The sequence below is a fragment of the Myodes glareolus genome, chromosome X (assembly GCF_982192425.1).
Source record: "Myodes glareolus chromosome X, mMyoGla1.1, whole genome shotgun sequence".
Classification (NCBI taxonomy): Eukaryota; Metazoa; Chordata; class Mammalia; order Rodentia; family Cricetidae; genus Myodes; species Myodes glareolus.
The window spans coordinates 136,292,281-136,364,369 of record NC_142053.1 but is presented as its reverse complement, the minus strand read 5'-3'; the positions used below and the strand labels follow the sequence as shown (position 1 = coordinate 136,364,369).

At 42.1% G+C, this 72,089-nt stretch overlaps 1 protein-coding gene and 1 long non-coding RNA gene across 2 annotated transcripts in view; one reads left to right on the top strand and one right to left on the bottom strand.

Moving 5' to 3' along the window:
- Window positions 1-17,523: 17,523 nt before the first annotated feature.
- Window positions 17,524-49,266, bottom strand: Atp6ap2 (ATPase H+ transporting accessory protein 2). Its single transcript, XM_048461382.3, has 9 exons — window positions 49,110-49,266; window positions 41,950-42,080; window positions 40,192-40,323; window positions 29,705-29,800; window positions 29,015-29,152; window positions 27,786-27,839; window positions 26,651-26,800; window positions 24,561-24,680; window positions 17,524-19,294 (listed from the first exon to the last, which is right to left on the bottom strand). Exons 1-9 carry the CDS (start codon window positions 49,153-49,155, stop codon window positions 19,103-19,105), a joined length of 1,059 nt encoding a protein of 352 aa, XP_048317339.1. The 5' UTR covers window positions 49,156-49,266; the 3' UTR covers window positions 17,524-19,102.
- A 15,554-nt stretch (window positions 49,267-64,820) lies between these two features.
- The window catches only part of LOC146889082 (uncharacterized), an 8,840-nt gene continuing 1,571 nt past the window's right edge, over window positions 64,821-72,089 (top strand). Inside the window, exon 1 of the long non-coding RNA XR_015000266.1 lies at window positions 64,821-64,889. This is a non-coding gene — a long non-coding RNA (uncharacterized LOC146889082). The remainder of the gene's footprint in view (window positions 64,890-72,089) is intronic.

Genomic DNA, 72,089 nt, shown 5'->3' with positions numbered 1-72,089 from the left:
GTTTCTACTAGGATGGCCCATTAAGCCCCACTTAAAATGTTCAACCGCTTTTCTGGTCCATAGTTCCAAAGTCTACCACATTCCTCCAACAAACAACATGATCAGGCCTGTCACAGCAATACTCTGGTCCCTGGTGTCAACTTCTGTCTCAGTTACTGTTCTATTTCTATGAAGAGACATCATAACCAAGGCAACTCTTGTAAAAGGAAGCATTTAATTGGGAGTCTTGCTTATAGTTTCAGAGGTTTAGTCCATTATTCTCATGGTGGGGAGTAGACAGGCATAGTGCTGGAGCAGTAGCAAAGAGCATTAAGCCCCAATCCAGAGGCAGCAGGCAGAGAGAGAGAGAGAGAGAGAGAGAGAGAGAGAGAGAGAGAGAGAGAGAGACTGGACCTGCCATGACTTTTGAAACCTCAGAACCCATTCCTAGTGACACAGTGCCTCCAACAAGGATACACCTACCCCACACTTCCTAACCCTGTCAAACAGTTTATCAACTAGAAATTAAGCCTATGGGGGCCACTGTCATTTAACCATCACAGAGACAGAGTCGTATCTAGCTCAAACTGGCTCAAACTCTGTATTAGTTTCTTTTCTGGTGCTATGATAAAACATAGTGACCAAAAGTGACTTATAGAAGGAAAAGTTTGCCGGGTGGTAGTGGCACACGCCATTAATCCCAGCACTCGGGAGGCAGAGGCAGGCAGATCTCTGTGAGTTCGAGGCCAGCCTGGTCTACAGAGTGAGTTCTAGGACAACCAGGACTGTTACACAGAAAAACTCTGTCTCAAAAAACCAAAACCAAAAATAAGTAAGTAAGTAAGTAAGTAAATCAATCAATCAATAAATAAATAAAGGATAAGTTTATTTTGGCTTGCAGTTCCAAATGAATAAGAGTCTATCATGTGGGAGACATGGTAGCAGTCAGGCTTGGCAGCCAGAGCAAGAAACCAAGAAATCACATCCTCAACTGAAAGCATGAAGCACAGAGAGAGAGTGAACCAGGAGTGGGCCAAGGCCATGTGATCTCAAAGTTCACCCAAAGCATTGAAAACTTCCCAAACAGTGCCACCAGCTAAGGATCAAGTATTCAAATACCTGAGCTTATGAAGTATCTTCCTTATCCAAACCACAACAGTCCACTAAGTCCTTGGCCCACATAGGCTTACTACATAATGATGCAAAATGCAACTTCAAAAGTCCCCATCCTCTTTCACAGTCTCAATACTTTATGAAGGTCCAAAGTCTCTTATGGATCTCAAGGCAATCTCTTAACTGTAGCAAATTACATATTTCCAACATATACATTACCATTCCAAAAGAGAGGAATGTAGGGGAGGGCATCATGAGGAAGTAGTAGACCAAAGTAAGATTGGAACCCCTGCAGGGCAAACACCAGATCCCGTAAACAGAAAATGCTGTAGCCCCATGTCAAGTAGCAAAGGTCTTAGATGGCATCATCCCTCCAGCTTTGCTGCCTACAGCATCTATCTCTCTAGTGGACTGGTTCCATTTCTGATGTGGGAAGTCCTTCTGTATATGTGTTGCGTTTATTGGTTAATGAATAAAGAAACTGCTTTTGGCCAATGGCTTAAGAGAATATAGCCAGGCTGGAAAAGACATATAGAGAGAGTAGGTGGAGTCAGGAGAAGCCATGGAGCTACCACTGCAGACAGACATGCTGGAACCTTGCTGGTAAGCCACGGCCACATGGCGATACACAGATTAATAAAAATAGGTTAACCAAAGATATGAGAGCTAGCTAGCAATATGCTTAAGTGATTGGCCAAGCAGTGATTTAGATAATACAGTTTCTGTGTGGTTATTTTGTGTCAGGGAGGCTGGGAATGAACGAGCAGATCCCCTGACACATTTCCTCTCTGCAGCTCTCCTTGGCAGCTGACTCACAGCTCCAACATCGCTAGCATCTTGGGGTCTCCACTACAGCCCAGATTTCACTTTCAAAGCTTCATACAGTGGTCTCTCGGGGCCTGGCCTACCCATGGCCTCAGTGACCCTCTGAAACCAGGGAGGGAGAATACATGGCCCCTTCACTCTTGCATTCTTTGTGACTCTGAAGTCAGCACCAAGTTTGACTGCCAACTTAGGATGGACACTGTCCTCCTTGAATCACATTAGCATCACCCTTTTTTATTCTGTTGCTTTTCACAAGTTGGAAGCTTGGCTGGATGGGGCACCCTATCCCCTTTTCCAGTGCAGAGCTGGAGGCCTCCCTTTAACTGTGCTCATCTCCTTGCTATTTAGAGCTTCTCTCCAGCACTTGCTCTGGTTCTAACATGAAGCTTTCTAGTGTTCTTTTTCTCTCCAAGTTAAACATTTCTGTTCTGGTGGAAGCTCCACCCCAGCACCTGGCATCCATAATACCCAAAGAGTCTGGGATGTTCTGGCGAAAGTGCCACCTCAATCCCCTTCCCCCATTTCTCTGCCCTCCAAACCCTGCCTCATCTCAGAAAGCCTACCAAATATGGTTCCTCCTCCAGAGATGATCAAGACCACTCCCACAGGGTATTTAAACTGCCCTCCAGAAAACAGACACGTGGTTTTTCAGTCTCTCTTCCCTATCTCCTCTCTGGGGGCCCAGAAAATCATCCAGGTTTTACTCTTAAACCTGGGCTTTTTCTAATTTGGTTTGATTTGGCCTGATTTGGATTGCTGTGTCGGCAGAGAGGCTTCTTGGGGTGCAGAAAAAATTTCAATTTTGTATTTCTTTCTGCCCCATTTGTTCTTTCTCATTGTAGATCAACATAAGTGTTATCTGTGGAGAGCCATATGGAGTATACAGGAGCCGCACCTAGAAAATGGAGCTGGCATCCAGCTTCCGCGATCCCAAAAAGAGGATGAAGAAAAACAACTCCTTTTTTGGCTTCGACCCTGCTCATGCTACGATCATACGATGATCATAAGCTGCTTGTATTAGCGTGGGCCTATGGGCAGTGCCCACATGGCGAACCTGGATTGGCAGCCCTTGGCTATATCAGGGCTGGGAGAGGCTTGCCCGGGGGAAGAGAAGGAAGAGAGAGAACTATAAAAAAAGGTCCTGAATAAAACTGCTTGTGAGAGGAGTTCCAGCATTGTGTTCTTCCTTGCTGGCGAGGTGGGCGCAACAATTGGTGCCGAAACCCGATACGTTACGGGAAAAGGAACAAGTGACGTATGGGGAGCTTCTCTTCCTCTTGGAACTCAGAACTCACGGCAGTCAGGGGGTGCACCGGAAAAGTCCTCAGGTAAGATTGGGGATCCGTGTCAACAGCGGGTTATTTGCACTCACCTGTAGCAAAAGGGAGAGCGGGACAGTAGAGCCACGACCACAGCGGACGGGTTCAAAGGGACAGTAGAGCCGCGACCACAGCGGACGGGTTCAAAGGGAAACTAGAAGGATAATCATGGGCGCTTCATCTTCGCACCCATTTTTCTTAGCTCTCAATGAGCTGTTACACTCCAAGAATTTAAAACTGAAAAAGAGTACCCTTGAACAATTTTTAGGGGAGGTAGATGTGGCTGTTCCTTGGTTTGCAACCTCAGGACATCTCAACTTACCATCATGGGATAAGTTAGGTAGAGATCTCAATTTTGCGTTCAAGTAGGGAACGTTGAAAGGCAGAGTTAGACCGGTTTGGAAGTTGGTATGAAGCTGCCTGAGTGATCAGAGATGCAGTGCAGCAGTGGAAAATGGCCGGATGGCATTGGAAATGCTACAAGAGGAAAGATCTGAAAAGGCAACATCTGAAAAAACACATTCAGGCAGGGATCCTGGAAAAGGGAGAGCAAAATTATATCCCAGCCTTTCCGAATTAGATGAATCTGATAGCCCTAGTGTCAGTCGGTCCGAGAGAAGTAGTGAGAGTGAGGATGATCGAGAGGCCATAGAGGCAGCCCGAAAAGCCTTTGAAAGAGTAAAACTGTGCCGTAAAAGGATAATAAGGAAAGGCTATAAACGTAATACTGAAAGAAATCCCACTCCCACGGCTCCTCCTCCCTATGTGAAGGCAAGAGGGGCTGCGGCAGGAGGCCCTTTTACCCCTGATGGTGGGAGTTCTTTTAACCCCGCAGTATGGAGAGAGGTCAGAACTGAAATGATAATGCAAGGAGGGGCAAGAATGATGGTGGCTTTTCCCGTCTTCCAGGATCAGCAGGGAAATAGATACCATGAATTATTGAATTTTAAAACAGTCAAAAATCTAGCTGAGTCTGTCCAGACCTATGGCATTACAGCCTCTTTTATAGTGGCCCAGGTGGAATCCTTAACAAGATTCGCTATGACACCAACTGATTGGGCAAACGTTGCCAAGGCTTGTTTGTCCCCTGGACAGTATTTGGAATGGGAGGCTTTCCTGTTTGAATTTGCGCATGCACAGGCCACTATAAATCAGGCCACAGGGGGACTCCAGGCTGTCTGGGATGCAGACATGTTGCTAGGACAAGGCAGATTTGCTAATAATCAAAATGGATATTCAAATCAGGTGTATGAGCAAATTAATGCTATCGCCATTCGAGCCTGGAAGGCAGTACCTAACAAAGGAGAGGTGAGAGGAAATTTAACAAAAATTATTCAAGGCCCTACTGAGCCTTTTTCTGATTTTGTGACACGAATAATGGAGGCAGCAGGTAAGATTGTCACTTCCCCAAGCATCCCTTAATGACTTTTTTTAAGGAACATCTGGTGATTTTTCCCAGGGTCACCGCCTCCCATCCCATTCCCTATGCTAGTGTCATATTTACTGATGGGTCAAAAACTGGGTGTGAAGCATATAAGATAGACTCCAGTGATCCTGTTAAACATCAATTTTCTCCTGGAGCTCCTCAACAAGTAGAGTTATTGATTGTAGTAGAGGTTTTTAAGTCTTGCCCTTTTCCGTTCAATTTGGTTTCTGATTCCTGTTATGTGGTAAATGCTCTGAAACATCTTGAGTGTGCTGGACCTATCAAAACCTCCAGCCCTGTACATTCTTTATTTGTTCAGCTGCAGGTGTTAATTTGTCAGTGCAAGCAACCCTTTTTTGCACAGCACATTCGTGCACATACAGGTTTGCCAGGCCCTCTGGCTGCTGGCAATGACAAAGTTGATCAGTGTACCAGACAAGAATGGATGTTTCTTGTCTCCGCTTGGCAAAAGGCATATGAATTTCATAAGGAATATCATGTCAATGCCAAAACCTTGCAACACAAATTTGCCCTCTCTCGTGCTGATGCACGAAAGATAGTTGTTGATTGTCCAAGCTGTGTTGTACATCACCATCCTCCCACGCTTGGAGTAAATCCCCGAGGTCTTTTACCTAAAAGGTTTGGCAGATGGACGTTACTCATATTTCTGAATTTGAAACTTTGAAATATGTACATGTTTCGGTTGATACCTGTTCTGGCATTATCCATGCCACACCTATGACAGGGGAAAAGGCCAACCATGTTATTGCCCACTGCCTAGAGGCTTGGGTGGCATGGGGCAAACCTTCTCAACTTAAAACAGATAATGGATCTGCCTATACGGGCAAAAGTTTACATAGTTCTAAAAGTTTACATAGTTCTATCAACGTACGGGTGTACAACTCGTACATGGCCTACCCTACAATCCACAAGGACAAGGCATTGTAGAATGTGCCCACCAGTCCATTAAAGAGATGCTTTTAAGACAAAAAGGGGAATAGCACATGCACAATCCCCTAAGAATAGACTTTCCCTAACCCTATTTACCTTAAATTTCTTAAATTTGGATTGCTCTGCCCAATCAGCTGCGGACAGGCATTCCAATTGGTCTGATCCCTCCAAAGGCTTGGTGCTTTGGAAGGATAGTCTGACAGGGGTCTGGCATGGACCCGATCCCGTGCTGGCCTGGGCACGAGGTTCTGTTTGTGTTTTGCCACAGGATCGTCTGGACCCTATCTGGGTACCGGAGTGCTTGGTGAGAAAAGTACAAGTGCAGAGGAGCGACAAGCAAGATGAAGCCTCCGACTGTGATCCTACTGATGGTGATGGTCCTGATGTCCCCATTGCTGATCCAGGCCAATGACCAACCAGATTATTTCCCTGAATACCACACGACTGGAACTGGAACTACCTACCGCTGATGCTTTTCTTATTATGCTGAAATGGACTTTTAGTTATTTTAAGGAGTGGGCGGGAATAGGAGCCCTGACAGGCCTAATGGTGCTTGCCTCCCTGGTAAGTCTGTGGTGCATTTGTCACATGAGAGCCTCACAACGTCGTAACGCAGCCATGATCATACAAGCCTTCATGGCCATTGAAGCAAGACAATCCCCGCAAGTATGGTTAGCCGCCCTAAAACAATGAGCACAGGATGCAAGGCTGGCGCACTGCACTCGAGATTAAGGGTGGTAATCTTGAGAGGAGCATGTCTGATTGCATGTGGGTTGGTGCTATGTTCCCACCTCTGCACAAAGGGCACAGGGCAGGTCTATTGTCCTCTGGGTGGATGACACCCGGATAGACTTTAGCACAGGTCCCATTTTCTCTGGCAGAGATCAGACCTTTACTCTTGCCTGTTGCTCTTAAAACAAAAAAGGGGGAACTGTGGAGAGCCATATGGAGTATACAGGAGCCGCACCTAGAAAATGGCACTGGCATCTGGCTTCTGCAATCCCAAAAGTGGATGCTCTCGGAGACAAACAACTCCTTTTTTGGCTTCGACCCTGCTCATGCTACAATCATACGATGATTGTAAGCTGCTTGTATTAGCATGGGCCTATGGGCAGTGCCCACGTGGCAAACCTGGATTGGCAGCCCTTGGCTATATCAGGGCTGGGAGAAGCTTGCCCAGGGGAAGAGAAAGAAGAGAGAGAACTGTAAAAAAGGTCCTGAATAAAACTGCTTGTGAGAAGAGTTCCGGCGTTGCATTCTTCCTTGCTGGCGAGGCGGGCGTGACAGTTATCAATAACAACCACACCACAGGTTCAATGTTATGGTGTCTTGAAATTTCCTCCACCAAAGAAATTAGTCCATTAGCTTCAGGCAACTTCTTAATTTAAGGGCAGAAGGCAGCCAGGTTATTTGCCAAAATATCACAGGAACGGCCTCTAGCCCAGTTGTTGTTAAAGTATTCATTCATACTGCCTTCCAGCCTCTCACTAGAATGTGTGGCGATGTAACCTCTTGCCTTCAGAGACTGAACTTTTTCCGGACCTTGCAACTAAGTTAATAATATGCCTCAAGGGACTGGAGAGATGGCTCAGCAGTTAAGAGCATAGCCTGCTCTTCCAAAGGTCCTGAGTTCAATTCCCAGCAATCACATGGTGGCTCACAACCATCTGTAATGAGATCTGGTGCTCTCTTCTGGACTACAGGCATACATGTAGACAGAATATTGTATACAGAATAAATATTTAAAAATATATATGCCTCGAGATCATTTAGGACTATGCCCTTAACTTGCTGTCCTGTGTATTCAGTCTGTTTATGTGTAACCTAAGAACAATGTGACTGAGCAACCTGACTATGTCTTGGACTTCCCATGCAATTAGCTTTTATAGCTTAAGCTGAGTACATAACTTTCATCTTAAATTATGTATTCTTCCATGCCCCTGACCCAGAATACTAGCTCTGCATGTACTTGTATATTGTACTCGTTGTCTGCTGAAAACAACCTTCAACAAAACAAATATCCACGGTAAATTTTGGAAGTAACATATGGATATAGGTTGTTACATCTATGTGGTTTCGCCTGTTATTCTGGATCAGGTGGGGTCAGTAAAGTGATGTCTTCCATTGTGAAAGTTAAAGGATTTCTGTACAGAAGCCCTTATCCTGTTCCCAGACCATGATTTCTGTGTTATTCATTAAATACAGAGCAAAACCCTTTGTTAAAGAAACACGCAAGCTCAACAACATAAAGGCACAAGACACAGACAAATCAAACAGGGAACTGGGCCAGACAGACCAGGCATACAGACCAGACTATAGACGTGCCAGTAACCATCAACTACAGACAGACACAGGGAGAGGTAGAAAATCCAAATTTGGGCTCACTCTTGGCTTACGCACATCAAGAAGAAGTTGCTTTGAAAAATTACTTAATGTGACATTAACACATTTTGGTGCCCCCTCTGGGGTTTCTTTAACACATTAACTAATGCAAGAATGGCCCTTTAACTTCTGTTTACAGCATTCAACTATTTTTATAGTCCAAAGTTTTAGAGTCTTCCACATAAAACATCCTGGAGAAAATGGACATATATTCATGCATCTGTGGGTTTCATGTACCTCAAAAAGGTATGTTGAGGTTACTCCAGTGTAACCTTTATTTGGGCATAGGGTCACTGTGATTTAATTCACCAAGATAAAGTCATTCTGAAGTAGGATAAAACCTTAATTCAAAGGCAGTTGTTCTTTTCAAGAATTCTTCTTTAAACCTATGATACAGAAAAGCTGCTTGAGTTTCTGGCATGCTTCTTTGTCTTAATAATTCATGCAAGCAATTCTTCAAAGAAATAGTGTGGGGATGTAGAATCCTAATTTTTAGAGATTTTTTTCCTATGCAGAAGGATTACAATTTATTTATTTATTTGCAGTCTTGTGACTCAAACCCGGGGGCTTGAATATACTGAGGAAGTACTCTACCTCTGAGCCCTATTCCCAGTCCCATCTGGTGTCTTTTCATTTTAAGACTGTTTTGGATGGAGCTGGAGAGGTGGCTCAGTGGTTTAGATCACTTGCTGCTCTTGCAGAGGGACCCATTTAATTCCTAGCATCCACATGGCAGCTCCAAATTACCTGTAACTTCAGTTTCAAGGGGGAATCCATGCCCTCTTCTGGCCTCTGTGGGCACTGCATATGGTACATAGACATATATTTAGGCAAAACACTCATATATAGAAAATAAAAATAAATACATCTCAAAAAGAAATTTCAGTTGTAATTGTTCTATTATGTACACGACAGCCAGACTAGTTCGAGAATTCTTGACTTGCCTTTTTCCACTCTTCCAATCTATAACGTGACCTTTTGTCTGGATTTGTGAAATTGGCCTCACCCTCTTGCCCCTTGCCAGAAGTTTGTCCTTAAAGGCTAAATTTTGGGATGTAAATGAACTTGCCATGCAAACCTGACAACTTGAGTTAGATCCCAGGACCTCATGGGGTGGAAGCAGAGAAGCTACTCCCTAAAGTTGCTCCCCATAATAATAAATAAAGCAAATAAGCATAATAAAATGAAGAAGTGTAAATTTTTACCAAAATATGTCTTGCAATTAATTGATATAGGTCAGTTTCCCGAGTCCCTGAAAAGCCCGTTTAAGTTGTAATTCTCTTATTTCTAGGAAGTTTTCTTGAATTAGTCTTTGGAAATGAGCTCTCCCCTGCTATTTCTCTTCAGGGACTTCATTATACACAGGTTGGTGATTTTGCGCAGTTCCCCCTTCCACCCCATTTTCCTCTTACCCTTTTTACTTTTCTGCTTCTAGTTTCTTCTCTATTTCCCACTCTATTCAACATTCTTTCTTCAATTTCATTAGAATCTCTTCTGTGAATGGCTGGTAATTTACTCATTTCTAGTTTCTTTCCTGAGTTCAAATCTCATGCGTTTCTTCCCACCTGATCCTTCCTTTTTTTGTTGTTCATTTCTATTCTTAGCTTGGTAATTCCAAATTTAAAAAAAAATAAAGGGCAGAGCATGCCAGCAGAGGGTATTGGGGCTGGTTTTATAGACCATTATGAGATGCTATGGATGTGTCCAGAATTGAACCTGGGTCATCTGGAAGAGCAGCCAGAACCACCCAATATGAGTGCGAGAACTGAATTCAAGTTTTTTTTCCCCAAAGGACAGCAAACATTTTTAACTACTGGGCCATCTCTCTAGACCCACAATTTATTTTTATGTGCATGTATAGTACATGATGTATGTGTGTGTGCACACGTGTGTCCTTAGAGACCTGAGATGAAGTTGCAATTGTAAGCTACATGATGTTGGTACTGAGAACCAAACCCTCTGAAAGAGTAGCTAGTAGCAAGCAACACTAGCTACTGAGCCAGCTCTCTAGCCTTTTGAGATTTTTTTTGATATCAAAAATTAAGAGTATTTAATTTAGATTGGATTTTTGTTAGTTTTCTGCTTCATGGTTGACTTTTATGAAGACAATTCTCAGCTAATTCTTCATTGCTTTTGTTTATTTGGGGTTTGTCTGCTTTGTGGCAGGATCATTGTGTAGCTCTGGGTAGCCTGGAACACACTACGTAGACAAGCCTGGCTTTGAACTTACAGTCATCATTCTGCTTCTGCCTCCCAAGAGCTGGGAATAAAATCCTGCACCACCAGCGCCTAGCCCAATTATTTACTCGTACTTAAAGAGATAGCATTGCATTTTAAATAAATGTAATTGAAAGAAACATTAAAAACTTGTAGCTTTGAAAGGGAATAAAGGTTATCAAAAGATAATTGGGGTGACTGGGGAGATAGCTGGGGACTTTGAGTCTCAGAATTCACATAAAGTCAGATGTGGGAAGAGAGACAGGTAGATCTCTGGGGCTTGCTCATCAGCTGGTTTAGCTTACACACAAGCTCTTTGCCAATGAGAAACCCTATCTCAAAAAACCAAGATGGATGATACCAGAGGAAAGATACCTAGGGTTGACCTCTGGACTTCACACACATGTACACACACACACACACACACACACACACACACACACACACACACACATTATTCATAACTTTTCCATCCCATAATACAACTGTATGCTCACTTTGAACAAAACTAGTGTACACCAATCAACTTTCTACAGGGCCAATGAAGGTTGTTGATTCTCAACCTAAAGGGTTGGATTTGTTAACAATTTTACATGCAGGAGGTGATATGTAGCCTAAATATTCTGTTTTGTCTCAATAACTTATTTACCTTTCAGTCAGTCTTGCTATGTATCCCTGGTTGACCTAGTATCCACACTATATCCCAGGCTGACCTCAAACTCACAGCAATACTCCTGCCTCAGTCTCCTAAATGCTGGGATTACAGGTATGTACCACCATGCTTGGCTGTAACTACTCTTAAGAGATATGCTAATAGCAATGAAAAATGGATATTTTAATGTAATTCATTATGATCAATATATTCATTTGAAACACTCATCCAAGGTACAATTTCTTCTCCATGTCTTCAAATATATAATTTATAATGTTGAAGTTGGAGTTAAAAAACAAATTGGAATGTAGTTCTTCCCCAGTAAAACACATATTCTTAAGTGCATGAACACATGCACGCATGTTCTTTCTCTTACACACACACACACACACACACACACACACACAAAGTAGGAGTTAAGCATGGTATGGTAGCACCTACCTGTAATCCTAGCATTCAGGAGGTGATAGCAGAAAGGTATGATACTAGCTTGGCATATAAGGTAAGTTTCAAGACAGCCTGGACTACATACAGAGACCCTGTCTCAAAGGGCATGGTGGTGTATGCCTTTAATCCCAGAGGCAGAGGCAGAAGGAAGGATCTCTGCTGAGTTCGAGGCCAACCTGATCTACAAAGTGAGCTTCATGACAGCCAGGACTATATACAGAGACCCTGTCTCAAAGCAAAACAAAAGCTAAGAGTTAAATATAAATATAAATTCTGGATTTTACTTAATTGTAGTAATAGTTGACCAACTACCTTTAACACATTTATCTTTATGACATTGCTTCACTGGGCATGAACTAGTTATAGATCATTCTGTGTGTGACTCACTAAGCAAGCTTTACAACAACCAAACTTGTTCAACAAGCCTGTTGTTTTGCTTGGCAATCATAGAATATCAAATTGTTATAAAACTTTCTTACCCCAAGAGGTGTGGCACATGCCTGCAATCCTGGCAGTTAGGAGGTTGACACAGGAGACCAAACAGTTTGAAGACAGCCTGAGCTATATAACAAGTTTCAGACCAGCATGGGTTTTATGAGACCCTGTCTCAAACAAACTTCTCTCATCTGAGTACTAACTGGACCTAAGCCTGTTTAGCTTCCCAGGTCAGAGAAGGTCAGGGGTATTTGGGGAAGTATGTCTATAGACAACTTCTCAACACTAACTCCACTTTTTTGTACTTACCTGGTTGTGCCAGTCCATTCTGAGAAGGTCCCTAGTCTAGAAGACACCTTCTCTCCTCAGGAGTACTTCCTACTTCCTCATTTTGTCAGGTAAGGTTCATTCCCAACTGATAGCACGTTTGCTTGCTTAAAATCCCAGACTTTCTCCCCAAGATGTGCCTGTGGTTAACTTGAAAATTCAGTTTATTCAGAGAAGTCAAAAATACAAACTGGGAAATAGCATCTTTGACAGTTGGTGCTGGTTAGACTGGATGCCAGCAAGTAGAAGAATCCAAATAGATCCATATCTATCACCTTGCACAAAACTCAAGTCCAAGTGTGTTGGAGGAAGGAGACACTTGTTTGTCCCAGCTGCCCAGAGCTGAAATAATCACACAGAAACTGTAATTAAAACACTACTTGACCCATTAGCTCTAACTTCTAATTGGCTAATTCTTACAACTTAATTTAACCCATTTCTATTAATCTGTGTATCACCACGTGGCAGTGGCTTACCGGGTAAGTCTGTCTCTGGCAGCTCCATGGCGTCTCTCCTAACTCTGCCTCCTTTCTCCCAGCATGCCATTTAGTTTTCCCTGCCTACCTAAGTTCTGCCCTATCAACAGGCCAAGGCAGTTTCTTTATTCATTGATCAATGAAAGCAACACATAGACAGAAGAACCTCCCACACCACAAGTGGATAAATAACTGAAAGCCAGGTATATGGAACCTGATAAAAGTCAAAGTAGGGGATAGCCTTGAACTCATTGGCACAAGAGACAAGTTCCTGAATAGAATACCAATAACACAGGCACTAAGACCAACGATCAATAGATGGGACATTGTGAAACTGAAAAGCTTCTGTATGGCAAAGGTTACCATCATTCACACAAAGCGATAGGCAGCCTACAGAATGGGAAAAGATCTTTACTAATTATACATTCCATAGAGGGTTAGTATCTAAAGCATAAAAAGAACAAAACAAAACAGACCCTGGACATTAAAAAAGAATAACCTAATTAAAAAATGGGGTACAGACTTAAGCAGAGAGTTTTCTAAAGGAATTCAAATGTCTGAGAAACACTTAAAGAAATATTCAGCATCCTTAGTCATCAGGGAAATGCAAATCAAAACTACTTTGAGATTTCATCTTACACCTATCAAAATGGCTAAGATCAATTAAAACAAATGACAGCTCATGCTGGTGAGAATGTGGAGCAAGGGGAACACTCCTCCAATGCTGTGGGGGAGAAGTGCAAACTATTCTACTATGGAAATCAATGTGGTGGTTCCTCTAGAAGCTGTGAATCATTGTCCCTCAAGATCCAGCTATACCACTCTCAAACATATGCCAAGATTTTATATCCTACTACACAGATACTTGCTCATCCATGTTCATTGCTGCTCTATTCATAATAGCCTAGATGTTCATCAACAGATGAATGAATAATGCAACCGTGGTACATTTACATAATGGAATACTACTCAGCTGTTAAAAATTTATAAAATTTGCAGGTAAATGAATAGAACTAGAAAAACCCATCCTGAGTAAGGTAACTCAGATTTTAAAGAGATAAATACTGTATGTTTTCATTTACATGTGGATATTAGCTTTTATGCCTTCAAAAGGCATGCTATAATCCATATAACCACAGAGGTTAGGCATAGAGTAAGTGACTGGGGGTAGGCAGGATATCCCAAGAATGGGAAATAGAATATATAGCTATAGAGCGATGGGGGGGAGACAAAAGTGGGAGGATTAAATGGGGAGGGGGGTTAGAAGAGAGGGGGAAGAGAGGGAATAATGAGGAAGAACAACTAACATTAAGGGCTATTTAAGGTGTCATATAGAAAAATATTACTGTAGAAAGCTTTCTTTTTTGTTTTTGTTTTATTTATTTATTTACTTTTGGTTTTTCAAGACAGGGTTTCACTGTAGCTTTGGAGCCTGTCCTGGAACTAGCTCTTGTAGACCAGGCTGGCCTCAAACTCACAGAGATCCACCTGCCTCTGCCTCCTTAGTGCTGGGATTAAAGGCGTGCGCCACCACCGCCCGGCTTGCAGAAGCTTTCTAAAATATATTGGAGTCACCAAATAAAAGGGTGTCTTAGCTAGGGTTTCTATTGCCGTGAAAAGACACCATGAGCACAGCAACTCTTATAAAGAAAGCATTTAACTGTGGTGGCTCACTTACAGTTCAGAGGTTCAGTTCCTCATGGTAGGGAGCACGGCAGCATGCAGGCAGGCACAGTGCTGGACAAACAGCCGAGTGTCCTACATCTTGCAGGCAACAGGAAGTAGACAGATTCACTGGGTGGTATCCTGAGTATATGAAATGTCAAAGCCCATCCCACAGTGACACAAATCCTCCAACAAGGCCATCCTCACTCCAACAAAGCCACACCTCCAAGCAGTGACACTCCCTATGAGAACATGGGGTTATAGGGGCCAATTACATCCAAACTACTACACAGGGCAAACAATGCCCCAACTAGACACCTTTTGCCAAGTGAAACCTCAAGAACCAGGAATGGCTTACATCTAGTGTAGATCACGCAGTGGCATGCACTCAGGTGGTCAGGCTTGGCAGCAAATGCCTTTACCATTTCTCTCGCCCCATATCTTCGATTTAATCATGAGCAAACATCAAACCCAAATTGGAAGGCATTCCCAGATTAAAGATGACCAAGCAGACATGACAACTGGACTGGACCCCAAGCTAGGAGGAGGACATTAGGACAACCGACAAAGCTGAAGCGGAAGTCCGTGCCTTTGCTCACAAGTGAGACACCATTAATGGGCACAATGGGGAGGCAGAGTTCCTGGAAGGCAGCGCTGGTAGGATTTGTATTTATGAAGCACCCATATACTTACAATGTGCTTCCCACCTATTGCCATTCCCACAAAGCTGGGGTCTAGCCACCTGCATTACAAAGATTAAAAACTGATTCTAAGACTCAGGGATTTGCTCCAAATTGGCCAGCTAGTAAGTGAAGGTACAAATTCCATCTACCTTTGTGGCTGCAATGTATTTCATCATGGTATGATTCTAACAGCCTTGGCTCACTGTGGTTCTCAAAACAAACTGTCACAGAAAGGTTCAGGTGGGGGAGGAGGGGAAACCTCAAACAAAACAACAAAAAAACTTGCCAAAATCTAAGGTTAGAAGGCCTTCTGTCAGGGCATAGCCATTTGACAGTGGAAAGAAATTGCTAGAGTTGGTTTTGTTTTGTTTCTCGGTTTTTTGACCGACACCTGCTTTGTAACCCTGCTGGATTCAAACTTGGGTGATCTTCCTGCTATAGCTTCCTGAGCATTGGGGTAACAGGTGTAGTCAAGAGGGGAAGCCAGAAACTGGCTGCACAGGCTGCTCAGGGTCTTGAGGCCACGCCAACCTTACCACATCTCTCCTAGAACTAACCCCCTTCCTCCCGCTTCCTCACATGCCGGCCCCTTTTAGCCTCACTGCCCAGTACTTTACTCAGAATATAAGTTACCCTACACACGGGAGACAAAGAAGCCAAAATTATAAAAACAAAAAACTCTACTGTATTGGGGCTCTGACTTTGAGGGTGGACATGATAAACTGTTTCTTGCAAGAGCCCTGGCCTCTGATAACAAAGCCTCTACCACCACCAATATGAGTAGCCCATGAAATTGTTAGGAAGTTTATAGACTGCAGATAAAAGCTCAATTGCTAAAGTACTTGCCTAGCATGTGTGGGGCCCTGGGTTCAATCCCCAGAACTGCAAGAAAACAAAGAACAAAGAATTGTTGGGCAAAAAGTCAGTTTGTGCAGCTGGGTATGAGTGCAGGAGCACATTCCCACAAAATCCCAGCACTCAGGAGGGAGGGGCAGGAGGATCAGGAGGGTCAAGGTCAGTCTCTCTTTATATTTACACACACACACACACACACACACACACACACACACACACACACACCCCGTTTGAAGCTAACCTGAACTATTTGAGACCCCTGTCTCAAAGCAAAAAGGCTCCTGAGCTGGTCATGGCGGCGCCACTCTCCTGTAATCCCAGCATTCAGGAGGCTAAAGTAGGAGGGTGGCTCACACAATCCAGCATAAATTACATAATGAGACCATGTCTCAGAAAAAGTTTTGGCTCCCAACAAATCGGGGTCGGGGTGTGAGAGAAAAAGATAGAGCTGCAGAAAATCAAAACTGGTTGTTATCCTTTGGGGTTAGGCAGTGATATTTACCACATGTAAACCTCAAAGATTTTCTACAGCTGGGCTCGCCTACCAACACAATGAGAACTGAGACAGGAGTCCACCTAAGTCTGCCTGCCCTGCCTCTCACAATCTCCACTGTGATTTATGTTCCCGAACAAATTAGACTTAATTTCAGAGCAAATCATCAGCAACAGGTATAATAATCTTGGCAGAACATTTATTTTAATTAATTGCTTTCTGCCTAATGTAGGTAGAAGGATACTGGTGCCATTTACCCTATAAGGATTAGTGTTGTCATGTAGCTCATTTTTCTTCCCCTAGAACTTAGTCTCATCAGTTTTAAATTCCAAAGACATTGGTTTACTTCATATTTAACCATAACAGTCTAACTTCTATGGCAAAGTTTATGACAGACACTTGTGAAAGAAAAATAGATCCTGAGAACCTTGCTGTATGAGAGATTCCTGCTTCTGTCCACAAGTCCTGTCAGGTAACCCGAGAGGGTCAGATGGGAACTGAATGACTCTCACCCCCACAGACCCGTCGAGGGGTACGTGTGTAGAACACGTGCATGCTTCCACAGACCCATCGAGGGGTACGCGTGTAGAACACGTGCATGCTTCTACAGACCCGTCGAGGGGTACGCGTGTAGAACACGTGCATGCTTCCACAGACCCGTCGAGGGGTACGCGTGTAGAACACGTGTGAGCTTTTAGAATAGTGTTGACTCTTTCTCCATGAAGCTATCAATTTCACTCTCACTTAACTTCGATGAAAGGCAAAAAGAAAAATAATCCCTCCACTGAATGGAAATTTAACATATAACTGTCCAAACCACCTGGCAGTAAGTGCTAGAAAACAAAATAAATACTGTCCCTTTTAAGAGTTGCCATGCTCAGTGTTGTCTAGAAAGGAGCTGCTGACTGTTTCTAAAGATGCAGAATCGGCTACAACTGAACTAAGGAGGACTTCTGGCAGAGGGTGCTTGCTACACAATACAAACATGAAATTAAAATTTCAAATACATGTGTTTTAGGAAACAAAATTGTAACCATAATTCCTCACCTTAGAAAGCCCTTTCTTTTCTAACCAATTGCTTGTTCATCTTTTAAAATGCTACTGGAAAATTTAATCCTTTCCTACACAGTCAAGTGTGAATTTATCATGTATGCTACACAAGTTCAATAATAAGAATGGAATTAAAATACCTTCTTTATATTGGTACAGAGTCTCGGGAGGCAATGAGAATAGCAAATGGAGAAAACAGTATGGACCCTTCGTATAATAAACAGCCAGTTCTGATGAAATAACAGCCTGTTTAATTAGGTTTTTACAATATAAATTTAGAATTGCGAATACACAGATTTTGAATCATTAAGTTTATTTGTCACTCTATATATTGGTCCGTTTCCACATGAACAGTGGTAATCATCCACTTCCACCTAATATTCTATACAACAAAGCTGTATCACACACAAATCAGAGTAACTTCACAGGGGGAAAAGTTAAGGAAATAAAAATATTTTATATTCATGCTTCAAGATATCCCCCACAGATGTTTTTGTATATCTAATTACAAGCATCTATACTCCATAAAGCTATTCTCTTCTGAAATCAACACAATATTTTTAATATTTTTAATATCTCTACTAAACCACACAGATCACCAAACTTGCAGAAGAGATTAAAAACAGCTACTCTGCCAATCACACACACACACACTTTCAAAACTAAGCGATTGTATAAGCATATCCAGTATTTTTGGGCTACTCTTAGTTAAAACCTTCCCTCCTGTCTCAGAGATATTTACATCAGATTAAGACATTTACAAATAGTTCATAGTGAATAACAGCTGAACTAGGATTTATCTGTCCTGTGCAAGGAACTCAAGCATTTGAAAGCTTCTAAGAAACCCAGTGCATTCTCCAACACGAATAACACAACTACTCTAAGTGGTTTACATTTCCTTCAGTGCATATTTCCAAATGTATTAAATGGAATGAAATTACGTTATTACATGGCTATAATAACAATATTTGAACATCTTATGGAATCTACATCACAATTCATTTGTGTTAACACTATAAACCACTCTAAGGAAACAACAGGCACACACAAAATAGAGAACAAAATCTATGTTTTCTTTAAAATAAATTTAAGGTATACCATCTACTTTAATCCATACTAAAAGATATGCTTTAACAGAACAGCCGGGAGTGGGAGGGTGTTGGGAGGAGGGGCAAAAATGGAAACTTTTATATTTTAATAAAAAAAAAAAGAAAAGAAAAGCCAAGCACAAACAAACCTGCATCTGAAAGAAAAGTCTCGATATTTGGTAAAAGGTAACAAAGCTTTTAATTTTATTTAATGAATAGGTTCTTATAACCGTGTATTGATTCCTAGAGACAATAAAAGTTATCTTGTAAAGGTGCTTTCAAGACAAAACTTAGGGCCCAATTTTCCTGTTTTAGTAGTTAAGATTCCAGGTGATATGATGTCTGTATAATTCTGCTTTGTATGATGCTAGAGAAGAACAGATTCAGACCACAGTTCCACCATTCTAAGGCGATGCTCAAGTCTGTGCTGTGTTCTGTACCTAGTTCTCAGAAACTGTAGAATCAGACGGTGAATGTTGAGCCATCTCTAGTTCAACATTTGAGTCTTTTACTCTCTGAGGGTTAAGAATGACTTGAAAGAGCTTTGGTTTTACTGTCTAAGACTATCAGTATTAATTATATTAGAAGTTAAACTAAGAAAATGTCAATTTAAACTCAATTTAAAATAAAAATCTCATTATGTGGTTTGAAAAATAATAAAAAAAAAACAGAACAGCCAATTCCCAAAACCTGTTGTCTAAGTGCAGCATAAGGAAAACTCAATCCATCCGAATCTTCTGGTTAGTCATCCTGTAAATGATGCTATCATATCCAGGATCCATATTCCAAATGTTGTAAGAGGTGATGATCACAGCCAAGGCCAAGCCGATCATAATCCACAGTACCAAGTTGAAAACCACTGAATACTCCAAATTATACTTATATGCAAGGTTATAGGGACTTGGGGAGGTCTACAATGAAGAAAGGAAAAAATAAAGAAGAAAGAACTTTAGGATTATAAAAATTATTCTGATTTAATGATTTAATGTCTATGATTTGCTCTCTAACAGACACTTAGGAATTTCTAAGTGGAGTAAAAGCTACCTATCTATCCTTGGAGGAGGCAGGAACGGGTTGCTTCCAAGACACTGGCGCTGCTGCTAAAAGAAGAAATCCAACCTCAGGAGAAGATTCAGCGGTAGCCAAGGCAACTGAAGGTGCGCAGATTCTGTGATCCAGTAAGCCTAGCCCCTGACAAAAACGTCTCTGTTTGTACCAAGAGACGTGTACAAGAATATCTTCAGCAGAACAGACAACTGTGGCATGTTCAGACAGTAGGGCACAGAGCAGTAAAATGACTCCGCTCCAGTGATCCCTTAAAATGACACCAAGCAAAGAACATCAAAACATGCACGCAGTATGGTTCCATTTGTACAGAATTCAAACCTGCATAAAATACTGAAGCACTATTTAAGACTAAATAGGCTGGGCATGGTAGACTGTACCTTCAATCCCAGTACTTAGGAGACAGAAGCAGGAGGATCTCTATGAGTTCAAGGTCTGGTCTATAATAGTGAGTTCCACGATAGCCAGGACTACATAAGAGACACCCTGCCACAGATAAATGAACAAATAAACATACACACACACACACACACACACACACACACACACACACATATATATATATATATATATATATATATATATATATATTCAAACTGTAAAGAAAGGGTGTCACATAAATACTAAGGATAAGGGGATGGCTCAGTGGTAGAGGCTTGCCTACAATGCCTGAAGGTCTGGGTCCATCCCTGGCACCATTTAAAAATAGGAGAGGGGGCAAGCTTAGGAAAAATACAGGAAAGAAAGAGGGATAAAATAAGGGGACCTGCCAAGAAAAAGCATTCTCTTCAAATGACACCTATAAGCAATGAAGACACTACTGACAAATTTCAGGTGGGAAGTAAGTGACAAGATCAGAATTGCTTTATAAAGAAAACTTAGCCTGGTGTGGCGGTAGTGGGGCATGACTTTAATCCCACCAATTAGGAGGCAGAGGCAAGTGAATCTCTGTGAGTTCCAGAAAAGCCTGGTCTACATTAGGGAGCTCCAGGAGAGCCCAGGCTCCCCAGAGAAACCCAGACTCAAAGCAAAAACAAAGATAGCCCATGACAGTGAGAGGAGGGTGTGGGCAGGGCCAGCTGGAAGCAGAGACAAGGTGGGAAACACGAGGGCGGTGCCTGGCAGTGTTCCAGGAGCTCCGCACCTGGCATGCTGTGCACACTCAGCAGGCAGCTCTTTAAGTCGCTGTTGCTGCTTTTCTTATTTTTCTGTGCTTAGGAACAAATCTAGAGCCTGTGTAGACTTGGCAAGTGTTCCACACAACCGAAGTCTTTTTTGTTGTTGCTGGTTATTGAGGTGGTTGACTTGCTACCCAGCCCTAGCTGGCCTGGCCCCCTGCCTCCACCTCCAGAATTCTGGAATTAGAGTTGGTGCCCTCATGCCTAGCTTAGTTACTTAAACTTTTGCCACTGCTTAAAGTAACAGAAGACTGATTTCAAGTGGAAGAGAGGAGACAATGGGCTCAAAGATATGTTGTATATTTTCCTGTGGGCAGCTCAAAGTTGACACGAGGATTTCACACCGTCAAGCACCTCTTTCTTGGATTTATGTACATTTACTAAATTGGTTTCATTTCACATCCATTTTGAGTGTATATGTATGCACAAAATTATTCAATCCTCACTACGACCTAATCTGAAACCATCACATACTCAGAGGAAACCTCACACAGGGGCTCTTGTCCTCTGTGAAGTAGGAGACACCAGTAGACAGTTAAGGGTACTGGAAACACAGGAGAGCAATGGGCACTGATGGCAGGTGCCCAATCAGACAGAAATGATATTCTAAGGACTGTTTCATACCCCAAAACATGCAATCTTGTTAATCAGTTCAAAGTGTTATTTTGTAGGTTATATCCATGTTATTTGATGTTTGTTGCTTCAGCTATACTGAACTCCATGTTTTATATTTTTGAGTTTGTGTTTGGGCAACTAGCTCTGGGGGTTCCCTCTGCATTGTGTACTGAGGGCATGGCCTAGTAGAGCAGAGGTTTTACATTTACTTCAGCTGGGAGCAGGTTTTCTGTTGACTTCTTGCTCAGAGACTTCCTAGGCAATATAAATTTAAGTCCCAAATCCAAACAAAGAGCCCTGGGGTTAACAATGCCCTGGGAACAGCCCTACTCCCGATACATACATGGACCATGGAGTGTCTCTCTGTTTCCTTTTGCTGGTGGGCAAACTATCACCGTTCCCTCTCACTGAAGGTGCAGCTCTTTTTTGCTCCCTAACTTTGTAGGGAAGTGTTAGTTCCAGTCTCACAGAAAGCCAAAGCCTCTTGGTAGCCCAGCTGGCAGCCTGATAACTACAGGCTCCTCCTTACTTTGGGGGACCCCTTATTTGAGAGTTGAGCTACGCATTTGAAACTGTTTATCTAGCACTTCTAGAGGTTTTATACTGGAAACTGGAGGAGAAGGAAGGAAGGAGTCCTGGCCAACAAAGCTGTTTGGACATTTTTTTAAAAAACAAAAACAAAAACAAAAACCAGTCTTGCTATGTAGCCTAACCTGACATTGAACTCAGCAATTCTCCTGCATCAGCTTTCTGCCATCATACCTGACTCTGAAATATAATCTAACCAGATACCCTTCCATCTCAGTTCAATCTGGAAGGCAATGATCTGCAGCCAGGCACGTCTAGACTGACTGGAATCGGTACTGGCTATATATAGTCCTTTTACTCCAGCTCCCACACTGATCCTTAAGACTGAGCATGGAGGACCGGGATTACAGTCTAGTAACATTCTAAACTGTGTGTTGCTATGAAGCATTTGGACCGCCCTCCCATCTCTGTCAAGTGTGCTGAGGCTTTGTGTGTGTATGTGTGAGACCATGTACCCAGACACACATTTTACCATGGCCATCAACCTTCTCTCTGGCCCTCTATGTCAGTGGTTCTCAACCTTCCTAATGCTGTGACCCTTTAATACAGTTCCTCAAGTGTTGACCGAGGTTTATGTCCCACAAGGTCCCACATCTGTTTACTCCCAAATAAAACCACAGAGGGCTACATTAATTATAAATTGATTGGCCTATTAGCTCAGGTTTCTTATTAACTCTTTTTTTCATTTTTATGATTTATTTATCTTTTATTTTATGTGCATTGCTGTGAAAGTGTCAGATCCCCTGGAACTGGATTTTCAGACAGTTGTGAGCTGCCATGTGAGTGCTGGGAATTGAACCCAGGTCCTCTGGAAGAGCAGTCAGTGTTCTTAACCGCTGAGCCATTTCTCCAGCCCCTTAACTCTTTTTTTTTTTAAGTGGCTGGAGAGACAGCCATGGATGCTGGGAACCGAACTCTTATATTTTTGATTGTGAGCCTAGCTTTTAACAGCTGAGCCATCTCTCCAGCCCTTTATTAACTCTTATAACTTATATTAGCCCATAATTCTTGTCTGTGTTAGCCACAAGGCTTGGTACCTTTTTGTCAAGGAAGTCACATCTTGTTTCCTCTGTGTCTGGTGGGACAATGGTTTTACCCTGTAAAGATTTGTTTCTTGTACTTGTTTAATAAAATGCTGATAGGCCCGTGACCAGGCAGGAAGTAGAGGTGCGGCAAGGAGAACAGGAGAATCTGCAGTTGACACAGAGGAAGTCAGACACAGAGCAAGCAAGATGAGAATGCCTTGTTGATAAAGGTACCAAGCCACATGGCTACACAGACAAGAATTATGGGCTAAGATGTAGAAATTAGTTAATAAGAAGCCTGAGCTAATAGGCCAACCAGTTTATGATTAATGTAGCCCTCTTTGGGACTGAAAGGCTGCAGAACCAGGTAGGACAGAAATTTCAGTCAACACTCAAGTGTGGTGACCCCAACCATAAAATTATTTGCTACTTCATAACTGCCATGTTACTACTGTTATGTATTATAATGTAAATATCTATGTCTTCTTATGGTCTCGGGGAACCCCCGTGAAAGGGTCATTCCACCTCCAAGGGGTTGTGCCCCAGGCTGAGAACTACCCACTGTTCTATGTACTTTCAGTCAAAGCAAGATCCATTCTGAGCTAAATCAAAATTATAAAGAGGTGTATGCAGAGGGTTCCAGAAAATGAGGGACTGGGGCACAAAAGGAATGTCTGTAGAAAAACAGAATCCATGGGCTGAGAGAAACACATTATTCTCTTGCATTAGCTTCTGACGGCTTCTTAACATTAATAATCTTACCAGTGTTGACAGGCTTACTTTCACTGCCAGCTCAAGAATTTAGATCACCTGATGGCAAGCCCAGGGAACCTAGTATCCCTGGCAAAAGCACAAACCTAGGTGAACAGAAAACCTAAGTTTTCAATGAAATTCTTTCTGGTTTATTAACTTGTCATTCATGTCACCTATAAGTAATATAGAATTTCGCCCTTTGTTTTTCTGGGTTACTTTTTTATTTTGTTTTTTTCCTGTAGGGAGGTTATTATTGAGAAAGGATATAGCCCAGGCTGACCTCAAACTCATTACTAGTCAAGATGACCTTGAACTCCTGAGCCTCTTGTCTTTACCTCCCAAGTGTTTCAGGATTTCTAATGTTTTAATTACATTTTATTTATTTTGTGTGTGCAATGTTTGTAAGTGTGTGGGTATGGAGGTAAGAGGACAATTTCCAAGAGTCCCTTTGTCTCCTTCTATCATGCGGGTCCCAAGAATAGAAGAACCCAGTGAGCGACCTTGCCAGTAGCCCAGGGTGTGTGTTTCTCTCTCTCTCTCTCTCTCTCTCTCTCTCTCTCTCTCTCTCTCTCTCTTTCTCTCTCTCGATTTTTTTCGAGACAGGTTTTCTCTGTAGCTTTAGAGCCTGTCCTGGAACTAGCTCTTGTAGACCAGGCTGGTCTCTAACTCACAGAGATCCACCTGCCTCTGCCTCCTGAGTGCTGGGATTAAAGGCATGCGCCACCACTGCCTGGCTCCAGGTTTTATTCTTTTTGTTTTGTTTTTCTTTGTGTAGCTCTGATTGTCTTGGAATTCATTCTATAGACCACGTTGGCCTCAAACTCACAGAGATCCTCCTGTCTCTGCCTCCTGAGTGCTAGGATTAAAGGCATGTGCCACCATTGCCTGGCACAGGGTTTTACTCTTTAAAGTAAATTAATCTCACAGTTTTAGAACAGGATCTAAAAACATACCTCTTGTTTTGCCTCAAGGATGGTCCTTGACTTCCTCACAAGGGATGTGTCAAATGATTTGACAGTCACTAACTCTACCACTGCGTTCCCACCATAGAGACTGTACATGTCATCTGCAAACTGAAAGTCAGTGATTAACATCATGATCAATGGCAAAATATATACATTTTGTTTACATTTGTATTTTTGGTTAAGAAAAATTTCATAAAACTGTTCCTTGGTATCCAGAGGGGACTGGTTCTAGAACTTCTACAAATTATAAGCTCTTATGTGAAAGTGCACAGTATTTGCATAGAACCTCTGTGTGGCATTCTGTATACCCTAAATTACCACTAGAAGATATATACCACTTAACATTATTGAAATGCTATGTGGATAGTTGTTATACTATATTGATTAGGGACTGATAGCAAGAATTATGGATATAAATCTCAAAATATATAGACATTGTGGAATGGATAGACTAGCTAGTTAACATATAGAGTACCTCACATACTGATCATTTTTGTGACTGGTCAAATATGTATTTGTTAAAATTATTTGTAGCTTTATAAGTAATTACATAGCATATAATATCAATACATATCAATACAAATATGTATAAGCTTTAACGCACAGTATCTAAAATAGGAAACCCTTACTGGTTTGCTTATGTTAAAACATTCAGTAAAGAGTTAAATCTTGGGCTGGAGAGATGGCTCAGCGGTTAAGAGCATTGCCTGCTCTTCCAAAGGTCCTGAGTTCAATTCCCAGCAACCACATGGTGGCACACTACCATCTGTAATGAGGTCTGGTGCCCTCTTCTGGTCTTCAGGCATACACACAGACAGAATATTATATACATAATAAATAAATAAATATTTTAAAAAAGAGTTAAATCTTAATATACATGCAAATAGCAGGGTGGTGGTGGCACACACCTTTAGTCCCAGCACTTGGGAGGCCGATGCAGGTGAATCTCTGTGAGTTCAAGGCCAGCCTGGTCTACACAGTGAGTACCAGGGCAGCTACACGAGAAACCCTGTCTCAAAAAACCAAAAATAAATAAATAAATAAATAAAATTGGAGATTGAACTTGATGGCATATAAATTTGGGAATGAAAGCAGAAAGGGAAAGTCAAGAAATCTGTCCAAGTGGTCTTTTGTTAATCATGGACCTTACAGAAATTTATGAATGAAGCCACAATAAAGAGATATAATTTCCATTTATTAATAAACTCCCATTTATTACAGATCAGTGGTGTAAAGGCTACTGTGCTAGTATGCAACTTCATTAGCTCATAGTGCTGAGTGAGGATTTCAGATGGGTGGTGATGAAACCATTCTAGAGATGGACACTGGGGATGGTTTTGCACAGCACATGAATATACTTAACACCACTGAGGAAGATTTAAGAGTGCTTAAAATGGTATGCTTTAGTTATAGATATTGTTAGGGTCCACAAACACACAATGCTGCCATTGCTAGTATTGGAAAGAGATTCCCATTGGAAAGACAAGACACACACTTTTGTTTTTTATTTTGTTTTGTTTTTACTGAGGATTGTTTGATTTTGATCTTTTGAGACAGGGTCTTAACATGTATCCCAGGGAGGGCTCAAACTTGTGATTCCCCTGCCATCACCTCCAAGTGCTGGGATTATGGACATGTACCATCTTCTCCCAATACACACTTCTGACCCTACACCCTTCTTTTGTTATGATGGTGGTTGGGAATTGAACTTAAGGCCTTGTATATGCTAGGTGAGCACTCTAACCCTGACCTATGTTCCCAATCCTACCCCTACACTATTCTTAGACATAAACAGAGAATCTTCAAAGCAAGTCAAGAAAAACTTCAACTGGACTGGGGGTGTGGCTCAGTGCTAGACTGCTTGCTAATCAGAGTTCCACCCCTGCACAGAGGAAAAAGAAAAGACTTCAATCGACAGCATTCCACAAAAGATGTTTCCATAAAGAGTCTAACCTCTCTTATATTGTTTTTCTGTAGAAAAAAACCAGAATCTATGGGATGATAGAAGCACATTATTCTCTTGCATTAGTTTCTGATGGCTTCTTAACATTAATAATCTTACCAGCATTGGTATTTACCTTTTGGAGAGCATCCACAAGGATCCTAGAAGCATCCCTGAACTGTTCAGAGTCTTCCCCATAGCGCTTCCCAAGTTCATCCAATCCCGCCAGCTCCAATGAATACAAGTCGGGAGAATGATCCTTGGCTAGATGCTTATGACGAGACAACTTAGAACAGATAACAGAAGTGAGATGCAAAATAAACCAAATGAAGTTTTACATCAGAATTAAATGAGACTGCCATAGGACCACACCAGTGCACTGCAGCACAAAAACAGTTTAAAATGGCAGCGAAGGGAACTTCTTTAAATGGGTTTCTGATAAATCCGATACAAATCTCATTGCTTAATTTTAAAAACTTAAGATATGATCCCAACACTCGGGAGGTAGAGGCAGGAAGATCTCTGAGTTAAGGCCACCCTGTTCTACAGAGTGAGTTCCAGGGCAGCCAGGGCTATACAGAGAAATCCTGTCTTGAAAAACCAAAAACCAAAAGCAAACAAATAAACAAAGCAAGCTTGGATATGAGACCAGGTATGAAGCAATAACTGCTTGGGCTGATATAATGCTAGGAATTCATGAACCAGGTCTTCCTCCTGCATATTCTCCCAGAGCTCACTGGTCTCTAGCACTAAGCTTTCAAACTTCTTGAACCAAGCCCTGATAAAAAAGGTTTGAAAAACAACTTCAGAAGCTAGCAGATAGCTAAGCAGATCTATGTCAGTCTTGAGAATGATTTTGAAAAGCATTCACCAAAAGATAACTTGCAGATCAATTGTTTTCCTTTTGACTCAGTTAACGCTATTAATTGTCCAAACTGTTGTTCTTATTTTTGATCCACAGCTATAGACACAGGAATTAAGTCTCAGTGTCTGACAAGAAATGGATGACCAAGCTACAGCAACACTGGGATAGTTTTATTCCCCGGGCTATGTTCTTTGAGGAGTTATGGCCTCTCCTGAGGGCGGACATGTAAAAGAAATGGCCACTAACATGAGATGGAATTCAGCATTCCCACCGTCACCATTTTCTCAGTTTTCATGGAATCATAAATCTGGGGCATGCTTAAACTTTTGAACTGGCCTCATTTTCATTTCAGAATTTTCTAGGAAACAAAACAGACAGACCTTGAAAGCTCGAGCAGCCTACTTACCAAGCTCGAAATATCATGTAGCACTTGCAGCTCCGAAAGGAAGAGCAGGTCAGCCTTCAGAGACCAAAAAGTGGGCATTACTTGAAATGCACACTAGAGGGATGTACTGCCATTTAGCAAGTAAAGTTATAACATACTAGGAATACTGATCAAGTAAATTTATATTATTTTCCTTCCCTTGGTAGATTTACCATAATTGAAACTTGAGGCAGTTTGGTGGTAGAGAATTATCCAGCACCAGGAAAAAACGTATATAAAACATTTCCTAACAAACAGGTGATGGCCACTCCCTAGTACAGTGACCACTACTAACCAGATCTAAGTTTTACTTCCGATAGAACCACATCCGAGCATCCACACTACTGTGGTTTGTCCTCAGGGGATGGAGGGATCCTATACTACCATAGGATCCTATAAGCTTACTTACTTGCCTTGAACAAGTTCCGAAGCAAAGACTTAAGAACAGTGGTTCCTAGCTCCCTACAATAGCTATAATGGACAAGAGCCAAAAGTAGGGATGGCTGTCAGGTGTGGTGGTACATGCCCTTTAAACCCCAGGACCCAAGAAAGACAGGCAGGCAGATCTTTGTGAGTTTAAGGTGAGCCTCATTTACATTAGTAAGTTCCAGTCCAGCCAGGCCTACATAGTAACTATATCTCAAAAAACAAAAACAAAACAAACAAACAAAAACAATATAGGAGTGTCTCTCTCTCTACTGCAACATCCTGAAAAATGTGATTACTTATTAGCAATGGCTATGAATAATGGAATTAGGTCACCAGGTCTGCACAGCTCAACCAGCTACCAAGAAGACTGGTTGGTGGCTTGTCTGGATCAACCGGCAACACTGGTATGAGAATGTAAAAGTATTTACTAAAGTGAAACTCAGGCCAGCACTGGTGGTGCACACCTTTAATCTCAGCACACGGGAAGCAGAGGCAGATGGGTCTCCGTGAGTTCGAAGCCAGCCTGGTCTACAAAGTGAGTTTCAGGACAGCCAGAGTCACACAGAGAAACCCTGTCTCAAAAAACCAAAAAAAAAAAACCAAAAAAAGAAAGAAAAGAAAAAAAATGCAACTCAGAAAAACCAACAGAAGGAAGAATGTTCTCCAGTAGGAAATGTGCCCAGTTCTCTACCACTTTCAGTCATGCTAAAGTTTCAAGTAGCATATGGAATGGGAATTTAATAATGCCATTCATTTGTTCACTCAACAATTGAACCACTTACTTCATTATTCCTACTCAGAGAATTGAGGGGAAGAGAGTTGAGAACGGAGTTTTCTTGAAACAGACGATTACGTAGTTGCCGTAATGTGACTGAAAGGTCTTCAAAAACGGAGTTTGCTTTCCCCACCATATATACTCTCTACAAGAAGAATCCAGAACTCTGGGTTAACCGCCTGGTGTAGGAGGTCCTTCTGTCTTTGTGTTGCTTTCATTGGTTAATAAAGAAACTGCTTTGGGCCTGTTGATAGGGCAGAACTTAGGTAGGCGGAGAAGACAGAACTGAATCCTGGGAGGAAGAAAGCAGAGTCAGAGAGACTCCATGGATCCGCCAGTGACAGACACTGGGAATTTTACCTGGTAAGCCACTGCCATGAGGCAATACACAGATTAATAGAAATGGGTTAAATTAAGATGTAAGAGTTAGCCAATAAGAAACTAGAGCTAATAGGCCAAGCAGTGATTTAGTTAATACAGTTTCTGTGTGGTTATTTTGGGGCTAAGCTAGCCAGGCGGCCAGGATGAACAAGCGGTTCCTTCCCCTGCAACAACCGCCTGCTATGGATTCATTCCAGCATACAGACTTTGTATAGACTTTTTCATATAGTTTAAAAACTATATTTTTTTACTTTGATTTTAAAACTGTCATTAAATAACATTTATAAGGATCTTAAATAAAAACTTTGTTACTTACTTCCTCACTGGGTGCCAACTGCAAAACTACAGGAGTTTCTTCAGAAAATAAGGAGTGAATGGAATTCGCAACACTGTCAAGACTGAAAGGAACTGCCTGAAATGTAAGAGTACAACTGCAGTTATTTTCTGAAACAAAGTAGAAAGATCATCAGGATAATATAAGCAAGGGGCCCCTGGAGCGCTCCCAGGGGCAACAAGCATTTTCCATTACTATTGGTGTATATTAACTGTGCATATTAATGGTTTCACCATGACGGCCATGCTTCCATATATATTTGAACATGAGACCATCTTCTACCATTCTACCACCATTCACTCTCCCCTCTCCTCCTTCCCCAGGGTCTTCCCTAGTCATTCTACTAGTATTTGGTTCTCTTTTCTTTTTGAATTCTGCTTGATACATGAGAGAAAACAATATTTCACTTTCGGAGTCTGGCTCATTTCGTTTAATGTAATCACTTCTTGTTCTACTCATTTTTCCCTGCAACTGACATACATGACTTTTCATTCTTCTTCATGGCTCCACTGAATCACCAGAATTTTTTTGCGATTTTTTTCACACAATATGTTTTGATCATGTTTTTTTACCCTCCCCAGATCATATCCGCCTTGCTACCCACCCAACTTTATGATCTTTCTCTCTCTTTCACCTTTATCTATTAAGTCACTTCTCCAGTCCTATAAAAAGACTTTAAAAATTTATTACTTGTGTGTGTGCTTGCATGTGTACACATGCCGTGACATACATGTAGATCCCAGGGAATTTTGTGGAGTCAGGTCTATCTGCTTTTACATAGGTTCTAAGGATTGAACTCAGGTTGCCAGGCTTGCAAGGCAAAGCACCTTTGTTCACTGAACCTTCTTGCTGGCCCTAAGAGCTGCTTTTTAATTTTAATTTAAAATATTTATTTTATTTTATTATTGAATGTGTATGGGTATTTTTTGCCTGTGCGTTATGTCTGTGTACCATTTGTGTGCCCGATGCTAGAGGAGGCCAAAAAAGACCACCAAAAGAGGTCTGAACTTACAGATGATTGTGAGCTGGCTGCCATGTGGGTGCTGGGAATTGAACCCAGGTCCTTTGCAAAAGCAGCCAGTGTTCTTAATTGCTGTGACATTTCCCTAAGTATATATTACAGTGCAACATACATATAATACAGTATATAAAACCTGGGGTAAGGAGATTAACATTTACAAATGAGTGCACTCTCCTAACCCAACTAGATTAAGACACAGAACATCAGTAGTGCCCCAAAGCACCTACCTCTACCCTTAGGGGTCACAAAAATGGGGACATCTATGCTATGCTGCATTTGTTTTGTTTTACACTGTTTTTTAAAAACACATTCAAAAATCTTTCTCTCACTGGGCGGTGGTGGCACACACCTTTAATCCCAGCACTGGGAAGGCAGAGGTAGGCGGATCTCTGTGAGGTTGAGGCCAGCCTGGTTTATAAGAGCTAGTTCCAGGACAGGCTCCAAAGCTATAGAGAAACCCTGTCTCGAAAAACCAAAACAAAAAAAAAATTTCTTTCAAAAATTATTTTACTTCTGGTATTACAGTATTACAATAACAAGAGGTTAAAAAGAAAGCATTGGCTCTTCCAGAGGACTCAGGTTTGATTCCCAAGACCCACATAGTGGCTGATGGGCTAATGCCCCCCTTCAGCCTCCACAGGCACCAGACATGCACATGATGCACAGACATACATGCAGACAATACACTCAAACACACAAAGAGTAGTATCTTTTTTAAAATAAGCAGTAGCTCAGACTGGCATCAAACTTATTACGTTGTTCATTACATGGCCTCAAAATTGTGAACCTCCTGCCTCCACTTCCCAAGTGTCTGAATTACACTGTACTCAGTGTTTTTTGTTTGTTTGTTTGTTTTAATGGAGATATCTTGGTGACTTTTCTTCCAGCAGTTTTGTTTACTACTTAAAGGTTACTATCTATAAGCAGCAAATGATGTCAATGCAGTACAGACAGCAATGAAGGTAAGTAAGAAACCTTGTGGATAAATACCAGTATTCAAACGAAGTATCAATTTCAAGATTCTATGACACGAACAGACACGTTGCTTTTATCTTACTCAAGATGCATACTAACTTCACAAACGTCTAGAACGAGGTCATAAGAAACTGGAGAGGAGGAAGAGCAATCAAGTTTGCAAAAGCATGTTGTTACCAGCCTCTGCAAGCGCCTGCCTTTTGTTGAACACACTGATCACCTCCTCAGGCTTGGGTGGGAACGTGTATGGCACAAGCCTGCCTACCTCATTTCACCTAGTGCAGTGCTTCTCAACCTTCCTCATGCTGTGACCCTTTAGTACAGGTCCTCATCCTGTCCCCAACCATAACATTATTTTGTTGCTACTTCATAACTGTAATTTTGCTACGGTTATGAATCATTATGTAAACATCTGTGTTTTCTAGTGGTCTTAGGTGACCCCTGTGAAAAGGTCATTCAAGCTCCAAAAGGGGTTGAGACCCACAGGTTGAGAACCACTGACTTAATAGCACTTGGCTAAGGAAAGTAGAAGACTGAAGGATATGCTCCTAGCAATCAATCAATTTGAGAAGGAAAACTGATTATATAGACTGCTAAGCTCAAGAGTAGAAAACCTGGGTGATTGGAATTGGTGACTGCTTTCCCACACTGTTTTAGACAGCTGTGCATGTTTGTCTGAGACTTTCTCCATCAGTATCACTTGAAACTACAACAGTTAGCTGGCGAAATGTGAAGGCAGTTCTGCCTTTAGATTGTGTGGCCTTGGTTCTCTGAGCCTTCTATCTCTTTCCCCATTTTCTTCCAAGAAACTTACAAGTAGCCCATCAAGTTCAATCAATAAAGTGAGCTCTTGTCATACATAGCTCCTTCTCATGCAAAGTGAGGCTAGTCTGTTTCAAAATGTTTAGTGCGCATGGATGGGGCTCAGTTGATAGAGTGCTCCTTATACACAATTATACACAAAGCCCTGGGTTCAATTCCTACCTCCACATGCACTGGTGATGTCTTGGCAACAGAGTTCAAGGCCAACCTGGGCTACATGAGACCTTGTCTCAAAAAACAAATTTGGGGTTCTATCTATGCTATTAAACTTTAAATGATGTTCTAGATTTTATACATTTATGCATAAATGAAATACATGGTGATCTTCACAGAAATCACATAATGAATTACAGAAATAGTCCTAGCAAAACAGAATCTTCCATTTGATCTTTATTTTTCTTCCTCTCCAGTTTACTGCATTTACTCTGAAAACTTTTCTGTTTTCTTTAGCTCATTACTGTCCAATCTTAGAAATCTAAATACAGGTACATGCACTCAGAGCTGTACGTTCCCCTTTGGACCACTTCAACTGTATCCTGCAGTTTTTAAATATACTGTAACATTTACCAATATTCAGTTCTAAGTAATTTGGAAATTCCTGGTGATTTCCCTCCTCTCCAACTCATGAAGTATTTAGGAGTGTGCCACAACTATGTCTTCCTTGTTTAAAAGCAGCTGCTCAAGAGCTGTATAGTGTGGTTTAAAGAGAAATAGTTCTTTGGGACTTTTCATGGAAAAACTGTTTGCCTCGCCTCTCATGTCCCACTCCTCTGAGGCATTCACTTCCACGTCCCTTTAATGGTCTCCTTTTGTTTTTGCCACTATTTCTCTAAATAAAACATTTTCATTACTTCATCTTGATTTTTCCAGTTTAGGCATCATCCATTTACCATCCACTACCAAAAATGAAGTCAGCTTTCCTGTATCACCAACTACAGCCCACTCTCTGCCTCATCCATGCCGTTTCAGTCACTCTACCCAACTCCAACAATTACATCAGAATCTGTGGAATTTACATTAAACCAGTGACCATGCATTCTTAGGACTACATGAATCTTTTCTGTAGCCTAGCTTTACACTATACAATCACTGCTTTTCTGTTCTTGCTCTTCTGGTTCACAACAGAAATGATGAGATTTCTGTCTTGTGTAGTAAAAACATTTAAAATATAATATACAATTTCAAATGTACTCTATATTTATGCTGGTTAGTATTCTGACAGTTTAATACAAGATAGTATAATCTGGGAAGAGGAATCTCAGTTGAAAACAATGGTGCCATCAGATTGGCCTACAGGCATGTCTGTAGGACATTTGCTTGATTCATGTGAGAGGGCCCAGCATACTATGGGCATTATCACCCTGCTATAGAAATTTGCATTGATATAGATCTTGGTCTATTGATATAAACTTAGGTCAGTTTTGTTATGTGTATATTTCTGCCCTTGATTAAGGTATTGTGTTTGTGCACTCACTTAAAAATGTAATGTATAATTAAGAATATAGGTTAATAGTCATCCATGATAGTCAAGCTTGTAGTCATGTTTGTTAGGTTTTCTAGATATACAGAGATATATTTCAGTTAGATAGGTATTCTTCAAATCTTTCAGAGACCCTCAGGATATGGCATTTAAAATGTTTTAAGAATTTAGGACTTTTCATGACAATGAAACTCATTTGCTTCTGGCAGCACCAATCTACTTCAAGAGGAAGATGGGCTCCAAAGAGGCTCCTTATGGAGTTGGTTAGCATTTGGGCAAGAAACTGTTCCTGCCTAGACTGCTTGATGGTATGCTGTATAAACTGAACATGCAGGACCCTCAGAGAAATGACTGCTGAACTTGTGTAAAGGTGAGACAATCCTTTGAGGTTCCTGCTTCATGAAAGAGTCTACCAGACATTCTGCCAGGACACAGAAGAAAGTGACTGACAAACTGCCAATATAGGTGGAACTGTCTTTGAAATTTCCTGCTTCATGAAAAAGTCTGCTGGATACTATGGGCCTGTAAGGTGAAGATGGATGCTCCAATGTTACAGAAGAACTTTGGGTGACTGTCCAGGCAGTGAGATCTCTGTCAGTTCTAGAGTTTTGGAAGTTGTTTACAATGCACTCCCTGTTTATTTAGGTAATATTATATCCTTCTGGAGTCTTTGATGGAGTTGAAGGATAGTTATAATTATAATTTTCCTTAGTTATGATAAAAGATGAAGTAGATATAAATATTGTAACTGTAATTCTTGCTTGATAACTGTTTTGTTATATTTTTGTGTTGAAGTTAAAGCCTTCCTTTTTATTTAAACAGAAAAGGGGAAATTATGTGGGAGGTCCTTCTGTCTACGGTCAAACAGTATTGCAAATAATATGGTTTCTATGTGATTATTTCGGGGCTGAGCAGCCAGGAACAAACTAGTGGCCTCTAAGAACATCACCCCTGAATGGGAGAGCTTGGGTTGTATAAAAAAGAACAAGCTGAGCAAGCCATAGAAACAAGCCAGTAAGTAGTGTTGTCCATGATCTCTGCTTCAGCTCTTGCCTTGAGATTCTTGCCCTGAGCTCTTGTCCTGGCTAATGATGGATTATAAGCCATAAACTGAAATAAACCCTTTCCTCCCCAAGTTGCTTTTTGGTCATGGTGTTTATAACAGCAACAGAAAGCAAAGCAAACAATATTTTTGTTTATTATAACCACCAACATTCTGTGCATTTTATCACTAAAGCATGCTCCAGTAATGCTATTTCTAGGGATATATCTAAAGGTTTATATTATATTTTTAAATTTATGTGTGTATGTGTGTGGGCCTGAATGTATGTACATGTAACTAACATGTGTATACAGGTGACTGACAAAGCCAGAAGAGGGTATAGAATCATCTGGAACTTGAGTTCTAAGCTGTTGTGAGTGGCTTGATATGAGTGGTGGGAGAACTGAAGCCAGTCCTCTGCAGAAGCAGCAAATGCTCTTAAGCACTGAGCCATCATCTCTCTAGTCCATTGGGTACACGTCTAAAGGAAGTAGAAATAAGTGTGCTAAAATCTACTATACTCCCATGTTCCTTGCAGCACTAGTCACAATAGTGAAGATATGAAAGCAAACACAGTGTCTTTAAAAAAGTGGATAAAGACAATGTCCTAGGGCTGAGGGGTATAAGGTCAGCGGTAGAGTATTTGCCTAGAGTACAAGCCATCCTAGGTTCTTTCCTAGTATCAAAACAGAAAGAGGAGGGAAAATGTTGCATATATACACAATAGAAATACCATTTAGCCCTCAAAGGGCCATGGGGGTAGGGTGGCACACAATAAGACTTGTTCTTTGTGACAACATGGGTAAGTCAGAACATTATGCTAATTGAACTAACCTTGGTACTGAACAAATAGCATGATCTCATTGATGTGTGCAGTCTAAGGAAGATGATTTCACAGAGCAGGATGATATGTTATCAGGACCGAGGGGAAAGTGGACAGGGAAAGGAGATGCTAACCCAAATACATGGGGTTTTTGATGTCTTTGAGACAGGGCTTTATTATGCCACCCACACTTGCCTCAAACTCACTATGTAGCCTAGGTTGGCTTTAAATTTGCAGCACTTCTCCAGCCTCAGCTTCCCAACGTCTGTAATTATACAGACACTGGTTCTTTACTGTGTGTTTAGGCTTGCCTTGTGGTCTAGCTCATGGCCATATGCTGTGAGACAATGGTCTATACTCCTGTCATTTGTATTTTAAATAAATGCTGATTGGCCAGTAGCCAGGGAGGAAGTATAGGTGGAGCGGGGCGACCAGACAGGAAGTAGAGGCCGGGCAAGGAGGAAAAAAAAAGTTCTGGAAAGAGGAAAAGTCAGTCTGCAGTCATCACCCAGACACAGAGGAAGCAAGATGTGACTACCTTGCTGAAAAAGGTACCAAGCCATGTGGCTAACACAGACAAGAATTATGGGTTAAGATGTAAGAATTAATTAATAAAAAGCCTAAGCTACTAGGCCAATCAGTTTATGATTAATGTAGACCTCTGTGTGTTTATTTGGGACTGAATTACTGGTAGGACCTGGTGGGACAGCAACCCCCAGTCAACAAATGGTGCCCATCGTGTGGACAACTGCATCCACAGAAAGCCTGCTAGAGCTTGGGAAGTAGTTCTTGACAGAAAAGAATAGAGTTAAACACGGCTTATTGATAGCAACATTTTCTCAGATGGGCTCTGTTTGCTAGAGGCAAACATGTCTCATTTAAGATAGGCTTCCTGTTTCAGCTGTAGCTGCAAAAACTTTGCAGTCCTTTTAAGAGGCTCTGCCACAAAACATTTAAATGGTGTTTATGAATAGCTGACTGCATACTTTTTGGTGGTGACATGGACCTTGAAATGCCATAGGGTTGCGGCAATAAACATGGCTCCAGCCAGTACCTCTGCCATGAGGCTAAATGCTCGGAAAAAAGCTAAGAAATGGGCTAGATCTAGCCATCGAAGTTATGGCTTTAATCCTAGCCATATCTCTTAGCAAATTGAAGACCCATGTGGTCAGAAAAAGAGAGATATACAATAAAGATAGATTCAACAACGAAGAAGAAACCTCTAAACAGTTTACTGTGTGTTTAAAAATACATGTAGGTTTGGAAGAAAAAAAAAAAGAATAAAGTCCTTAAAATAAAAAATGAAAAAAAGAGAGTAGTTGGGTGTGGTGACACACACCTTTAATCCCAACACTTGGAAGGCAGAGGCAGGAGAATCTCTATGAGTTTAAGGACAACCTGGCCTACAGAGTAAATTCCAGGACAGCTAAAGATACACAAAGAAACCCTGTCTCAAAAATCCAAAAATAAAAGAAATAGAGGTTCAAATAAAGGGATGTAAAGATGAAAAATACACAGAGTCTGGATACTGTATGTTATTGTGTTGTTTTTAAAATTGATGACTGGGGAAGGAGCAACAGCTGTTAAAAGACATTTGATGATAAATGCTGCTGGTTTAATCATATATATATATATATATATGTGAAAATGCTTTGACTTTAAAATTTAAGTCAAAAGATATGTTACTTTGGAAAAGAGGTTTTGTTTTTGTTTCCACAGGAAATGAGGGACTGTGGATTCATTCTGTGTTAAGAAAAATCAGGTTTGACCAAGGAAGACTCCCTGAGAAATCTCCGATAGGAGAAATGCCCCAGATGTCTGAGTTCTATATCCAGAACAGTTCAAAGACTGCTGCCTGAGATGATCAAGCCTCCCTCACAGGATACTCCAGTTAGGACTTGATCATAATTCTAAATTTTCTTTAGGTGCTCATAAGATCATCAGTGCCCCCAATCAGCAGGAAGTATCCTGGGAAACTATGTCCACATTCCCAAAAAAATGGATTATGGATGCTTGCCTTTGTTTAGAATGTTGGTTACAAGTTGTTTTGGATAATGATCAGTAGAAAAGCTAAACAAAGGATATCTGATTCAGAGTTCTTGTTTAAAAAAAAGGGGGGGGGGAGTGCTGTCAACTGTATTTTAATAAAATGCTGATTAGCCAGTAGCCAGGCAGGAAGTATAGGCAGAGTGACCAGGCAGGAAGTAGAAGCAGGGCAATGAGAACAAGAGAATTCTGGGAAGAATAAAAGTCAGTCTGTAGTTGTCACCCAGACACAGAGGAAGCCAGACACAGAGCAAGCAAGCTCTTGTGTGACTACCTTGCTGAAAAAGGTACCAAGCCATGTGGCTAACACAGACAAGAATTATGGGTTAAGATGTAAGAATTAATTAATAACAAGCCTGAGCTACTAGGCTAATCAGTTTATGATTAATGTAGACCTCTGTGTATTTATTTGGGACTGAACAACTGGTAGAACCTGGTGGGACAGAAACATCAGTCAACAGCCCTGTGTGTGTTATGTGTGTGTGGGTGTGTGTGCATACACAGCTGGGAATTGGACCTAGGCTTCAAGCACACTAGGTAAACACTCCATAACTAAGCTATGAATACATTTCCAGTCCACATGGTTTTGTTTCTATAAGCATGCCACATGTACTTGGAAATAGGATCACAGTAAAGTCTGAAAAAAATTTTCTCAAAGTGAGCATCACACAGATCAGCTTATAATATAATGAAATTAGAATTTAAAACAGTAATTATTGAACAAGAATTCACACATTTGGCAATGAAAAATATTTATAACAAATGAGTTAAAGAGTCACAATCTACATTGTAAATTAAATTACAAATTAATTTAAATATAAATTAAATTAAAACATAAACAAAATACCATCCATCAAAAATGTCCTATAATAGCTTCAATATAAACATTCTTAAAGTGTTACAGTTTTTCTGTACATGTTTGTTGTCATTTTTGTACTGCTGGGGATGGGACCTAGGCTACACCACTCCTCTATATCTTCAACCTTAACCTTCAACCTTAACACATTTGCAAATTTCTTTGTAATTGACCTGTTAACCTTAGGTCCAGGGGACTGACCTGTTTACCTCACCTATTTTATTGTGTTACTTTTTTCCCTTCAAGTTGCAAATTCAACTCACCTTCAACTTTCTCTCTCTCTCTCTCTCTCTCTCTCTCTCTCTCTCTCTCTCTCTCTCTCCCTTTGAGACAGGGTTTCTCTGTGTAGTCCTGGTTATACTAGAACACTCTCTGTAGACCAGGGTGGCCTCAACTCAGGGACCTGCTTGTCTCTGCCTCCTGAGTGCTAGGACTAAAGGCATGTATCACCATGCGCAGCTCATCTTCAATTTTCAATCAAAGGAGGCCTTGTTGCAGAGGTGCCCTCCACGCCAGGGGAAGATTATCTGTATTTGGAAGGGACTCTCTATACCCATAATTCTGACTCTTTTCAGGTGACTCTTGGGACCTCCCGATCAAGAACGGCAAGCCAGTCCTTCTGAAGCAGCTAGAGTTTTACTAGTCTTCTTCCCAAGCACAAATGAAAGCATTTGATGGCCCCTAGCCTTCTGTAGAGAATAAAACTTCAGGGTCAGCTCCTGTTCATGGCACTGCCTCTTTGGCACTCTGTTGGAAGCAGTATATCACTGAGGGTGGCCTTGGATGGCTTAGACTTGTGCCCTCTGAACTTGCTTGCTCTGCTTTTGCTCTTGGCTTGAAAATAGAAGCCCTTAGCTTCTTGCTCCAGTCACCATGCCTCTACCCTGCCATCTCGGACTCATCCCCCTGGAACATAAGCTCCCCAAACCTTCCCTTCTCTAAGTGGACTTGGTTGTGGTAGTCCATCATAGCAATAGAAAAGTAGCAGGTGGCATACATCTTAACTTAGAACTCTCCCTCACAGAGCATGGTCAACTTCCAGAAAACATACAACCACGATGGAATTTTTTTTTTGTAAAAACTACAAAAACTTTCAAAAGAATTTAAAAGGAAATTATATTTTAGAGAAGTTACATTCAGAAAAGATGTGTTTAGAATACAATTCATTTTTTTAAAAACGACAAAACAAGCAAGATAGTAGAGCCAGTTCAAAGGATACAGAGACTGAAATTACATGCACACACATGTATTCAATGGAGATACTAGGATAAGACTACATAGGTAATATTGAGGTATTAGTTAAGAGAATAAGACTAATTTGGGGAGTAGATGGAAATCATTTGCATTCATGTCAATTGACAGAGAAAGTTTCCAGGGCACCTGGTTTATATAAGAAATACTCACATTCTCCAAAGGGTAGGAGATGACACTGCCCGCAGGGAGAGCCAGTTTGTCCACTCCCTTCACCATCACCATAATGGTAGCCCGTGGCCGATGGAATAGGTTACCCACTGCAAGCCCTGGCCAAGATAAGTCCTAAATGTTGAAAAGCATAAAATATTGCTTAATTCTCAAGTATGGAAACTGTCTCCGCAGTATCATCTAAAAACAGAGCAAGGAGTTCTGGGATGACCCTGGCTGGAACACCCAAATAACAGCTACAATCTCCTAAGTGGCAGCATGGATGCCTGTCTTCTTCACTTTATTAAAATTATACGTACCAGAACACTTGCTCACAACTTTTGTGTAAAAAAAAAAAGCAAGCGAATAAAGAAAACCCATGTGCTCTACATTTTCCAGACTCTGAACTGTTGTTCTCTTCCCCTGCATCATGTTCTCTGCATCACTTTTACCTTTTGCAGTGACAGCAAGAACTGTCGAAATGTGCTCTACTAAGCACTTTTATTTATTTATTTATTTATTTATTTATTTATTATGTATACAACATTCTGCCTCCATGTATGCCTGCAGGCCAGAAGAGGGCACCAGATCTCATTACAGATGGTTGTGAGCCACCATGCGGTTGCTGGGATTTGAACTCAGGTCCTCTGGAAGAGCAGCCAGTGCTCTTAACCTCTGAGCCATCTCTCCAGCCCCTCTACTAAGCACTTTATATATAAAATTCCTTTAGCAGTGACTCATGTTGCTTTACTAATAACTATTTATAAAGCTTATTTTAACAGCCATTTGTGATAAAATTTAAGCTTGTGGAGAACTAGGTACAAATTTCACCCCTTAGTGTAAACAACCAATCCTGCTCACTTTGGTTGTCCAAACAAACTGGAGCTCATGGGCTATACCTTTAGCCCAACTGCCAAGCTACAGTTACTGTCAGTTTTGAGAGTGCTTGGAGTCTAGAGGTGACTGATGATATCAGCAGCCAATTTAAAGTGGCAAGAGAGAGTATAATGACAAGACAGAGCAAGTGGCATCTCCTCCTCCTAAGCTCTGAGCTTCAGGCCTCTTGGAGTGAATGGATCCAGGTCCCTCTACTACAGTTCCATCAGTAGCCAGGGACTACCACAGGTCAGTGACATTCTAGGAAAACACAGCTACCAGCTGCATCATTCTATCCTCAGATAAGAAATGTAGACATTTTAGCATTTGTAGCAAATCTATTTCCTACACTAAAAAAGGACACAGCCTATTAATAACAGCACGCCTGTAATATGTAAATCACTACGTGTCAATTAAAAATAAAAATATACTTAATGGGAAGTAGAAAAAGACAAGATCTCCTGAGCAAATTGGGAGCATGGGGACCTTGGGAGAGGGCTGAAAGGGAAGGGAGAGGCAGGGAGGGGAGCAGAGAAAAATGTAGAGCTCAATAAAAATTAATAAAAAAAGATTTGAAGAATACCTATCTAACTGAAATAAATCTCTATATATCTAGAAAACCTAAGAAAATATATATGCTTAACATACTAGATAGATACATCCATATACACAAAAGTTCTCACAATGATGAATACACGTTCTCATAATAATGTATGAAGACTTGGTTTTAGAAGCACTTACCTAAGATTAACCCAAATACTAATGAGCCTTTAAAGTTTTGTAATCTCTGGCAAATGTACCTGTGTGTTTGTTGCTCTAACAATCGGAATAAATCAATAAAAAGGTTTTAGAAGCAGTTACAACCATTTTTTTTAGTACACATACTTCTTTCACAGAGAAGCCCATGGACAATGCAGCCACGTCTGGGATTCGATCTCCTGGTATGGGCCAATTTCCATTTCGGAAAACAACAGACCCTGGCGACCTTAATATGCTAAATTCATTCCCTAAAGCACCTGAGGAGAGAACAGATTGGTAAATGAATTATCATCATTTTATATATATATATATATCATTGTATCCACCTTGAAGTTTATTAAACAATACATTTCCCCATTCCTCACTGGTTGAACATGCTAAATTATGTTTTGACAAAGTACTGAATTGTAAACATGGGAAAATTTGGGGCGTAATGCTAGGGATGGAGTGCCAAGTCTTCAAGGCACAGGTACACATGCCACGGCAATTGTGAAACAGTTAGTGTCAGATGGAGCTATACTCCAAGTACCATCAACAATTTCCCCCCGAAGTATCACTCTAAGAATTTAAGTATTAAATATTCTGTTGGAACAGGGTACATGTGCAAGAAGATTTCCTTTAAAAAATTTTTGTTGTTATTGTTTTTTCGAGACAGGGTTTCACTGTAGCTTTGGAGCCTGTCCAGGAACTCACTCTTGTAGACCAGACTGGTCTTGAACTCACAGAGATCCACCCACCTCTGCCCCCCAAGTGCTGGGATTAAAGGCGTGTGCCACCACTGCCTGGCTCCTTTTTAAAATTTTAAATTAGCAAATATTAACTCTGGATAAGGGCTTTCATTATGGTATTTTTATAGACATATAATGAAATTTGATCCTATTTACCCATTATCTTCTCATCTCCCCCATTCCCACTGACTCCCCTTCCTTCTTCATAACTAGTCTCCTTTTTATTTTCATGTCTTTTCGGGGGAAGTGGCCCGCCAATGAATTTAATAAGGTCTGCAGACAGGAGCCTGAGTGAAGGATCATTTACAGGTGTATGAGCACCTTACCAATGACTACATCGAGAAAATCCCCCACCCCAGTAACCATGAACTGCTTATAGGTCCTCAGGGATGGGTGGGGCCTCATGAGACTCCTTCCTCCAGCTACTGCTAACTGCCTATAAATCCTCAGGGAACAGTGAGGCTTACGAGCCCTCCACAGTAATGGCGCGAAGTTGATGGGCCAAATCTTGTGCAACTAATTACAGTTGCTGTGGGTTCAAGACTGCCATGATCATGTCATGCCTGAAGACAGTGTTCCACAACAGGCCTTCTGCTGGCTCTTACATTAGTTTTATGTGTTTGTTTATTACACATGTATGAGTATTTACCTAAATGCATGTTTGCTCTTGGTGCCCTCAGACCAATAAAGAGCATCAGATTCCCTAGAACTGGAGTTTCAGATGATTGTGAGGCACCATGTAGGTACTGGCAACCAAACCCAGGTCCTCTGAAGAGTAGTGAGTGCTCTTAACCGCTGAGCTTTTACCTGCTCTTACCTGCTTTCTGCCCTCTCTTTCAAAATATTCACTGAGCCTTGAAGGAGTGAGAGAGGGTTCTACTAATGATGCTGACAGCCTGCTACAGAAGGCCCTTAAGAAGGGAACGTGACAGTTTAGTAAGAATAGAAGTCAGAGACAGTTCTCTGGTATTGAAAAAGCAAAAATGCCAAAGCCCTGGTACTAAAAGGGGAAGGAACCTGGAATCTTTGAATTATTCTGCCGTCAGACTTCTCTATAATATGCAAATGTGTGACATTCCTGTTTCACTATAATGCTCTGGCAGGCTAATACAGCTTTACAGGTTAGTGTATCTTAGGATACAGAGTGTTTCCTTATGCTTCACAGGCATAAGGATGTCAATGAAGATTGTTAAGGATGTGTGTGTGTGTATGTGGGTGCATATGTTACCAGCTGGGACATAAAACATTTCAGTCATCAGAAAATTAAGTCCAGGAATAGCGTTTTCAGTTGACACATCAAGAAGGAGAGCAAAGGTACCCTGTAGTCACTAAGGACAGAGAGTGTTTGGCACCAACAGCTAAGTCAAGGACGAGGAGAAAGGAGCTGCTTTAAAAGGCCTCCCCTAAGGATGGACTATTTGCTTCTTCACCAGCGTTTGAGCGCTCTGTTTTGTCTTCGTGGTGCTGGGGATGGACTCCAAGGCTTGAAGCACCCCACAGCTGAGCCACACCCCCAGAATGACAAGTAGTCAATGAAAACTTCTGGGTTCCTGGGAAAAAATTAGTTATAATCCAAAAGCAACCTTGGCTTTTCCCAGGCCTACTGGGAAAGAGAGGCTTTGCAAAGGCCTGGGGGTGACTCCCTGACCTCAAGAGTCACTTTCAGAAGTGGGAGTAGGAAGCGAGAGAGGTCAGTGTTTTGGCTTTGCAGTGCTGACAGTAAATAAAAGGCCTCAGGAGGGTGTAGGTGCACTAGGACCAGTTAGGAGTCTCAATTCAGCCCAAGGGCCAGAGCAGAAAGCAAATGAAAAAACTTATCAGAATGCAAAGGTGTCTGTAACTAACAGACGTCTGTTACCTTCAGGGCAAATTCAAAATAGAACACCTCAGGCACCTTGACAGTCAGCCTTTCTCTGGAAAGGCTGGGAAACAGGTAAGAAGCCCAGTTCTTACTTTCCAAGTTTGCACTTTCCAGGAATCTATCTGGCCTTGCAGATACCTTTGTTCTGAGATGTGGTCCCGTGCCTTCCACTCCCACGAGCTGGCGCGAAGTAACTGCCTCACCTTTATGGTGAGATTCAACCGGAGCTGCGCAACACTCCTTTACTGGCCCACTGCTCTGAAGCCTTTAGTTGGGGGTCATAAAAAAGGTGATCTTGTCTAAACTTGTGCAAGCTACAGGCATCACATCTCAAGGATGCCGGGCAGACAGCTGTCCTCCTCGAATGCTACTAGTGATGGGGGAATGCCCATCAGTTAGGCCAGCTCCCTAGTGTTCTAGTTCTTTGGAAAACGTTCTCTTCTGCTGAACTGAAATAGGCTGCCTAACCTCCAACTTCCTAGGCTTCCATCCCGCTGATCAGTCTCCAGATAACCTGTCCCCAGCTTCACAGGTCCAGGTCACCCGCTTGTTCTCACCACATCTCTTCACCTCTAGTCATGACAGGCAAAAGAACATTGAGCCTAACACAATCTTCTGTCTGGCTTTCTTCCAGACTTTCATTCATCCACTAAGAAATTATTCCCTCACTGTCTATTAACCTAGCTTTTTGGTTGAGATGCATCAACAGCTAAGTGATGCCATGGAGGTAGGCATAACCAGAAGTCCCTGCATTATCTAAGCTACCGGAAGGCAGGGATTTCAGTGCGTCTACGTTTCTAGGGCTGAAAAAGTGCCTGATACCCACTGCTCAGTAAATGCTGCTGAGTTGACGGACGAAGGAAGTCACACCTGAAACTACCAATGCCCCCCCTCCCCTGAGCACAAAGCAAGTCCTGGGGCTGCCACTCCCAACTTAGAACCACCCAAACCCTACTGGTGGCTTGCCCAAACCAAAGCATCTCTAAGTCAAACATGCTTCCCTTTAGGGGGAGAACCTAGGGACCACACAGTCCACTCCTCTGTTTTTCTACTTCGTCTCACGCTGCCTGCTTTGGCCTCCAGTCTCTGGCCACTCCACTGAAACAGTGGACCAAACCCTAAAACACAATTCTCAGCCCTTAATTCCCTAACTTCCCCATGCACTGACACTGGCAAGTCCATCTTTGAAATCCCATCTTGGCTTGATAAAGACAAGGCCTCTGCCCTTCAAATTCCTTGACTGCTGCAGGGCTAGCTCTCCTGTTTGTCCTTTACAGCTGCTGGGGCGGGCTTTGAAGATAAGCTCTTTCAACACAAAACTAGAAAGTGAAAATAGCCCATGCATTTACCTGTCTTTATAACACATATGCTACACATTGTGTACAATAATTGGTTACAAAACACACATAAAGGGAATTTATAATGTTCTTCCCAAGGTAATCAGGATAAAAACACAAGTTTAAAACATGACCATTCCTACTTAAAATAAAATGATTTAACATGGCCATTCCTACTTTAAAAAAAGGATTTTAAAAAAAAGCATACATGGAAATTCTAGTACATCCCCCAGTATTCAACTGAATCATGTAGCACACTCCATTTGAAAGACCAGAGGAGTCAATTCTGTGTCATGCTCCCTGAGTTGAGCCCATATACCCTAAGGCTGCAAACACCCAAAACACTGACAGCTCCCAGATTTTTATTCCCAGTCTAGATCTCCCCCAGTCTTAGGCCGAGGCACATTTCCTTCCAGGTCTCATGGTGTGCTTAAACGCTACCATTGCTTTGAACCTGGACTCACTAGCTCTCAGACTTCTGAAGTCTCTTCCAGCCAGCTGCTTAAACACTTCCTCTTTAAACCCTTCTGCAGCCTACAGCAATCAGCCGCTGCTTCAGCTGCTCTTCTTCAGAATTATTTCCTGAATACCACACCACGTTCGTTCCTCACCAGGTTTGCTCCAGCTGGCTGCCTCGTACCCTGTCATGCCACCCCCGGATCCAGCTTGCTCTTCATATTTTCAAAATACAAATCTGTTTATTCATCCTCTGCTTAAATGCCAGTGCTCACTGCCTAGGGCCTTGCAGAGAAATCCAAAATGTCCCCTGGACAGCTCACTAGACTGCTTTCTGAGCTCTCAACAAATTCTCTGCTCTTCAGTCTCCAGCTCTCGGTGTCTCTGAGCGCTCCTCACACGCTGTTCCACCTAAATTATTTTCCCCACCTCAACCTTTCACAGTTTTCTCAGGAGCCACCGCCCTGGGGAAAGTTCCTTAAGCCTCTCCACTTTGGGTTTGAGAGTTAGTGCCCCTCCCTTGGAGAACTCCACTGTCTTGTGCACTGAGCTTCTTTAAATGGTGACTGGAATCAGAACCAGTCAATTTTAAAAAGGGGGTGGGGGTAGGTTGCTTCTATCCTCGAGGACATCAGTTACCAAAATCAACTCCCTCCTTTACATTTCTGCAAATTCCATGTGTTAGCTCTTGGTTCTTCTCCTGAACTTTTCCAAATATGCCTCAGAACATGCTATTCAGAGCCCAAGTTCCCTAGTTCTCTCTAGTTCCCTAACACTGTTTTGAAGTAAACAGTGAAATCAGAGCTCTTAAAGATGTTTTCCACCAAATCACACTTAGTCATTGTGGAAAATAATACTGTGTGCTCACCTGACAAGACCCAGCAATGAAGAAGGTCAGACTGTTATGTGAACTAGACCATTTTAGCAAGGACAGCATGCCCAAACCACGCAGAGAAACAATTATTTTATCTTAGACAAAAACCAAATCAAAACCCTAAACCTCACTGACTCAGAATGTCATAGAGCTGAACACAGTGGCACTCAGAAGGCAGAGACAGGCAGCTCTTTGAATTCCAGGCCAGCCGGGACCTCAAAAGATGTCAGGCATGATATTAAAACATGGAATTTCAACAGATGCCTACCTAAACCAGGGTGCCAATGGGAAGATTTTGTTTTTAACTTTGAAAACTCAATTAAAACAAAAGAATTTTCCTAAAGTATATATATACACGTGTGTGTGTGTGTGTGCGCGCGCGCGCGCACATGTATAAATATGCATGCATGTGGAATCCAAGGTCAACCTCCAATGTCTTAGGAACTGTCCACCTTGTTTTTCAGACAGGATCTCTCACTGGGACGTGAAACTCATTCATTAGACTACTGTAGCCAGGAAAGAACTTCTAGTGATCTACCCGTGTCTACCTCCCGAGCCCTGAGATTATAAGCACGCACCATTGTACCCAGCTTCTTATATGAATGCTGGGGTTCACACTCATTCTGCATGCTTTTGTGACAAGCACTTACCAAGTACTTCAAAAAGCCCCAAAGTATCTTGATAAATAAATCAGAAAGGCTGTTCCAGAGCTAACAACAGAAATGAAAAAGACTCAAACACTTGGAGGCCTGGAAATAATTGTAACTATTAACACAGAACACTGGGCACCCCCAAGGGGGCAGGGGGGAAAGCTTTGGTTTTCAAAATCATCACTAGTCTTTTTCAGTTCAACTGCCATTCCAGAAGCAGGACCTCTCAGCATCTCACATAGCATAGGCATAAGATATCCTTGCCACAAAACACCCATTCCTCCAAGATGTTCTTCACTTGTCGTTTTCTGAGAAAGGGTTTCTCTGTGTGGTTGTCCTGGAACTCACTCTGTAGACCAGGCTGGCCTACCTCTGCCTCCAGACTTCTGGGATTAAAGGTGTGAGTCACCACGCCTGGCCTGCCTCCACTTGACTTCGTGTTCCCTACTGTCTGCAAGCCCAGTCTCTGCCGTACTACTCCCCAGTTGTCACACAGCATTCCCTGTGTCATACAATAGAGAGTGGAGATATAGCCACTACTTGGAACTCAACTGATCTGCCTTTGGATCCAGTTCTGTTACACACTACCTGTGTCAGGCTGGCTTGATTTAAAACTGCCAAATGAGGAAACGCTCTTCTAAGGATTACTGTAAAAAGAAATGCATTACCACATGATTCGCAAGCCACAGGCCAAATGTTAGCTCATTTCCACGCTTCTTGTTCTATGTTAGAGAACCTAGGCTCCACTAAGAAAGCTACCATTTATTTGACATGTGACCCTAAAAGCATGACTCACAACCTAGTCTCTACATCCTTCAAATTGGGAACTGAAATCAATACTGAGAGATTGTCTGCGTTCGCCTGAAGAAATAATCACATAAAACAAACAAACCCCGAAGACTCAATTTTGCATCCTGTAATGTATATATACGATGGAGGCAAATATGAGGGAGGCAAGGTTTCATCCATTGTTAATAACACCATTAGAAACGAAGGGGGAAAAAATGACAGCAGCCTCAGCGGCTAAGCCGTTGGCCAGCTTTCCCTTCTTGGTAGTGGGCTGTGGTTCAACGATGTATTGAGAAAGGCAACCGGTCCTCCAAAGGGCCTTGAACGGGGAAGGAGAGCTCCTGCAGATGGGAAGACAGGGTCCCATCCGGCGACGCGCCTTCCTCCAAAAGGCTGATGCCGGAGCCCCCCCAGGTGGCCTTGCCCGGCGCCGGAGACCACCAGGCCGCGTCTCCCAGGCTAGATCACAGACCGGAGCCCCGAGGAGGGCCGCCTAGCCCAGGCCGCCCCCACTGCGGCCCCCGCCCGCAGCCGCGCCCGCCCAGGGTCCCCGCGCTCCGCGGCCTCCCGCAGTGCGCCCCGGCTGCTCACCCGTCACCAGCAAGGACAGGAGAGCGACGACGAACACAGCCATCATGCCACCGCGGCTGCAGCGGAGATGGGCTACACGAAAAGGGACGCTAGGACTCGAGGGAGCACCGCAGCCCGACCGAGTGACGCGCTCCCGAAGGTTGCGATTCCTAGGCCCCACCCCTTTAGCCGCTTCAGGACTAGGTCTCGGCCAATCGCCAACTACGCCGCTCTACGGGAGAGACGTAGCCGAGGAAACGTCAGCGATTGGGGCAGGACCGAATGTGATGGGTGGAATTCTCTGCCAATAGGAGTCAACAATTTTAATAGCAGGGCGGTCCCGCCCGCCGGCCCACAATGACCGGTCACGAGATGAAGGGTAGGGCCGGCGGTGAGAGCAGGTGGCCCTGCCGGTTGCAGGGTCTCAAGAACCTACTGTGAAGCTACCCCCCAGGTGTAGACCCTTTGCCCAGCCTCGGGTGACGATCTACAACCCGGGTGTCTGTCTGTCCCCATCTTGTGCCTCCTCCCGCTGCGAATGACAGCTGTGGGAAGCGCTGGGCCGGCTTAGGCTTTGCTCCGTGGAGTCCACAGACCTTGAGCACCTGAGGGCTGGAAGCCTGGCGCCTGGGGGGAAGCCCAGCCCGCCTAGTAGAGGTGCTGCTTAAAATATAGGACTCTCGCTGGAATTTGAGTTGTACATAAAAAATAATTTTTTTAGTGTATCTGAATATTTGTTTTATATATACTAAAATAAGTATCCATTGTCTGAAAGTCAACTAACTGGGTATTCCGTTTAGATTTTTTATTGTTGATTCTTTTGAGACAGGGTTTCTCTATGTTGCTATGGCTGTCCTGGAATTCTCTCGGAAGACCAGGCTTGCTGTGTCAAACAACCTTGCCTCCAAACTGCCATCTACAAGGAGTGTAGATATCCGACAGAATATTAATTATTCATTCTTTTGTCCCTTGATTTCTAAACTGAACAAGGTGCTCACGAAAGCTATATGAGGGCTAGACATACTAATTAGACCAGGATTATCCCTTCCCACACCTCATAGGCTCTTACCTATGATGTAAGGCAAAAAGTGACATTGTCCACCATCTGTGGTTAGAAAAAAAATACCCAGATGATGACTTTGAAAGATAAATATGATTTTAATATGTAAGTGCGGGGTGTGAGAAGATTCATGTAGCATATATGGAAGGGAGAACACCTTCTTTGGTTGAACTCTTTTTTTTTTTTTTTTTTTTTTGGTTTTTTTGAGTCAGGGTTACTCTGGCTGCCCTGGAACTTGCTTTGTAGACCGGTTGGCCTCGAACTCACTGAGATCCGCCTGCCTCTGTTTCCCAAGTGCTGGGATTAAAGGTGTGCGCCACCACTGCCCAGCATCTAGTTGAACTTTTAACTGTCTAGTTTGGCAAAAGACATGGTTAGGACATAGCTAAAATAGTATGTTAAAAATTTAGTTTTTCTTTCTTTCTTTCAGTTCTGGGGATGGAACCCCAGAGCTTTGCACAATCTAGGCAAGTGTTCTACCACTGAGCTATATCTCAGCTAGAAAAAACTACAATTCATTCACTACAAATGTGGAACACCTCTAAAGTAGATGTGGGAGAGGGGAAAGGCTCGCTGATTCTCGGTTTACAGAATGATTTTCTTCTTGGAATTGACTGAAGGAGGAGAGGAGCTGCAGCACTTCCAGGAGCTTTCCAGGTACAGCTTAGCCAACCTAAGGACTGGAATCAAAAGTACACTCGGCAAATTCTCAGAATGCAGTTTCTAGAAAGCGCTATGTTTACCAAAGCCACTGTCAATTTCTAATGCGGTCTGGATTTTCTCACTTAACCTCAGGAAACTCTTAACTCTCAATTTTGTGTTTTTGTCTGACAGAGAATTTGCACAAATGTGACTTTAAGGAAATGTGGGGGGGGGGGTTTAATTAGGAATGTAAAATTATTATATTGGAACCAAAATGTCTAAAGCAGCTAATTTTGCCAACGTAAACTGTGCCATGACCACCCTAAATATGTTTTAATCATTTAAAAATCATTTTTTCAGCCAGGCAGTGGTGACACATGCCTTTAATCCCAGCACTCGGGAGGCAGAAGCAGGCCAATATATGAGTTCAAGGCAGTCTTGTCTACAGAGTGAGTTCCAGGATGGTCAGGGCTACACAGAGAAACCTTGTCTTGAGCCCCCCACCAAAAGACCAAAAACCAAAAAACATTTTTTTTTCAAGGGCCAGGGAGATGGCTTAACTGGTGAAGGCACTAGCTGTGCAAGCCTGAAAATGTTAAGTTCGAGCCCAAACCAATCTGGATGTGGTGGTCTGCATCCCAACACTCCTGTATAAAAACGGGAAGCAGAGATGGGAGACTTATCTGGAAGTTCCAGGGCCAGCTAGACTGGAGTACACAGCATAGCATCAGAAACAAGAGAGACCGTGCCCCAACAAGGAGAAGGCTAGAACCAATACCTGAAAGTTGTCTTCTACACACACACACCACAAAATAAATAGATAAATAATGTAGTATGACGAGAGGCCGCTTGCTTGTTCCCAGCTGCCCAGACCCAAAGTAATCACACAGAAACCATATTATTTAAATCACTGCTTGGCCCATTAGCTCTAGCTTCTTATTGGCTAACTCTTACATCTTAATTTAACCCATGTCTATTAATCTGTGTATTGCCACGTGACTGTGGCTTACCAGCTAAAGTTCTGGCATCTGGTCTTCAATGGGGCTACATGGCTTCTCTCTAACTCTGCCTCCTTTCTCCTGGCATTCAGTTTAGTTTTTCCTGCCTACCTAAGTTCTGTCCTATCAACAGGCCAAGCCATTTTCTTTATTCATTAATGGTTATCACAGCATACAGAGGGGAGGGAATCCCACATCAAAATAAAAAACAACTTAATATAAGATCACTCTGTGTGTGGCAACTAAAGTTCCATTCTTTATCCACCTCATGGCATGTTGGAGAAAAGGTTTGAGCAGGTGGCCCTGCAAAGAATGTATCTAAATGAATCTATTTAGGAATATAATAAGGTAAAATGTAACAGAGCTTCCATGATTTCAACTTAAAGAAACATACAACCTTTTCTGTTCTTAAAAGAATTCTAGCCAGGCCGTGGTGGCTGGCACCTTTAATCACAGTACTCGGGAGGCAGAGTCAGGTGGAAGATGGACCTCCCTGAGTTGGAGACCAGCCTGGTCTACGTTCCGAGACAGGCTCCAAAGCTACAGAGAAACCCTGCCTTGAAAAACAAACCAAACCAAACAAACAAACAAAGAATTGTAGAACATTCTGATTTATTTTGATTGGAAAAATAGCAAAAGTTCTAAAAGCAGATTAGAATATAAAATAGCAAGCACTAGTCAATTTCACTCTTTCATTCTCTGTCTTGAGAAATACCTTTTGGGGGCACAAGATTTCTCTGTGTAGCTCTGGCTGTCCTGGAACTCACTCTGTAAACTAGGCTGGCCTCAAACTCACAGAGATACGTCTGCCTCTGCCTCCCTGAGTGCTGAGATTTAAGGCCTGCGCCACCACCACCTGGCCTCTTTTATTTTTGTTTTAAACTTGAAAGTCTTTTACATCAAAGGCCTCTTTGCAACAGAGGCATTAAAGAGGCATTAGAATTCAGCAAGATAAACACTGTATTAGATAGAAAGCCTTCTGTTTGTGGCATAGATGGAGATGCTGAAACCTAGGGGAGAGCAAATGTCATCAAGGTCACATAATGACACACTGGCAGTTCTGCTTTCTGAATGCAACACTCTGGTTCAATCTTTAGTGCTCGTTAGTAATCTTTAATAAAGAACTGGTCATGTACATGGAAATATTTCGAGGTGGAAATGTGGTAGGACAATTTGTGCAATGATGATAAAGTAGTATCTTACAAGAACCCCCCCCAAGAACCCTCTCCCCCCAAAAAAGTGATAATCCATGCCTGTTTTAGATCTATGGTCTCTGCCTTGGACAGAGCTGCTCCTGTCACTGTGACTTCTCCGTCACAATGGGCTGAGATCTCTCAGAACCCAGGAGCCCAAATCAACTTTTACTCCCTTAGGTTGTTTCTGTTAGGTATTTATTTGGTCACTGTTATGTAAAAGTGACTAATATACCCAGTCCAATCCACAGGGACAACATGGAACAAGTTCTAAGACATGGGCTTTAGAACTGTAATATTGAGTTGGAAGTGTCACTCCTAGCCTGCCAAGCACTTTCCTCTTGGACTCCAACTCCCAATCTGCCAAGCTCTGACCCCACAGGGCATTTAAGCTTGCGCCAGAAAGAGGAACAGTGGTTTTGGGTTTGCCTGTGTGCCCCCTCTGTCTTCCCCTCGCCATGCTCTCCCAGTCACCTGGAACTGTGTCGTCTATTAAACGCAGGCATTTAATTTGGTTTGATCTGGTCTGATTGGAGTTCTTTTGTGTTCGCAGAGTGGCTCATCTTAAGATTTTTCCTAACAAGAATGCCTACCCACTACTCCTCAAAAATGTCAAAACATCAAAAAAAAATAATAAGGCAAATGAGTAACTGTCAAAGCCAAGAAGAGCCTAAGGAGACACACAGTGACTAAATGTACTGAGGTGTCCTGGCTGGAATCCTGCAGCAGATAAGAGTATTCTGATTAAAGGAGGGACTTTGGTTGATTATAATGTATCCCATACTGGATCATTAGTTGTGACAAATGGGCAAATACTAGGAAAGACTGGCAGTGAGGTATATAAGGAAACGATGCACTATCTTGCTAAATTTTCCGTAAATGCTAAAATGTTCTTTAACAAAGATAGGAAACATCATAAAGTAAGTAAAAATACAAGCTCCCCCCCCCCATGTGCTTACCTTAATTGTTCTAGCATTAATAAAAACCTGATAAATCCAAGGAACAGTGGAGGAACAATCAGCTGATATCACGTTCCAAGTTTTCCAGATCCAAAAGATAGTGAAATCTCTCCAAGCCCTTTGTTCTCTCTTCCTGTCCCTCCCTACCTAGTTTACTCAGTCATTCAACATATCTATCACAAATTCAAGTCAACCAATCACTGACTCCACCCTTTGATTTAAGGTATAACTTTGTTGGCACAGCAGAGTGGCAGTATGAACAATTTTCCCACATTTCCCCCTTTTGTCTAAATAAAAAGGAAAGGGTTTAACTCTAACACAGTAAAACTATATACAATAAGAACAATTATCAAATAAGAATTGCATTTACAATGTCTAGTTCACTAGTATTTGGCAAATTCAGAGAAAATACTCCATTGTCTATCCTATCTTGTTGAGCCCAAAGTTTTGTATGTAACTTACTTTCTACCATAATTAAGGAAAACTATAACTTAACTATCTAATCTTCAACCTCATCAGAGATCCGAGAAGGATATAATATTACCTGAGTAACCAGGAAATGTAGAACAAGCAACTTTCAAAACTATAGAAACAACAGAGACATCTCGCTGCCTGGACAGTCACCCCAAGGTTCTTCTACAACCTTGGGGCATCCATCTTCAGCCTATGGGCATCTGACAGACTTTTTGTAAAGCAGGGATTTTTGAGGGGCTGTCCTACCTTGTCTTAGCAAAGTTAGGTAGTCACCTTCTTTTGTGCCTGCTTGTCCAATTTGCACAGGAAGAGAGAAAGAGGGGCTTGGAGAGATTTCACTGACTTTTGGATCTGGAAAATGTGGAGTGTGGTATCAGCTTATTGTTCCTCCAGTTCCTTGGATTTATCAGGTTTTTAATCTCAAATTGTAACCAATCCCCCTCAACAATGCAAAACATCCATAATCCACCAAATGATCAGAAACCACTTTCCCCACCTTTAGGAATTTGTGTGTTGTGTTTTCAAAATTACTTCCTATTGTTTGAGGGTGATAGCATCTTTGGGGGACACTGAGAATATTGAGATTAAGGTCAAGTCCTGGGAGAGCTATCTGTTATACAGTCTTGGTGTGATGGGAAAATGCAGGGCCTCTCTGAAGTCCTGGCTGGATAGTATATGAGGCTGGACCATCTTAGCTATCCACCTTGAAATTGTTCTGAGCAGTCTGTAGTCCAAAGCTGATTTTTGGGTGGTGTTTGTAAGCTTACTGACACTACACAATCCAGGTGGAATTGTTGTTGTGGGGTCCCATCATTCTTTTGGAGACTTCAAAGGTTAGGAATAGTCATGGTTCACTACAAAAAACTCAAACATTTTAAATGTCATATGCAGCAGATCTCAGAAAGGACCACACTCTATTAAATACATCGTGGGTACACAAACTTAGTTCCTAGTTACCTGCTTCAGATTCAAACCTGAAATCACATACAGGAAGCTAGATGAAGCCTATTTCTAAAATTAGTGCTCTATATGACCATTGATATCATGACAGAAAGTTTATACATATATATGTATATAAACATCTATATTAATCTTATAAATTTTGGGATATTTATACCTTAAGATAAGTTTTAAGGAGTCAAAATAGAACCAAAGGATTATGAGATTAGTGGAAATAGAACAGTCCCTTAATTTTGGTTTTTCTTCTGTCCCATATGAGGTGGCTCTTCTGACATGAGACAGAGATTTTTGATTTTCCTTTAATAAGCATGCTTGGGTTTAGAGAAGGAGAGAGCCATGTTTCAACTTTAAAGTCAGCTTTAGTGTTTAATTAAATTTGGACTACGAAAAGACCATTTTGTCTTATGTGCCTGTAGTGAACAATAGAAACAAAGATCTGGGCAGATTTATGATATTTTATCCTATTGGAAGTTTGCTATACCATCACACCAATTTACTCTTTTTCTTTGGACATTTTTTCTGGATGATTATTTATTCTTCTTCAGATGCCTCATTGTCCAGTGGCCTTCAGATTCCTTAATTGGATTCTTTCATTCTCCTGGAAAGAAAAAAACAAAACCCTGCCCCAACCCTAATTTTGGTGAGTTTCCCTTTGTGACAGGTTATATCTAATTAAATGAAAAGCATTTGTTAGTCTTATAAGTTAGTTTATATTGAATGGCCACACTGTTTGATGAACTATCACTTTTTCTAATCAAGAAGTTTCTTCTGTTCAAATTTAATCTCAATCAATTTTAATGGTATCCATAGTTTTTTTTTTCTTCTGTGGAAACAAAGGCAAATCTCTTCCTCAACATAATACATATCCTGGTTTCCATTCTGAGGCCAACACATCCTTAAAGTATACAGGCTGATTTAATTCATCAGTGTTTTATATTATTCAGTGTCTCTCCACAGCTGTAATTTCTTTCTCATTAGCATTTTAAAAATTTAAAGTTAATAAAGCATTGTGTAATCTATCTCCGGGAGTCCTTATTACCCCTTTCTGTTTATTAAGCATATCTTTATGCTGTAATATGCAGAAAAACTGTTTCATTTTACTAGAGACATATGCTGAACACTGTCAGTCTTAATTTGTGTAGGTATTCTGATAATGGCCATAACTTCTAATGTGTAATTACAGAATCAGCCTTTTCAGAACTCAAAGTAGTTAGCCATTGAAATTCTGAATATATATTTATAGTATTGTGTACATACTTTAATTTTTCAAATTCCAAAAAATGAAACACATGCAAGGAACAGCAGAGAGATAAATCCAAAGATAAAGCCAAGGAATAGCAGAGGAATGATCAGCTGTCCTACTCTCCACATTTTTCCTGATCCAAAAGCACTTGAAATCTCCGAAGGCCTTCCTTCTGTCTTCCTGTCCCTCTTTATCCAACTTCCCTGGTCCTCCAATATATCTAGTGCCAATTCCAGTCAGTCAGTTGCTGACTCCACTCTTGGATTCAAGGTATAACTTTACTATTTCAGCAGACTGGCAGTGTGAACAATTCTCCCGCAACACTCCTCCCCTGAAAAGGGGAATGGGAAAGACAAGCTGTTTCCAGAATACATGGAGAACAAGTAGAACTCAGTCAGCAAAGCTATTAGAAAATGGGCAGCAGATTTATAGAAGCACTTTACGAAAGGGGAAATCCAAAGGCAAGTTAAAAGTAATTATAGATTGCTCAACCTTGGTATTAGTTAGGGAAAAGTGAGTTTGAAACCTCTTTCAAACTCTGAGATGCCACAACACATTACCAGATTGGCAAAATTAGTGGTTCTAACCATATCACGTGTAGGCAAAAATTGTGAGTCAATAGAAAGTTGTTTATTTATTTATTCTGAGACAGGCTTTCACTATGTAACCCTGTAGCTCTGGAACTCAGGATGTAAACCAGATTGGCCTCCAACTCAGAGATTCATCTGCTTCTATCTCCCAAATGCTAGGATTAAAGGCAAGCATAATCACAACTAGCCTTATTAGGTTCTTTATAACATGCTTTCACTGATAAATCTCTACCTTCTCACTCACTCATTTTTTTTTAGGTCTGTCAGTATGTGTGTTTTTGTGTGTGTGTGTGTGTGTGTGTGTGTGTGTGTGTGTGTGTGTGTGCTTACTCATGCAAGCATGTGTGGAGGTTTATGTTCAGTGTCTTCTTTAGTTGCTCCCCTTATTTTTTGACCCAGAATCTTGCCTAACCTGGAGTTTGTCATATTGACTAGCCTGGTTGTCAGGTGAACCTCTTGTCTCTGCTTTCTCAGTGCTGGGATTACAGTACACATTGTTGTGCTCAGCTTTTATGTGGGTGCTGGGGATGTAATCAGGACTTTGTGCAAAAGTTTTACTCCACTGAGCCATCTCCCTGTCAATACTTATAGCTAACAACAACAAAGTTAGGATGGTGCAAAAGCCATTTGATGTCTCGGAGATGCATATGTGGCTGCTGACTTATCTAAGACAGGCCATGCACATAAATCAGCACTTACAAGGTGTGCCAGAAACTCAGTATCCATTTCCACCTCTCACCTAGTTGTCTTCTCATATCTCAGACTAGAAAGTTAAAAGCTACACTACCTAGACTATTTCTTAATAGCTTTTCTGCACCCCAATATTAGATTTCTCTGCTGAAGTCGAACTGAAAAAGCATAACAGCAAGCTTATTCGAGCAAAGCAACTCCAAGGTTAGTTCTCCTGCCCCAGGGATTGAGGCAGGAGAAGCCACACGTCCAAACTAAAGCAGGGAGACTATATAGGTTGTAGGCAAGGAGTGATGACGTGTCTTCCACAAGCAGGGTTTATGCCCAAGCACGGTCAAAAGATGGTCACTTTAGGCAGGGACTCAGGCAGCTGGAAACTTCAGGTGTGAACTGAGCTTTTTGGTGCCATCCCTTTGTTGGAGATCTGAATGGGCAGGGTTTGGAGAGAGACGGGGTGGGGGGGGTCTTTCTGGATCAGTCAGGAACGAGCTGGAGGTTCCAACTGAACACTGGAGATTTCCAGGTATGGTTTGGATCTCCGGTTACTGGGTTCCTCTGCTGCTGATGCAATAAACCAAATCAAACGGAATTAATAAATCCAGATTTAATAAACAGAACAGAGCACCCCTGGGTGACTCTCAGGAAGGCAGGAAAAGAGAACGTGAAAGCACACGCGGCAGACCTATGGGCCGGGTCTTAACCGCAAGGCAGGCGTGGTCCTGGGTATGGGGAGGGGGAGCTGATGGCAGTCTTTCCCAGAGTCTGGAAAGGCAGCTCCAGGAAGCTGCTGCTTAGCACGCTGAGGGCAGGGTCTGGAATGCCCCCCCCCCCCCGACTGGAGATTCCAAACAGTTGGAATGCATTTTTTTGTGATATTTTGGAAAGCAAAAGCAAGACAGAAGCCATGCTCCTGCTGTTGTGGTACTGGCTAACAGGATGAGGCAAAGGCTAAAGACACTATTGTCAGGTCCCAAAGAAACAAGTCTCACTCAGTACTTGTAGATCTTCCCAGAACTTCTCACCTGGCCGCCAGCTTAAACATCTCCAACCCAGGGGCTAGGCTTCAGCTCCCTTCCCCCAGTTTCTCTTTCCTATATAAACCAGCCATCTTGGTGTCTTGGTTTCCATGTGCTCTCTTGGTCTTTTTGGCTCTCTTTTTTCTTTCTCTTCTCTTCCTCTCTCTCCTATCACGGCCCAGCCTATTCTGCTGACCATGTTCAGCCTGGGCTGTTCCAGATGCCTCTGGCAGTACTCTTCCCCCTGTGTCTACAACGAACCCTTTTCCTTCGGCCATACCTAGTGTTAGGATTCAGGCTTTTTGCTGGTCCCGGTCACCTGGCAGGATGAACCCAGGCAGTACCCTAGCCAGCCCAGGGTCCTATGACAGCTACAGCACTAGTAGTCTGTCAGAGACAAGCTCCGCCCATTTCCGCTCTCTCTTCCCCTTTGCCCTTCTGAAGAGGCAGGCTGGCCCTTGCCTCTTCCCCTTCCTCTTTCTCTCTGAATTTCTCCCCCTCCTATTTACCTTTCTTTCAATAAATTCACTTAAGCTCTGCCTGCGTGGCGTAGGTGTATTTGTCTCCTGCCCACCATGAGGCCTCTGGCTTCCAACAACCCCCATCCCGCCCCACTCCACCCCACCCCATCCCTCCCCTCACCCCCGTGGCCGCTTGGCCGCCAAGGTCTCTCTGGCGCTGTTTTACAACACCTAGGAGCTGTCCCGTCAGTTTCATTCAACCACATCCCCAGCTTCATGGAAGCAAAATGGCAGCTTCCTAATCTCTGGGCTGCAGCTGAAGCCCTGTGATTTTGACACCAGAGACAGTCCCTTAACTTCTGCTCCTCCAGCCTTGCAGTTATTTCTTCAGAAACTTCAATTCTTGGCCTGCTATCTTTCTGCTTGAACTATTTTATTTCCTGATTATAGCCCAATTAAGGCAGAGGGTAATCTCACACAAGGTTTCATGGGTGTTTCATCTAATCGAGCCCCTGGATATCGATTCTCATAATTTTGGAATCGTTCTACACACACACACACACACACACACACACACACATCAATCCAATCATGACAATAGAATGTCCTCTGCTTTTGAGGGAAAGTGAGGCAGACCTGGAAGGGGCACAAAGGAACTTGCTGGGGTCTGGGAGATGTTCTGTATTTTCATATGAATGGTGGTCACATGGGGGACACACACGGTGGCAGCACAAGTTATTCGCCTAAGATTTGTGTGTATTGTGGCTGAGGATGGAACTCATGGAAAAGCACTCACCTAGCATACTCAAAGCCCTGGATTCCATCCCCTGCACAAGAAGGAAAAAAAAATTCATGCATTTTACCACGTGTTAATCACACCTATGAGTTCTTTCTTTATTGCTGTGGGTTGAACCCAGGACTTTGCACAAATAACATATACTCTGGCACTGAGCTACACCTCAGTTCTTAGCCCCCTACATTTTTCTTTAAAAGAAAAAAGATGGATGTTCTGTTTATTACATATTGGATGAGCTTATTTAAATTCACATGGTTAGAAAGTGTGTCCACTCACACCACATTGTGTAGATGCAATGTACTCTGAATCCTCAGAGCAGAATCTTTGGAAATAAGAAGTTAGGTAGCCCCTAACTACTTTGACTTCCCGTTTCTCTCCCCCTTGGGCAGTCTGGTTTCCCTTCCTTTCAGGTCGTCTCCTTGAAAGCATCTGACTGTCTGTCAGCCTTTCTACAATGGCTGCTGATTAGCAGTGTGGAAATACCACTGCCCCTAGCTTTGGCTCTTAGCTGCATTCTGCCCATCACCCTGCTCACAACTTCCTTGCTTTCTCCCCAATTTTTGCAGTTATTTAAAGCTTCCAGAAAATGTCTTTCAGCTCCTAGTTTTCCTTCTTTAGTTAATTAACTAATTAAATATTGACACAGGGTCTCACTCTGTACCTGCTCTAACAGCCCAGGCTGGCCTTGAATTTGTAAGTGATCCTCTTGTCTCAACTTTCTGATTGCTAATTGGCAGGAGCCAGCAGGCCCAGTCTTCTTGTCTCGGTAGAACATAGTCCTAGCTATAGCTAGCTGCTGCATATCTACACTGTTGGTCAAAAGGAGAAAGCCTCTGCCAGCCAGACATGTTCACCCTGTGACCCATGAGCCCCATATGCCCAGGACAACTATGGATGCAATCCAACACAAAATTGTAAACTCACCTAAAATGAGATTGCGGGGGTAATTTCTTTTCCTATAACTTGATTGTGTGGCTTTGGAGCATGACATGTGCAGGTGACAATCTCACCTCTCAATGTTAGGCTGGACACACTTGAGGGACTCACTAAGGAGTGTGAATGGTTCATTACCAATCCATCCTCAGCAACATCAGGAGACCATCATCTCTATGAGCACCTGCCTGTCACCTCTGTGATCATGATAACATATGGAGGGCACTCTCTGATCTCCAGACACTCTCCCTCACCCTCTCAGGAGGGCCGTATCAGGAACCCTGGACCTCAGCTTGTGGGAATACCTTACAATAACTACTCTCAGACATTAGGAAGGGAGGAGGGGAAACTTAGAGCTTGTCATGTATTGTCTCAGTTCACATTCCCTCTACACAAACCATAGGTGGCAATGAAAACTAGAAAAGGTGCCAGGAGAGGGGACCCAACACACACACACACACACACACACACACACACACACACACACACATACACACACATGCACGTGCGCGCTTCCACAATATGCATGCGAATCTTCACAGGGTCTACAAAAGGGCACCAGATCCTCTAGAGTGGAAGTTACAGACAATTCTGAGTAGCTTGACCTGAATGCTGGGAACTGAACTCTGTTCCTCTGCAAGAGCAGTATGTATTCATTAATATTTTTATCATGAGCTTTCAACCAAAATTCACACATTAACTAGTGCCCATATACTTTATTTAAGAAATTTCTGCTTTTGCCTAATGCCAACTGGAATCCAACTGAAAGCCTTTGATGATTTTTTTTTTTTTTGATGCTTGCTTTTGTTTTTGGAGACAGGGTTTCTCTGTAGCTTTGGAGCCTTTCCTGGAACTCGCTCTGTAGACCAGGCTGGCCTCAAACTCATAGAGATCCACCTGCCTCTGCCTCTGAGTGCTGGGGTTAAAGGTGTGTGCCACCACTGCCCAGCTGTATCTTGCCTTTTGTTTGCTTGTTTTTGAGACAGGGTCTTGTTATGTAGTCCAGGCTGGCCCCAGATCAACTGTCCTACTTTTTTAAGATTTATTTTTATTTTATTTTCATGTCTGTCTGTATGCTATGTGTGTTAAAAAGCCAGTTAAAAGCCATCGTGAACCACCCAACCTGGGTTCTTGGGACTGAACTGGGGTCCTCTAGAAGATCAGTCAAGTGCTCTTAACCACTGAGATGTCTCTCCAGTCTCCAGTTTGAGTTTTGATTTATTCCCTTTCATGTTCTGCTTCTGAACTTGTCTCCATTTGGATATAGATGCTCTCAGTCTGAGAATTATCTCCCACACTTTCTTGTCCCTTGGCAAGTATAGCATCAACAGGTAAATCTCAACCCTAGAAGCCTCAGTGACCTGTAGTGACATTTGGAGCTAGAGGTATTCTACTGTCTCCCACATTCTCCTATATTTCATGTCAAATCTACACATATCAAATTTGACCAAACTGAAATGGCCTAAGTATGCTTGCCTTTGTCAGACATGATTTTGTTGCTCGTGACTCATTTGTTCGCCTTAAGACATTAATAAAGGGGGCTCTGCATAGGCAGGAGCCCGTGTTATCTAGCAGGTGTGTTGTGTAAAGACCTTACAAGATATAGATGTGGCACATTCAAATGCCTGTGTGACTTTGGACAAGTTACCCTTCAGTGTTCAGTTTTCTCATCTATAAAACAGAGAAGAGAAGGGTATGGATTCCATAGGTTGCGTGAAGATTGAATGAGGTAATGTGGGTAAAATGCTTAAAAGAGTGCTTATCCACTGAGCACTTGTTCTTAGCTACAGAGGTGATCACCATTATGAAGGTACATAGGGTATCTTTATAAAAAGTCTTATCTGTTTATTTATTATGTGTGTGCATACATGCCGTGTGCAATCAGATTACCATTTTTTGAGAGTCACTTCTCTCCTTCCATCCTGGATTTGGGGCAGGTTCTCCCTTGTTATTTCCACTGCTAGTCTGGACATTTGTGTTTCCAACTGATAGTTATGTCTCTACCTCCCAAGGTCAGGATGCAGGTGTGAACCACCATATCTGACTTCTTTGCTCGGACTCTGGCAATAGTCAGAATTGTGTGGCAAGCACTTTTACCATGGAGCCATTTTGCTAACCCATGGAGTTGGAAGTACATCAAGAAAAGAACAAAAAGGCAAGGAGGGGTTATTTCCATCCTCTTTTAAAGCCATAGGGGTCTCTCTCATGAGAGCCTACAAGTTGGTATATATGTCAGTGTTGTAGGAGGCTGCTTGTGTGTTCCTGGCCGCCCAGACTCCCAAAATAACCACACAGAAACTATATTATTTGCAATACTGTTTGGCCAATAGCTTAAACATATTTCTGGCTAACTCTTATATCCTAAACTAACCCATCTCCATTAATCTGTGTATCATCACATGGCTGTGGTTTACCAGCAAAGTTTCGGCATGCCTTTTTCTGGTGGTGATTTCATGACTTCTCTTGACTCTGTCTTCTTTCTCCCAGCATTCAGTTTAGTTTTCTCTATCTAGCTCTGTTCTGCTTCCCTATCATGCCAAGGCAGTTTCTTTATTAACCAGCGGTATTCACAGCATACCGACAGAAATTCCACATCATGTCAGTGTGGCTGACTTTCACTTATACTGTTATGTTTTTTAAATAGTGCTGAGGAGGGGGTCACACTCAGAGTCACACATACTAGGTAATTACTCTACCACTGATCTATATTCCAGCTAATATATCTACTGGGGGAAAATAATCTTCCACAGGGGGATTGCACACTGTGAGTAGATAATGATTCATAATATAATATGTAATTTATTTCCTTTAAATTTTTCATAATCTATGTAATCTAATATAGTAATATAAAATATGATAATAGTTAATACTATTTTACTCAACAATATAGCTATAAACATTTCATGACATTCTTCTGAGACTTCATTTAAGTAAGGACTAAACCTTTTTTCTTCTTTTTTGTAGTGTTGTGAATAGAACTCAGGGCCTCATGCATCCTGGATAAGTGCTCTACCACTGAACTATATTTCCAATCAACATAGCTATTTTTGGAAAATACAATCACCACAAGGGCTTGCATATAGATAAGGAGTGAATGGTTCTTATAGCTTATATAACCACACCCAATGTAATGTTATTTTTCCAACAATAGGTCTCTAAACATCCCACTACATTCTTCTGCAATATCATTAACATAGCAGTTTGGGGAAAATTCAATTTGCCACTAGGAGGAGGATTTACACATGTGAATAGTTAAGAAGATAATAATTTTTAATAGTTAATGTAATACTTAACGCAAATACTCTTCTACCCAACAACATAACTGGTAAAAATCCTTATATATCACTTAAGTGCTATTTTTTCCTTTCCTTTTTATGCTTCCCTCTCTTTCTTCTTTTTCAATACTGGGTATGCAACCCAGGGCCTTATGTTTGCTAAGTAAGTACTCTACCAATGAACTACTCCCAGACCTTAAAGTGTTTATAGAAACATGGTCTCTTGTCATTCCCAGAATAATGCTCTCTAGAAGTAACATTAAGATCCATATCTCTCTAGACTTTTTCCTATACTTGTTTACTTTTAGTAAAATTAAAACATTATATTGGTGTAGGAGGTCATTCTTTCTATGTGTTGTTTGTATTGGTTAATGAATAAAGAAACTGTCTTGGTCTTGATAGGGCAGAACTTAGGTAGGCAGAGAAAATTAAACATAATGCTGGGAGGAAGAAGGCAGAGTCAGAGAGCCACTATGGAGCCGCCAGAGTCAGACATGCTGAATCTTTCCCGGTAAGCCACTGGCACATGGCAATACACAGATTAATAGAAATGGGTTAAATTAAGATGTAAGAATTAGCCAATAAGAAACTAGAGCTAATGGGGCAAACAGTGTTTTAATGAATACAGCTCTGTGTGGTTATTTTGGGGGCTAAGCAAGCTGGGTGGCTGGGAAGAACAAAGGGGTCCTCCTTGTAACATTATATGACTCTGTTTATTTTACTTTAAAAACTGTCAGTTATTGTACCACAAACAAGGTGTAAAGTTATATCTTATTTTTCCACTGTTGTAAAAAAATGTTTTTTAGATTTCTAAATGTTTTTTAGATTTCTTATTTTGCATGTGCGAGTGTCTTGCCCATATGTATGTGCATAGCTGGTGCCCAAGAAGGTCAGAAGAGGGTGGGTGCTGGATCCCCTGGAACTGGAGTTGCAGATGGTCATGGGCCACCATGTGGCTGCTGGGACCTTAACCCAGGTTCTCTGCAAGAGCAACAAGTACTCTTAACCTCTGAGCTATCTCTCCAGCTCCTTGTATTTTATTCTTTTGTAAGTAATTATATGGGATTCCATTGTCTGGGTTATGGTTCCTATAACTTGTCATTTTCAAGCTAGCCAGTTTTAGCAGAACCCAAATGGTCATATAGTAAAATTACACATGCATACATGCATGAACACACATTCCTCGAGACCTTGCTGGAAATTATAGAAATCAGGCAACTGAGAGCAGACCCTTCTGCAGAGCTTTTCCAGCTTGAACTGGAGGTTAGGCTTTGTTTTGTGACTTTCACCTTTTTTTTTCTCCAGTGACAGCATGAATCTTCCATGGAGAAGAAAGCTTGTTTGAGTCACTACTTTCCTTGGAGTACCTGGTTTTCCATCCTTCAGGTGTCTGCACACCACATTGGGATGTAGACATGGATAAGACCTTGTTTTCCACATACCTGCTGTTTTCTTTCTGTTTATCTAAGTCCCAATGGAATAAGGAGTCCTTCTTTTGCCCTGGCCCGTTCCTCTCCTCCTTGCTATCCACAGTTTCATTGGCCCCTGTGGCTGCACAGCACCCTGGAGAAGTGGTGTCTTCTGGCTTCTTTGGCAATTCTTTGCCTTTCCAGTCAGCTGAAAAAGCAAATTCTTATTGATGTACTTGAGCTACCGGACAGCACCAGATCAGCAACCCGGGGCTTACCATCCACTTTTGACTTCTCAGAGCAGCTCTGCCCTTTTCCCTCCATCGTCTGCAAGTCTTGTTCCCACTCTTGTGCCCAGCATTGGTATGTCTTCCTGGGATGCCCTGCTCCCTGGTACCTCTCTGGCTCCCTGTGCTGAGGTATCTTGGTGGTGGAAGGTACATTTTTCTGTTTTCAAGAAGGTCCATGATGGCTTTTGGAGACTTCTCCTCTCCCAGTTTCTCTTTATCTTTCTTGATTAGGTCACTGTCTTGGGTATGCCAGGATCTGTATGAGCTTGCTGATGACAATGTCATCTTGAGTTAGTGTGGTATGGACCTTCATGCTCAGACATTCATTCTTGCTGTGGATAATATTGATGGGGATATCAGTGTTGGCATCGTCATTAAAGTTTATCACACGGACCATGCAGCCAGGAAGGAACAGGACACTCAGATTACATGTTTTATTCTCAGAAAGTACTTGGTAAATGTTACAGTCTAGACATGTTTCAAATTTATTCTTATTTTCAGAAATCTCATCTTTTTGAATTTCCATGTGGGCTCTTTTCATTAGATCCTCTTCTCATTCTTTGATGGCAGTTTCTTCTCGGGCCTTCTGAAGGACAGCAAAATCTAAGCCTTTCACCCTTTGGCTGTGTTGAATCTTACCATCCAATTTGGACTCAGGCTAATTTTAATTGGTTTCTTTGCTCCACAAGAATTTTTATTTGGCTTTAGCAGCCGGATAGATAGCTCCAAACAGATCAGCTTCCTGGTCATTCTTGCTTAGGCCCTCTCTCGGTTCCTTGACCGGGTCATAATATTTCCTGTTTCTCAGTATCTCTTTTCCTTTCCCAAGTTTTTGTTGATAAAGCTCACTTTTGCTTGGCTGGGTCTTCCATTTTAGTGTGCCCCCTTGACACGTCATGCTGAGGAGACTTAGACGGTAGTGACTTCAGTTTTCAGAAGTTTCCTGAAATCTTCTTTCATGAGCTTTGACTGGTGGAAGGAATGAGGAACTGCCTCACCGCCGGGTAGGGTGAGGGTGGAGGGAAGATGGGGATGTCTTAATAAGCTCATTCAGACATTTCCCCTTTGGCCCTTCTGTTACTCGAAGGACAGGCGTGCTGCAGCAGAGCACAGCAACCATCTTCACCTAGGACTCTGAGCCCTTCAGACGCTTTGTGATTCTCAAAAGCTTTGTGGCCTGCAATCTCAGGAACTTCCTGCCCTTGGGGACTTCGAGCCCCTCAGAAGCTTTTCCAGTTTCACAACCCAGAAGCTCTCAGTCCCCACACTCCGAAGAAGCTCCCAGCCCCCCGCCCCCCCCCCCCCGACTTGGTGCCCCACAGAAGCTTCTCGGCCCCTTGAAAGTGTTGTCTTGGGAGCTTCCTGTGGTGTTATGATCCTAAATTTTTTTCTGTCAACGTTCCTGACAACCCTGGGAAGTGTGGTCTAAGCACAGGCAATATGGTGGATCTTATTTAGTTTATGCCACCTTCTCAAGGACTTGGGATATGGCTCAGTGGCAGAGTGATTGCCGAAGCAGGACGGGGGTTCAACCTCAGAACCACATAAAAAATAAAAACAAAACAAAATTCCTGCACCTTTTCAGCCAAGTTTGTTACCCTTCATGGGTATATATATATGTGTATATATGTGTGTGTGTGTTGGAGGAGAACACTGGGACATGCAATAACCCCCGTTCCTGCTTCTCCGAATACTTCTTACTCCCTCTGCTAGCGAGAAGACTCAGTGGTTACCCCACTTGCTTGCTTATGCAACTCTGATGATCTGAGTTCTATCCCAGGAACCCAAGTTAAAAAGCTAGATGCGGCGGCTAGCTTCTGTAATTCCAGTCCCAACAGATAGTTAGCCTGTGGTGAAAACCATCTCCATTGTAAACTTCCCGAGAGTTTTGGTGTGCTTCCATTGTTCTTTATTTCTTTCTTGAGAATTTCTTTAGGGTTTGGGAAAGGTCCTTTAGCTAATTACTTGCTGTTTTTATTTATTGAGATTCCCAAATATCCTCTGTCACTTATTGAGATTCCAAATGTCTCCTTTATCTCGAGCTAGGTTCTCACACTGAACCTGGAACTTTCTGGGTTTTGGCTAGGCTGGCTGGCCAGCAAACTCCAGGGATCCCCCTGTCACCGTATCCCCAACACGGCGGTTGCAAGTACAGGCCACTCCATCTGGCTTTTTGCATGGTTGCTGAGCATCCAAACCCACTCCTTCTCATACTCCTGCAGCAAGCATCCTTCCTGAGCCATCTCCCCAGCCCCTCCTAATACCACAGGTTGTCTCCTGACCACATTAGATGTTTTGACAATCTGCACAATGCCTACTAGAAATGAACACTTCTGAGGCTGGGAGTGCACCTCGGTGGTAGAGTGCTTTCCTCGCTGTGCGTTGCCCTGGGCCCTATCTTCAACACCACAAGCAAGCAAACTAACAGTTTATTGGTAAAAGGAACAAGCTGCACTCTCCTAAACACTTTTGCACAGACAACATAGTCGAATCTGGACCAGCAAGTAGTGTGTGCTAAGTGACCTAAGTTCTAGGTTTGGTAGCTCTTGCCAGAAGGGTGATGTGTCTCAGCTTTGTTTCAGGAGATGCCAAATAAGAAACAAAGTATCAAATGTCCAGCCATGAATTTAGACATTCTGGTTTTCCAATGTAACTTAAAAGGCTAAAAGTGTCCTGTTTGTATAACACTCTAAGATATTGCCTCTAATATAACACTGTAGCCACTGCCCCAATTATAACACTGTAGCCACTGCCTCAATTATAACATTGTAGCCACTGCCCCACTTAGGCATCTGAAGCCACTGCCTTGGTTATCAGTTCTAACACTGAGCCCATTGTTCCACATAGAACTCGGCTGCCTCTGCCTCAGGGTTCTCTGAGTCTAGGAAGAGCTTGTATAGCTGTAGCTGCATCTGCTTGTTTATATATGTATGGATAGATTGGGCAGGTACCTGCTTTCATTAGAACTGAGAGGCAAGGTAGGGAGTAAGTCCACACTACCTTCCTCAACGGTGGTTCATGTATGCCAGACAGAAACGGCTCCAGTTGGTTCATAATATAATGTCTAATGATTTGGGTTTTTTCCAAACCGATTTCCACAGACATCTAAAATGCTTCTAACATTTTTCATTTATTTACATGAAACGCTGCAGCACCATCTATTTTTAAAATATGCATAAATTTTTAATAACTGCAAATATTTTTGCATCTTATAATAGTTTGCCTAAATCTAGTCTTGAACCTAGTTCTGGCTGATGCTATGGCCCAAGTCTTTTCCAGTGCATGTCAAACTAAGTTTCTGGAAGACTGAGCCTGGAAATGCAGGTGCCAGAAGTTAGTAATAGATGCTTTACCAGTTCTTATTTGTAGCCCTATTTCCAGATCTAATTGCCTTTTAAGCTCTCTGGGTCAGTTTTAAAATGATTTCCATCTTTGTTATAGGTATGGTTTTCCCCCAAACAAATACAGAAGAAATCCTATCATTACAAATTAATTTTTAAACCTGGGAAGGTCCAAAGCTCAAATTGTCATTACAGGGAGCTAAATATAATCTCTCACACTGAGAAATATATCCAATGCCCTGCTTAATAATTCAGTACATCTAGTATAATCTGGAAGGATGTCAGGCCCACATTTCCTGTTCGTGGGGAAATTTGTTCTCTTAGCTGCATTCTATTTACATTGATCTACCAAATAAGAAGGGAACTATCAATAGTCCCCAAGAAATGGCAAGCTCATCTTAATGGCAAAGGCTAGGAATGGCATTATTCTAATTTACCAGAGATAGGCCCACTGAACAGAAAAGAGTGTTTTTAAATCCAATTTTCAGAGGCGAGAGATTTGATGTGGATTTCTTTCTTTCTTTCTTCCTTCCTTCTTTCCTTCCTTCCTTCCTTCCTTCCTTCCTTCCTTCCTTTCTTTGTCTATATTACACAGTGTTTTATAGCCTGTGTTTCTAAGAACTGGGTCGGGTTTTGCAATATGGCTAATTTATTTTGAAGTGTCTGATACTTACATTATTAGTCAAGCAGTGTATATAATGCCATTTTAATGCTTGAATCTTTAAGCCAAAGGACATTTAATTGAAGCAATAACTCACCCCCCGTACCATACACTGGGCACACAGCTTAGTGTGACTTAACTTTCTTTTCTGTGCTGAGAATCCAGCCCAGGGCCTGGCACAGTGTAGGCAAATGTTTTCCTGCTGAGCTATAGCCAAGTCCAAAATGTAACTTTATTTTCCCTAAATGAATCCTTCTGTGATTTTCCCTCCTACAGACACTATTTCATACACTCAGCATGCCTCTTCCTCCATGTCCCCAGCCAACTGAAAGTGAATTCTGTCTTTTCTGGTCCTTCAGAATACTTTAAATTTACTTATACAGGGTCTCACCATGTAGCTCAGGATGGTTTTGAACTTTCCATGCTCTTGGGCTGGGGAAATGGTTCCGTTGGTATACTGTTTGCTACACAAACATGATGACTCTAGTTTGATCCCCCAGAACCCATTGAAAGAGTCAGATGTGGTGTTGTGTACTTGTAAGTTCCACAGTGGGTAGACAAACAGATCACTGGAGCCAGCTAAGGTGAATTGCTGTGCTTCAAGCCAATGAAATAACTTGTCTCAAAAAATAAAGTAGATGGCACCCAAGCAATGCCACCTGAGGCTGACCTCTGGCTTTCACACTGCATGTGCTTGTACACATACACACGTACACACATGCCAACATGCATGCACACACACATATACATGCATGCATGCATACATGCGTGTGTGCACACCCCCTCCATTCTTCTGCCTCAGCCTCCCAAATGCTGGGATTTTGGATGTTCACTACTGCTTTATCATTCCTTACCTTAGACAGCAGAGTACGCCCTCTGTTTGGAACTTCTGTGGGTTTCTGAGCAAGAGCAGTTGCTCATTCAGAGCTGTCTGGGTTCTGTTTGTAGTTTACACAGCATCATTGGTAGCTGAATTGCACATCTCTGAAAGAGCACTGATAAAGACTTCTGGCTAAACAACTTAGTGACAGCACTCCTGGTGTTTGTGGGAGTTTGGTTTCAGGACCCTCTTGAATAAAATGTGTGGGGGTGTTCAAGCCCCTTATTAAAATGGTGTACTGCCTGCAGAGAACCTTCACATATCCTCTTGCAAACCTGAAATTACCTATACATCATTTATAATCTCTAAGATAATATAAATGCTAAGTAGCTCTATTGTATTGTTAGGGAAAAGCAGCTAACAAAGAGTTGGTACATGTTCAGTAAAGACAGTTTTTTTTTCCCCAGAATAGTTTAGACCTGGAGTTGGTTAAATCTTTATACGTGGAGCCGATGGCTACAGAGGGCCAGGTCAACTGTCCATTCACATTTGGAATTTTCTATAGCTGTAGCAAAAACAAGAAGGTTTTTGGATTGATCGTTAAGATGTACTATTGAATGAAAAAAAAAATTACTGGGCGGTGGTGGTGCATGCCTTTAATCCCAGCACTCAGGAGGCAGAGGCAGGCAGATCTCTGTGAGTTCAAGGCCAGCCTGGTCTACAAGAGCTCGTTCCAGGACAGGCTTTAAAGCTACAGAGAAACCCTGTCTCGAAAAACAAAAAACAAATCAAAGAAAAGGCCAGGTGGTGGTGGTACATGCCTTTATTCTCAGCACTTGGGAGGCAGAGATGGGTGGGTCTCTGTGAGGTCAAAGCCAGCCTGGTTTACAAGCAAGTTCCAGGACAGCCAGGACTACACAAAGAAATCCTGTCTCAAAAGACAAAACAAAACTAAAAAAAAAAAAAAAAAACAAAGAACTTCATGCCACTATTTCTATACAGAGGAGGAGATCGATGACAGATAGATGAGCATCTCTGAAGAAAGTACGAACAACTGATAAAATTGATTACAGTGGCGATTTGAAAGAAAATGGACCTCAAATGGAGTGACACTACGAGGAGGTGGGGCTTTGTTGGAAGAAGTGTGTCACTGTGGAGGCAGCCTTTGAGGTCTCATATGTGCTCAGGTC

Coding starts and splice junctions, on each gene's coding strand:
- Atp6ap2 (XM_048461382.3), bottom strand. CDS start 49,155: ATGATGGCTGTGTTCGTCGTCGCTCTCCTGTCCTTGCTGGTGACGG. Junction 42,081..49,109: donor CCTGTCCTTGCTGGTGACGG/GTGAGCAGCCGG, acceptor TTCTCTCCTCAG/GTGCTTTAGGGAATGAATTT. Junction 26,801..27,785: donor TACATGATATTTCGAGCTTG/GTAAGTAGGCTG, acceptor ATCTGTTCTAAG/TTGTCTCGTCATAAGCATCT.